Consider the following 56,821-nt stretch of genomic DNA (forward strand, 5'->3'; position numbering starts at 1 on the left):
CTGAAAATCGACCACAAAAACTGAATCGTTTATTGAAACTAAATATTAATCAATGAAATTGAATCGATCACTAAAACTGAAAATCAATTTCATTTGAAATCAGTGAAACTGAAACTAAAAACGATCACTAAAACTAAATCAATAACTGAAACTGAAACGATCACGAAAACTAAAAATTGACCAGTGAAACTGAAAGCTAGCTCTCATGTATCATTAATAGGTCTAAAGTTGACATATTAATTTTATTTGAAAATATTTGTACATAAGAATAATTTGTTTTTTTCTTATGAAAAAAAAAATCTACATGATGAAAATAAATACAAATGTTATCTTTGAACTGTTATTTAATTTTTATGTGTGGCTGGCGTTAATTTGAAGCTTTTGAATTGTGTGGGTACCGTTAAGTTGACAATTAATTAAGCCCCTTATTTAGCCTCTGCGGCAGGCATTGAAGATTTTGGCATATAGCCTAAACTAGCTAGCTACGGATTAGCATACACCACGAAGACAGTTCATATGGAGGGTCTGTTGGGTTTAAGAAAAGGTACATGGACTAAAGAGGAAGACGATCTTCTAAGGGACTTCATTGTAAAACATGGAGAAGGGAAATGGAACCAGGTTTCTCTCAAAGCAGGTAATTAATACTAAATATACATCTGTGTTTTTTTTTTTTTTTAATTTATTGGAAAAGATGGAACTTTGACCTATCATAATTCAATTTCGGATATCTTTCATCATCTCTCACCACTTGAGCTAATTCCGAAAAGAGAGCTTAATTGTTTACGAGCTTTGTGGAGAAAACAAATTTTCCATTTGGTGTTGCATGTGCACGGGAAGTTGTTAATGATATGTATTTTGCATTATTATATATGTAGGTTTAAATAGATGCCGGAAAAGCTGTAGACTAAGATGGTTGAACTATTTGAAGCCAACCATCAAGAGAGGAAACTTTGCAGAGGACGAAATAGATCTAATCCTTAGGCTTCATAAGCTTTTAGGAAACAGGCAAGTGCAATATATATAGACCCCTTATGTTGAGGTATATCTCATCTTAAACATGATGATGTATGACTTATGAGACCCACTCTGCATTGTAATTTGATGACCGAAAATAAATAGCTAGACGAATATATGGATTTCATTAACACTTGAAATGATGACTTTTTAATCAAATAGTTAAATGATTTTTTTATATTTATCTAATTTTTTGCAAGGATGATCCTTGTATATAGACTTAAAAAATAAACGGCTTCGATCATCGAATTACAATGCATAGTGAGTCCTACAAGTCATACCTTATCATGTTTAAGTTGAGATATATCTAAACAAAAAGGGCCTATGAAGCATTATCACATTTTAAAGCTTTTACCATTCACTGATATTACATATACTTTCTACAATAATATATAATTTTGAAGTTGATTACAATAATGCTAGAAACATCAATTTTCAATTTGTTCATAAAATGATGTGTTGATACACATAGATGATAGATGTTAGAATCTTACTTATAATTAGTAATAAATGAAATTCAAAATGACCTAAAATTTAAATTATTGAGATACGATACGTATCCCATATTATTTGGTGAATAAGACTTGGATAAACAACTTTGGTGTGTATAAAAATCCACTTAAAAAAAAAAAAAAAACCCTTTTTATTTTATTTAAGGATGATTCACAATTCAGTATATATTATCGATCTGTTATTTTTAGACTAAACCATAAGGGTTTTTTTTTAAAGTCTAAATTCCAAATAAAAAAAGTCCAAGATCGGCCGGCCCACTTGCAATAACATGGTAATAAGCTGTTTTATGTAGAACAAATGACAGAACGATTCATGCAACAACTCGACCGCCAGAAGGCCAAGAAAAGGAACAAGCTTCAGTCTGGCCCAGTGTCAGAAATGGGCCCATGATATATCGATTCGTCATTCCCTTCAAATCGGTATATCATGGGCCCATTTCTGACACTAGGTCGGGCTGAAGCTTGTTCCTTTTCTTGGCCTTCTGGTGGTCGAGTTGTTACATGAACCATTCTGCCATTTGTTCTACATCACGGACTCTCTCTTTCCACTCTCCCTCTCTCTCTTCTCTCATTTTTCTTTTTCTTTCCTATGTCTCTCTTATCTCTCGAGTGACTTTGCACAGTCCGGTCGTGACCAGGCCAACTCCGGCCAAGCCTAGCTGGCGCAGCACCACCAACCACCAGCCACTAGCCCGCAGCTCCTCTCTCTCCCCCCGACCATCCATCTTTTCCCTCTCCTCTCTCGCACGACTCCCTCCCTATACGTACCTCTGCCTAACCAAGGCCGACCATTTCCCAACGGCGGGTCCCCCTGGTGCCGACCATCCCCCCATGAGCTATAGTTAACTTTCATTTTTTTCATTTTTTTCATTTTTTTCATTGTGGAATACATGGGTAGTTGGTGGTATAACTAAATGGATATTTAAGGTAATTAAATGATTAAATGATCAATCACACTCTTTCTACGTACTAATGGAACCCTTAACAAAACTTATTTAAGGGATCAATTGTGGGCCTAATCAACATTGTATTTTGATCCTTCCACTAAGAAATCCCTTTAAAAACCTTATTTAAGAGATCAATTGTGGGGCCTCATCCACATTGTATTTTGACAGTCGGAACTATTAACTGGTCTCTATTGAAGGATCAGCCTTGTAAAAAATTAGCTAAATCAAAAATTATTTACTCGTTTGATTAAATGGTCTTCATTAAGGTGTTTATTGAAAATATGTTGTTCGATTTGATCAAAATTAAATAGCTTAATAGTTTCTAATTTGTCTATGTTTTTTAATAAAGACCTAAAAAATAAACGATTTGAATTGTTGAAATACTATATAGAGTGCGCCCCATGAGAGATTCCTTAAATAAAATTATTTAAAAGATCCCTTAATGCATGAAATAGGCCTTATTAAATGATAAATAATAACGTACTAAATAGATAACTTGTTGGAAAGATAACTTTAGGTTAGTGGGCAATGAATATGGAGAAAATGGCAATGGGAGGCAGAGTTACATGTGGGCCTGAGGTGGCCCTAACACCCCAACTCACATGTAGCTCTATATATATGTTCGAAAAATTAAAAATATTTATAGTAGTTTTGAAAAATTTGTATAATATCCCCCTCAAATTAAGACATTTGAATTCTTGGCTCCTCGCGCCCCTATTGGAAATGAACGTGTATCTTTTGTTATTTTTGTTTTAAATTTTTTTAATAGGTTGTTTATTTTGCAATTTTACCCTCTATAAATAAAATTTATTTATATTAGCATTTAAGTTAAGTATGAATATTTTTTCAAATCTTGAAAATCTCACTTGATAAATTTGTTTGCTATATACATATATATATATTTAGTATAGATAATTATTTGTAATAATACATAGTAGATATTCAAGTGCTGAACTACATGTAGAGAAATTATTCTGTGTAACTGATACACGTACCGCCACGTAGTGTAACCAATTCAACGTGTCATAATATGGGTGAATATATGTTATTAATACTACACCCTACTAATATAAATATACCGTCCAATAATGCCCTTACACGTTAAATTGATTACATACACTACGTGATGGTGTATTAGATACACCCAATAATTTTTCCTATATGTGGGCCTAAGGTGGCCCCGGCCCCCCAACCCACATATTTTAGAAAAAATTTAAAAATATTTATGACGTACACTTTTCTCAAAATTTTAGGATAAAATTATATAATGGCTGGCCTCCCAATAAATACATTTGAATTCTTGGCACCTCCAGAAAAAAATTTCTGGCTTCGCCCTTATAGATATTGATTCCCATCCAGATAATAAATTTCATAAACGAGTTTATTTTTATAGCGTGTCTCTTTAAAGTGGAGTTCATCTTTTGTTTTTTCTTTCCATTCATTAGGATTTCTTCCATTTCATCGATTTCGTCCGCATCCTCCTTTTCTTTTGAAAAATGCAGTGCATGCGCAAGTTTTTCGGATGGTAACTAATTAAGGAAAAAACAAATAACTTACAAGTTTAACCATGTGCTTTTGTCGTACCATGGTCTTTTAATCAATCCCATTTATGAAAAAATCTTAATACATTTGGCGATTTTTATGTTACAATTGAAACATTTAAATAACTATCAGTACAACTGAGCCAATAGTTACTATTCGATAGTTGTTGAAATTATGGTGGATTTAACTACATAAGCTTGAATTTATATCTTTTATGTTTATTTATAAATTTTTGACATATTTATGTAAGAAAAACACACATATAGCTTCTCTCCTAATCCAATAATCTCATAACCTATTTAAGCTTAATTTAAACTACAAAGCGACAAGTGTCCTATATTAATATCTAAGGGCTTACATTGATTTTGGATTTTTTTTATTTATTATTCTTTTTCCATATGATTTTTTAATTAATTAATTAGATGTGTTCTTAAGGAAAAAAAAAAAAAAAAAAAACTTAGAAAAACAGAAAACAAAACCAAAAGAAAATAAATCTCACGTAAGTTTCAATATTCCTCCCCACCCACCACTTATCATGTCTGCCATGGCTCCTTTTCCCCCTTCACCAATTCACTTCATTTTCAATGACTCTTCCATCTCGTCCCCTCCATGACCGTCTCTCAGGAAATTCACCTATTTTTTTCTTCTTCTTTTCTGGAACTTTATTTGTTGTAGTTCATCTATATCTTTAATGACATTTAGACCTAGTCCAAATCCTCCCCTGATTCCTCATATCCCAACAAACTCACCACCTAGAAAATCATCAATTGTTTGCACCTCATTCTCAGCCACTTTTTATTTCCTTTATTTTTAATACTTATTATCCTTAATTTTTCATTTGACCATCTGAATCTTTACCAGTTGAATAGATCGAATAATGAGTAGAAAATCTATGTAAGGAATTTATTGCAGTTTTGAGCACCAAATCTGAAACTTGATAATGGCTTAGAGTTCCATGGAGATAGAGAAGGATGAGGAGGGAGCAAGATGAGAGAAAGGGAGGAAGGGGAAGGATCCATGGCTACCATGGCTAAGGAAAATAGGACAATAAGTGGATGGGGAGGGTTAAATTGACGTGAGGACTCTTTTTCTAATTTCTTTTGTTTTTGTTTTCCTAAATACACATTTTAACATTCTGTTAACATGTTTTAAATAATAAAAATAACTCAAAATAGGACATACACTTGTCACATTGTAGTTAAAAGCATAGATAGATTAGGAGATTATTGGATTATGATAATTAAAAAAACATTCCAACTATCTAAATTAAATAGAAAACGACAATAAAGCAAAAGTACAAACACTACAAGAAAAAAAGGTTTGGGCGACGAACCTAGTTCCTCTCCCAAAGTTGAATTTCGTCGCCCAAACGTTTGGGCGACGAACTCAGTTCGTCGACAGTTTAGCCGCCCAAGCCATGACGCCCAAGATTTTGGGCGACGAACCAGTAAATTTTGTCGCTCAAATACTTTGGGCGACGGATTTTGTTCGTTTCCTAAAGCATGTTTTGGGAGAGGAAAAATTAAGTTTATCGCCCAAAATATGTTTAGGCGACGAAAAATTTCGTCGCCTAAACATGCTTTGGGGGAGGAATAATTAATTTCCTCGCTAGAACATGCTTTGGACGACGAACTTAACTATTCCTTGCCCAAAGCATGTTTAGGCGACGAAAAATTTTGTCGCCTAAACATATATTTTTTTTAAAAAAATCGTTTTTTTTATTTAGATTATATATTTGAATTTAACATTTAAAAAAAATATATTTATTCAAAAACTATATAAAACAAAATTAATAAATTTATATATCCAAATATCCATACAAAGTAGTAATAACCCTAATGGTCAATCTATTCTAAACCAGTAGCATAATCATCATTCATATCTGACGGAGGTTGATGGTGGCGGGACAAACCCAGGTATCGCCTTGGTCAATGCAGCATACAACACCTCCTTCTCCGCTCTCTCAGCTCGTAAGTCCTCCTGCAACTTCTTCACTTGAGTGGACAACCCTGCGACGACTGCATATGACTGAGAAGAAGATGAAGACGAAGACGAGGATCGAACATCACGAATCCGCCCATATCCCATGCCGCGTATTTCCTTACCGGGCCTAACACCCAATGAGTCTATCATAATACGAAGTCCGACATCGGGATCGGATACTGGAATCGACTCCAACGGAGTACTCGGAGGGTGCTCCTCGGCCAAGCTCTCCAAATATATTCTCGAGTTGGCCACCATCTCATCCTTCAAAATGTTATATATACAAGTAACCAATTAGAAAAATAAATATAAAAAATTGTGAAAAAAATTAAAATATAAAAAACTAACATGTTTTGCCTTGGCCGCATCACAACCGGGATGAACATAGATATCCCCGAAATTGTCTATCTCCGAAAATTGTGACCAACGCTGAAAAAGAAAATAATTTTGTCAAAGACCCAAACAATATTAAAGAATATATATGTATTAAATTAAATAATGACGTACTCGACGTCGCGACTCCACTCGATATGAGATGGGCGTCGGACCACTATGATGGTTAAACGGCTTCCCTTTCCGGTTTCTGGCGTTAGTGACCGATTTCTTCTGTTAAATATTAAGCAAATTATAAATGTATTAGTGTTTGTATACAATAATAGAATAACAAAACAATAATCGATTTTTTAAAGTCTTAAAATGATAAAATGTACCAAAAACGATGGACTCATGAAATGATCGCACAAAAAACGCCACTGGTCAGACTGCTCTACCAATTCCATAGGGGGGTTTGCCAATGCCTTAACTGCCGACGAAAATCCCTTGAAATGCACGTGTAGTTCGTGCTTCCACTGCCTGTAGGACTTGATGAGTAAATCTGTCATGTACGTGATGGTGAGGGGATCATCCATCTGAATGTCAAAGTTAACCTGAAAAAAATATTAGATTGTTATGAATGATCAAATTTATCGTTTTGAATTATTATTGAGCTATATACTCACTGAGATTGAGAGGATCACTTTGTGTTGAATCTCTGCCGACAATTTTTTCCAAGTGATTGCAACTATGGCGCACTCGGCACGGATAATAGCCCCCACATCGTGCGAGAACAAACTGTCAACGTTAGGATCTAACGGTCGTTGGCCGTTTTGCACACACATGACTGGAATCCGCTCCCTAGTACTGCGCACGATCCGAGAGGACTTCAACCCACTACATGGTCCCCTCGTCGCAGTGGATGACGTCGCAGTAGATGAAGCGGAAGCGGAAGCGGTGACCTGACTAGAGCGGTGAGATCGACGGGCCCTCCGTGGCATAGAGGGGCTCCCGGCCAGTACTCGAGGATGGCTGAACTACATCATTGGGAGCTGACTCCATCGCCTTCCACCTTATAACTAAATTATATTTCTCAAACTAATTAATCTACATTTTGTAATTAAACTAAATTTTATATTTAAAAATTAACAAACTAACTAATCTACATACAAACTACCTAATAAATTTTATAATTAAAAAACATATAAAACTAACTAATTTTATATGAAAACTAATTTGTTATCTAGCATAAGAAAATATTAGCAAACTAATTTCCCTAAGAACAATGATCAGAATTAAACTAATTTATTCAACACTAATAAAAAAATTTAAGAACAAAAAATTAAAAACACCAGCCAAATAACATTAAAGGAGTGATTGAGTCTTAAGTCTGACCTGAAAAATTTCCCTGGGTATTACTATTCCCCTGGCCACCTGCACTTGATCACTCTGAAAAAAACTAAGGCTAATGAGCAGAAAACACAGAAAACAGAAAAAAAAAAAAAAAACACCCAAATAAAAATAATTAAAAACAAAACCCACCAAAAACCCACAATCGGGTGGGTTTGCTGCAGCTGGGTTCAGGTGGGGTTGCTGGTCGGGGTGGGGGTTGCTAGTGGGGATAGGAATGGGAATCGAGGGAGGCGGCAGGGAGAGGGGAAGGAGAGAGAAAGAGGGAGCCGGGGAGGATTCCGGGGAGAAAGAAAGATGAGGGGGTGGGTTTCGGGGAGAGAGAAAGAAGAGGGGGTGAGAGATCGGAAGAGAGAGTTTTGGGTGATCGGCGACGAAGGGAGGCGAAGCGACGGCGGGGCTGAGGCTGGGCAGGGATCGGGAGGGATTAGGGTTTCTGTGGGGATGGGCGGGCTTGAGGCTGGGGCTGGGAGGGGATGGGTGGCCTGGGGCTGGGGCTGGGCGAGGATCGGCGGGGATAGGCGGGGCTGGGGCTGGGAGAGAAGATCAGAGAGATGAGAGAAAACAGAAGAAAGGAAATAAAAGAAGAAGAAGAAGAAAAGAAAGCACTTTAAAAATTTCGAGAACCTTAGGCGACGAACCTAAGTTCGTCGCCCAAACATTAAAATATATGGCGGGCTTAATACCGCCCAATTTTTCAACTTTTGGGCGACGAAGAAGAAATTTCGTCGCCCAAAAGAGTCTTGGGCGACGACTTTCCCACTTCGTCGCCTAAAAGCTGTCCGAATAATTAATTTTAAATAATTAAATATGTTGTTAATTTTACATAATCAATTATGTTGTTAATTTTATATAATCAATTTATTAATTTTAACGATCCGAACCGTTCATTTATTAGTCCCTCACTAAAAGATCATCCCTATAAAAAATCGGTCAAATTGGTATTCATCTAGCCGTTCGATTATTATTATTAAAATCATGATCGTTCATAAGTTCGATCTCCGATACTTAACTTCTAAAACTTTGATTGAGCTAATTTTTTGCATAAATGATCTTTGAGTGGGAAACTAATAAATGTACGGTTCGAATCGTTGAAAACACGATCAATATATGAGATTATATATATAAATGAACGGTTTATATATTTGCAGAATAAAATTTCATTAACCCTTTCATTGAAATCTTGTCATTTCAATAATTGTGAAGACCATAACGTGATTACAACGATCAGAGCCGTTCATCATCTATGTTCATACTCAAAGATCATCCGTGCAAAAAATCAGTCCAATTATTATTATAAGAACCATGATCGTTCATACACCCAAAACGCCAAACCTAACTTATACATCTCCGATTGAGATAATTTTTTGCATAGATGATTTTTGAGTGGGAAACTAATAAATGAATGATTCGGATCATTGAAAACACGATCGATATTTGAGATTCTATATATAAAAGAACGGTTTATATATTTGAAGAATAAAATTCTATTAACTCTTTCATTGAAACCTTGTCGTTTCAATAATTATGAAGAGCACAACGAGATTACAACGATCAGAGCCGTTCATCATCTATGTTGATACTCAAAGATCATCCCTGCAAAAAATCGGTCAAATCAGAGTTCATATACCCGTTCAATTATTATTATAAGAATCACGATCGTTTATACACCCTAAACGCCAAACCTAACTTCTACATCTCCGATTGAGATAATTTTTTGCATGGATGATCTTTGAGTGGGGCACTAAGAAATGATCGGTTCGGATCGTTAAAAATACAATAGAAAAGTGAGCTTCTACATACAAATACACTTGAAGAGTATAATTCTATTAGCTTTTTCGTTGAAACTTTGTTGATTCAACAATTGTGAAGACTACAATGTGATTTCAACAATCGGAGCCGTTCATTTTATTCGTTTATACTAAAAGATCATCCTTGCAAAAAATCGGCCAAATCGGAATTGATCTACTCGATCGATTGGTATTAAAAAATTCACGATCGTTCATAAATTCGAGCACCGTTACGTAACTTTTACATCTCCGATTGAGCTAATTTTTGGCACTGATGATCATTGAGTGAGAAATTAAAAATTAAACGGTTTGGATTAATGGAAACACGATCGCATTATATGAATATAACCTATATAAAATTGTACAAAAAAAAAGGCAATGAGACTTTGGGCGAGGAATATGCATGTTCCTCGCCCATACATTGGGCGACGAATATGTAAGTTCCTCGCCCAAAGTCACTTTGGGCGAGGAACATACGTATTCGTCGCCCAACGTATGGATCAACTATCGTTTTGGCGCGTGTTTTACGCGACGAAATATTTTCGTCGCCCAAAGTACCTTTAGGCGAGGAAAATTATATTCGTCGCCCAAAGTTATCTTGGGCGACGAATATGTTCGTCGCCCAAACCTGGATGGAATTAGGCGAAAACGTTTCTGGTTTGTCGCCGAAAGCGACGAATTTTGGTTCGTCTCCTAAAGTTTCATCGCCCAAATATATTTTTCTTGTAGTGAAATTAATGCTGTTAAATAAAATATTCCACTAACAATTTTAAGTGTTTTGACCAAAAAAAAAAAAATTTTAAGTGTCAACAAATTTCTAATAGTGATAAATATGTTTAGGTGGTCATTGATTGCCGGAAGACTTCCTGGAAGAACATCAAACGATCTGAAAAACTACTGGAGTTCTCGGATAAGGAAAAAGACGGCTTCAGCTGGCATCGAAAAGATGAAAGGTAAATCACCAGAAACAACAAAGTCCATCATAATAAGACCTCGACCACGAACCTTCACCAAAAGTTTACATTGTTTGAGCAATAAAGCTACAACTTCAGATCATATTCAACCAGAAGAGAATTTTAGCTGGCCATTGCCATCATCACCACCTATAGAAAATGAAATTGATTGGTGGAAAACCTTGTTAGATGACAAAGATAGTTTTGAAGCAACAACAAGCTCTAGTACTCTTGGGTTAGAGGAAAATCACCTCATCACAAACTTTTGGGTTGAAGATGTTGAGCAACCGACAGGAACAAGTGTCACTTGTTCTGAAGGAAGCCTGATGAGTAGGACTGACTTCTCTGTTAATATGAACCTTTGGAATCATTCAATAGAGGAAGAGAAACGTACTGAGAATCAAATGTCCTGAATCTTAATTTCCAGTATTTGCAGCAACCCGTAGTTTATGCTTTTATTCTGTTTTGTTAATGTTGCTGTTTCTTTGTTTTGCAAGTGTCGTTGACTTTTGTCTTGTTCTATAGAATGCTGTATATAGCATTGTATCTTGTGTAATATTTTTTTTTCCTAATACAAACGGTTAAATAAATATACTAGCTAGCTAGTAATCATAAATTAAGAGTTGTATATATATATCTGCAACAATTTGTCAACATCTATTACATCTTCATCCGTGTGGTTGATCACGAGTATGGAAGCCATGTACGTTGACACTGCAAACTCTTTGGTCAATCTAGACTAAGTGGATATATGAAGGTGTTGTTTCTATGAATTAAGGATGTGTATACAGGGAGTGTTATGTTGTGACTGATAGGCCTGCTGATCATAATGTTCATTCTGTTACCAATTAAGTTTTGGTGGGACCATGCTCCTTCCTTCATAGCTAGCTAGCTTAAATGCCAAGTATATATAGAGCCTTTCTCCATGCCTATATAGAGTTTGGTCTTAGCTTTTATATAGTATTTTTGCTTAATATATATAAATTAAAGAAACTGCAATGATAAACTGAATAAAAAAAAAAGAAAAAAAAAGGTCTTTTAGATATAATACCATTTTGAATACCTTATTTTAGAGTAGATCGAGTAGGTAAATAAATGTATGAAGGTTTTTTTTTTCAATGTCAGATAATGGCTTAGGCATGAATATATATATATAGATATTTACATAATATGTCATTGCTCTAATTTGAGCAATATTTAAAAATCCATGATTTGAGGCATTTATTACTCATAATTTTGAATGTTTTTATTAATGAAATTTCATGATTCATGATTCATGCATCCAATTAAAAAAAAAATTGTTACCAATTATGAACATCAACATATAAACACTCAAATACAAAAAAATCAAACACCCAATATACATATAATATAGATAAAAAAAGGGAGGTGATTTTTGCACTCCCAAAAACTCCATATGCACTCCTTTATTTTTTCAATTTTTTTTAATTTTATATTCATTTTATTTTCCAAAATTACCCTTTTGGCTTGCTTCAACGTGTTTACTCTACAAAATTTTACTATTCTCTCTCTAGTTTGGGACCTTCTTTTCTACTCCAATAGTGTTTTTTTTTTTGGGATGACCATATCTAAATTCACCCAATCAGCTATCATTAAGTAAATCTTTGATGCTGTTAATGTTTTTTTCTACCTAATTGGAAATGTACCCACAAAAAAGAAATCAAAGTATGATCCTTAATAACTGGTTTGACAAGCCATAAAGTAAATATGGAGACAATGGACAGAAAAGAAGCTTTGAAGTGGAAAAAAGAGAGAAGATGAAGAAGTAGCAAGAAATTTAAAGAAACAAATAAAGAATAGCAACTGCAGCTTCATTGAACCACCACTTCCTTTCCAATTTTCTCTGTTAGCCTCTTCCTTCTTTGGTCCTTTGGTTTTGGGACACGCTCACCCAACTACCTACCACCAAGTTCAATTTTTTTCTGCGATTGGGAAGTTCTATATTTGACTCTTGCATCTAAAACATTTAAATTCAACTATGATGGTCCATCGCTTTAACGTTGTAATGGTAGATTTGCACCAGCTCGTGTGGCAGTTGTCTTGAATTGTTTGGGTCTAGAGTTGGGTATAAACTGGAACTTTGGCACTTTATTGAAGTGGGTAAGTGTTGATTTCGACCATACGGTCATCTATGGCAGCCTGGGGTGTGGCTTTCATTGGGATGGTGTTTCAATGTGCATCCATGGCCATTGAAGCAATTTTGTGAAGTATAAACGCGCGGCTCAAGGTAATCCGCTTTGGGAACATAAATATACAAATAAGGTATAAATAAAGGTATATACGATCAACTTGGCCCAAAAAAAAAAAAAGTATATACGATCAAGAGTAATAGTAAAAAAGATTATGATATTAGAGAATTGTTTAAAAAAAAAAAAGAGTTCTAAAAATCTTTTTATTGGGACAATGAAAAGAGCAATTTTGGAAAATCAATCAACTAAAAAAAGGACACTACTTGGGTCATCCCTCTCCCCAAAATCGCAATTTTGGTAATACCGGCGCATAATCGGAACCGTTCATTTTTTAGATCACCTATTATAGATCATCTATGTAAAAAATCAAGTCAATCGGAAATCGTTTAGTTATATAATTATTGTTGATTAAATAGAAAAAATCAACGGTTTGGTCAAAAATCACTCTTTAATTGAAAATCATCAATTTTTTTACTTAATTGACAACAGTTATAGAATCAAACGATTTCCGATTGATTTGATTTTTTACGGAGATGATCTTTAACTGGTTATCTAAAAAATGAACGGTTCCGATCATGCACCGGCATTGCCGAAATCGAAATTTGAGGGGATGGGGTGATCTTGAAATATCCCCTAGGAGTGACCCAAATATTATCCCTAAAAAAATATTAAAAGTACAAAAAACAATGAAGGAGTGCATATGGAGATTTTTGGAGTGCGAAAATCGCCTCCTTAAAAAAAAAATGAGCACAGTATGCCTCCCACTTTGGGTTAAAAAAAAAGAGAAAAATATCTAATAAAAATATAACAAAATACAAACATAGCACTAAGAATATAAATACAAATACCAATACCTTGGACTCAGGTGTATATATATAAAACAAAAGAAGAAAAATAAGAAAATACTTATTGCTCAGGTAAAAAAAATGAAAAAAAAAATAATAATAATACACCTTTGGTTCAGATTGATGTGTTCCCAAACTCCATGTAAAGTATATAAACCAACAAGAAAGTCATAACAACATTTCATAACACCTAACAACATTAGTTAACACAACTATCTAAAATTCAAACTTAAATCCCCTCAAATCCAACCTTCTTTTAAGGTATATATACCAATGGTTTCATCACCTCTTATTCAGGTAGAAAAATGTGGAAGAAAAACAAGAACCACAATCATGGAGGGCTTAGTGTTGAAAAAAAAAAAAGATCGAAAAAAAAAATAGGAGTAAGAAGAAGAAGATCGAAGATTGATGATGAAGAAGGATAGAAGATTAAGAAAAAAAAAATCAAAGAAGAAGAAAATAAAAGAAGATCGAAGAAACCACAAACACAACCAAAGCAAAATAATACGTTACTTACCTGTAAGTAAGGATGAATGGAAACTTGAAAAACACTGCAAAAAATGTCGTGTGGAACTTTTGAAATTGTTAACCTAAAGAACAGGTGAGGTTGAAGGCCGTTTGAACAACATAAATGATGTTTGTAAACCTTCAAACGTTAACACAAAACACTAATTTGGACAACATAATTATATAATAAGGTTTGAAATTTGACAAAAAAAGAGTATGAAAGAAAAATATCAAATTTCAATGTCAAACATCAATTAATTAACAAAATAAGAAATGACAATACCTTAAAATAAGACATTAATTGACAACATTAAAATTTCTTTTTTTAAACTCACAGGTAAAAGAGGAAAATACTAAATGAATTTTCTTCGAGTTAATTACACTTACACCCCTTGAGGTTTATTGTCTTTTCACATACACCCCCTGAGGTTTCAATAATTACACATACACCCCCTGAGGTTTTAAAACTGTTGCATATAACCCCTACAAGAAAAATAAATAAATAAATAAAAAAGAAAATATTTGTATTCAGGTTGGACCTTACACCTTGAATAATCTTATTAGGCTATTTAATCCCTTAGCATGTTTTTTTGCATAATTTCTTATCATTTTCGTCTTACTATAAGGGGTTATATGTAACAGTTTTAAAACTTCAGGAGGTGTATGTGTAATTATTGAAACCCCAGGGCCGGGGTATATGTGAAAAGACGATAAACCTCAGGGGTGTAAGTGTAATTAACTCATTTTCTTCAGAAATTGAATAATCTTACGTGGCAAATTTAAAAAATGGTGTATATCCAATTTTACCGAAAGAAGGAGTAATATCAAAATGGGTCTCCCAAAATAGAGGTATCTCTAATCAATCCCACAAAAAAAAAAAAAAAAAAAAAAAAAAAAAAAAAAAAAAAAAAACCCAAAACATAACAGAACTAGTACTAAGTATATATAAATACTTTTGCAAATACAACTTTTGGTGGTTTTATCTTACACAACAATACTAGTGAATACTTAGGACCTCTGAATCTTAGTGCTCTCTTCATCTCTCGAAAAATTCCAAAGGTTCTCATAGAAAGAAAAGTCACCGACACGTGTGCCTTCTTCAACAGAATGGACACCTAGTCTTGCCGATTGTGCCATATCCTCGTCCCAAAAGTTTGTGAAGAGATTTTCTTCATCTAACAAGGTCTTCCACCAATGAATTCCATTCTCTGTAGGTGGTGATGTTGGTAATGACATGCTGAAATTCTCTTCTGATTGGATATGTTCTAAAGTTGGAGCTTTACCTTCCAAATGAGGTAACTTTTTGAAGGTTCGTGGTTGAGGTCTTATAATTGTGGAGGTAGTTGTTGTTTCTTGACGTTTATCTTTCTTTTTTTCCAGGTCACAAGCCATCTGTTTTCGTTGCTGGGTATTCCAGTAGTTTTTCACATCGTTTGCTGTTCTTCCTAGAAGTCTTCCAGCAATTAATGACCACCTTCAATGTATAAATTAAGAAAATGAATGCGTAAGACACTGATGCATTTTTTTAAAATACTTCTACCCATTTTTTTAAATAGTACATATTTTGGTAAAAAAGTTGAAAAAGGAAAAAAAGAATAAAAGAAAATTAAGGAGAACACACAAAAGAAAAAAAAAAAGAAAAAAAAGAAAAGGAAATAGATTGCTCAGGTTGTTTTGATTAGTAAATTGACCAGAATGGATTTACTTAATTTGATAAGGATCGATAATCATCTTTAAGCCAATATTATTTTCAACTTTTCTTTATTTTACCAAATTCAATCACCAACTTTTTTTCTCCACTTTTGATCACATTTCCAATTGGATTGCTTATTTTAGGGTGTAAAATCACCATTAAAGCTTATATATTAAGTTTTAACTCTAAAAATTTGGACCATAACCTAAAATCTATGAGTTAAAACCTAATAACTAGCTAAGGGATGAACGAGTCTCAATCGCATGTGTTAGTCAAACCAAAAACATGTCACATAAATTGGTAAAAAAAAAAAAAGTTCATAAAAAAGTTGGGCTAAATAACATTGTCCTTTAATAAATTGCTCACCGCATAATTAATTTAATTTAATCATGTGGTACGTTCTTAAGAATAAGAATTCTAGTAGTTTTCTATAAGAGAAAAAAAGAAGGTTAAGTCCATTAAAAGAGTGGCAATAAAAAAAAAAAAAAAAAAGAAATAGCCATAGTTTGTACAGTACTCTTAAGCAATAGCCATTTCAAAAAAAAAAAAAAAAACCTAAGCAATAGGGTTAGTATTTGTTCTTAGAAGATTTATATTTTCTATGAGACCAACTATCTAGGTTTTATTTATTTAAACACAATATATGCTGGAGACTTTGCATTCTGCTTTAATGGATGAAACTTTAGTGTAGCAGTACAATTGAAAAAGATTCTTGAAAAAGTTTATATGAGAATATTATATGCTAATTTCACAAGAATTAAGTTTATCTGAATGAGAATCTTTTACACATAAAATTTTTTTTGTATAGAATTGGCATAAAAGATTTTTGTATCGGAGTGGATGACCTGATGTGAGAATGACCCGATTCTTATTATAGCATTCATGAAAAAGTATCACATGTGAAAGCTCAGAGTAGCTTTGTCAATCAAGTACAAAAATAATATATATTAAGAAAAGCAGTAGTGATATTGGTCCCTACCTGTTTCCTAACAGCTTATGAAGCCTGATTATTAGATCTATTTCATCCTCTGTAAATTCTCCTCTCTTGATATTTGGCTTCAAGTAGTTCAGCCACCTTAGTCTACAACTTTTCCTACATCTGTTTAATCCTGCATATATAAAAAGAAATTACAGTTTTAGCTTTTGGAAGAATATATATGGCCTTTCTTTTTAAGGTTGGATCCAACCTACAGTTTAAAGGTTGGTGCATAGTTGCTATTACAGTAAGCAACTTATATTGGTTGCATTGAGGGCAATAGAGTGAGGAAAATATTGGTCTCCATAGTCCACTTTTCTTGTCTCAGGAGCTAGCCAGCAAGAGGTCCCTTACAGGGGAATTGCATGTGACTTAATTCCTTTCTTTGTTCAAATACATGAATGTTATATAAAATACCTGCTTTAAGAGGGACCTGGTGCCATTTTCCTTCTCCATGCTTCCCAATGAAGTGCCTCAGAAGATCATCTTCCTCTTTAGTCCATGCACCTTTTCTCACACCAAACAAATTACCCTCCATCTGGTGATGGATGTCAGATTGTGAGTGACTAATGCTTAGAAGCAACCAGTCTTTTCTTTTTTTGGCCATAGAAGCAACCAGTCTAAATAGAAGGATTATTCGGAATCCAACTCTATCTACTCAACACGTCGGTAAATAAATATTGAATGTGATACATGCATACATGTACCAAGTGATTCTAAGGCCAGCGACGTGCATTTTTGGCATCCACTCAAAGAAAACACGACGAGTCGTACGGATCGAATAATCAGAGTTAAAAATTTTATCATCAATACTGAGTATTGAATATGATCTATACATGCAGCTTTACTTGAACGCGTGCAGCCTCCAGACGCGACCTACCTAAATGTTCTAATCCCACCGTCGACGTGCATTTCTGCTATCCAAGCAAAACAGAAGAAAAAACAGAAGAAACAAAAGAGAAGAAGAGAAAAGTGAGAAAAACTGAAAAGAGAACGGACTAGAAGGGAGTGAAAGATTTGAAATTACGGCCTTTTAGATTTTAGTCTATGAAAAAAGATTAAATATTCAATAAGACCTTGTGCAAAACTAAAAATTGATTTAGGCCCGTTTGGGATTGCGGTGGAAGACCCAAAAGCTGTTGTGGATGACTTTTGAAAACTGCTTGGTGTTTGGTAAAAAAATTAAAAACTGCTTTTTCCCACAATTCTCAACTCCCCACAACAAAAACAGAAAGCAGGTTTCTAGGTGCTTTTGAAAGCTGCAGTGAATCACAACAACAATGAATATTTTATTTTACCCATAATATCCTCATTGATTTCTATATTTTTAATTTGTTTATTTTAAATTAAAAAATATGTCCATTGTTAGTTATATTTTATATTGTGATAATTAATTATAATATTTTATTTGCACGATTAAAATTATAATATACCTAAAAAAATAATAGACATACTTATTTAATAATGTTGTTCTTAGAAAAATTAATGCTAATAAAAATTTGTAGCCAAAAATTTTAAAAATAAGTAAAACACATGTTATTTTTACCAAACAAATAAGTGAAATACACTTTTAGCATCATGTCTATTTTAATAATTATTCACAGTCAGCACTTTTACATTAACATTTACCAAACACTTTGATACTGTTTTTTGCACTCACAGCACTTTTGAAAACATAGTTTACCAAACACTCAGCTGCTTTACTTTACAGCTGACTTTACTTCACAGCTGTTTTACCTCACAGCTGTTTTTTCACACAGCAATACCAAACTGGCCCTAAGTTTTTAGACTATTGTTCACATCAGCAGGATCATTGTTTTTTAATATTATATCATTAGTTTATTTGTTTCCGAAATACCCTTGTGATTAAATATTTAATTTTTTTATATTCCACATTTGTAGGAGCTAATTTAGGATTGATTTACTAATTGACTCGTCTAATAATGTAAGATAATTGTATCCTAAAAAGCAAAATATTCCAAAACCAAAATTAATGATCAAGATTAGAATCATCATGCATAAAATACCAGAGAAATAAATAAAAGTAAAAATAAAATATAAAGAATGTACCTAAAGAAAATATCTCTCAAAAAAAGTACCTAAAGGAAATATTTAAATTAAGTACATGCAGAAAGAAATACCTAAATAAAGTACAAAAAGAAAATACCAAAACAAATGAATATAGCCAAAAAGAAATTATCAAAACAAATGAATATACCCAACAAAGCACCAGCACGATATGAAAGAGTTAAAATTTCGTACTACTCCATTGGGACCAATGGACCACGATGTTGCATGTGCAGCCTTATTAGACTTGTAAAATACATAATAAACAATACTGTTTTATTGATTAATTAAGTTATGGTAACTAAATCAAAATCAGTCAAATGAGAATGTACGTGTGGAGAGTTTCGTATATTTGTTATTCGTGAATCCAATGACTACAATATACAAGAAAACAGATGTATGTGTCAGGTGCAGTTAATTGTATAATTTACATTGTCAGCCAACAAGCACAAACACAGTTATGCGAGATTTATAGGTGAAATACATTCTCAACATTCATCACCAAAAATAATAAGTAAATATAGAGATAGTAAGTGTGAGGTGCAGCTCATTTGGTCGTAATAAAGTTGGACAGAGCGAGGTCACTATCCATTATTTATTGAATCACAGAGATCTACTTTCATTTTCCAAAATGACAAAATGAATTTGAAAATGGCAGTTGCTTGAAGGGCATCTGAACAATAGATTGAATACAGCAATAATTGAGTTTGTCATTGCCTGTATATTAAATATCAATGGCATTTTGTCATAGTTGGAGTTTGTCCCCCTTATTGTTAAGATTATTTAATTTAGGGATTAGATTTCAACCTAAAAGTGTACGTATACGTAGATATTGTTTATTTTACCATTTTAAGTTTTTAATGATATAGGGATCGACTTATAACTTTAGTAAGTAATAAATACATTCGAAGTCTTAAGTTTTGACTCAGTACTCCTTTTCCAATATTTGATCAAAATGAAAAGAAAAAGAAAAATCAAGGATAGAGGCGTTCATTTTCCACATTATTAATTGACCAATGGAACTTTGCTTATCATTTGTAGAATTCGAATTTGGGTATATATTGCTCAACACTGTTAACCTGAGACTTGTATTGATGTATCTAGCTAGCTTTGAGTTTTACTATTAATCTCTAACCTTGGATGTTCTGACCAATGTACAAAAATTAATGGAGCAGAAACTAAGCTATACCATGTATACGTACCCACAAGGCAACAACAAACACATTAAAAATTTGGATGAAATTCCAACAAATTATTGACTCACATTGATCGTTTTTTAAAACAATTTGGTGAATAAATTGACTAAATTTTTTTTATTTGGGGGCAATTAGACATACGAGTCCTAATTGAGAAAAGGTAAAATTGACTATTAACCTAAAAGAACATTAAAGTTGTTATTTTCCTAAGAGCAAATTATCCGTAAGTACCTCAACTATATACTGATTTTCAACTTAGTACCCAAACTTTGAAAACTTGACAAAAAGTACTTCAACTTTCATTTTGTGTTAAAATAGTACATCCGTTAGTTTTTCTATCAAATAAACCGTTATCAGATGACGTGGCAGGACTATTTTCGTCTTTTTCCCCACATTTAAAAGATAATAATATTTTTAAAAGAGCAAATTACAATTTAGTACTTTAACTATACACTAACTTTCAACTTAGTACCCAAACTTTGAAAACCTGACAAAAAAGTATCTCAACTTTTATTTTGTGTCATAATAGTATCTCCGTTAGTTTTTCTGTCAAATGAACCATTATCTGTTGACGTGGCAGGGGTATTTTCATCTTTTTGCTCACATTTAAAAGATAATAATATTTTTAAAAACTTTTGAATAAAAAAAATTCTTAAAAATTAAAACTTTTAAAAATTTAAAAAAATTTTGGGGGATGGACATGGAGGGTCGGGGTTGGGTAAGGGGGGTGAGGAGGCTGGGTTGGGGTTGGGGTGGGTCGGGGAGGGGCTGTATGAGAGTGTTGGGGAGGGGTTGGGTGGGGGGTGCGACGGGGCTGGGGGTTGGGGGGAGGGGTGTGATGGGACTGGGGGTGGGGGTAGGGGGAGAGGGTGGGTTGGGCAGGGAGAGCTGGGAGGATGGATGGGGGTTGGGGTGGGGTGGGGTGGGGGGAGAGGGTGGGTTGGGCGGGGAGAAGTGGGAGGATGGGTGGGGACTGGGGTGGAGGTTGGGTTGGGTTGGGTAGGGAGAGGTGGGAGAATGGGTAGGGGTGGGGAGGGGAGGAGATAGGTGGGGGCGGGAAGGGGAGATGATGGGTGGGGGAGGGCTGGAGTGGGAGGGAGAGGGTGGGTCGGGCAAGGAGAGGGGCTGGTTGGGGGGGTGCGACAGGGTTGGGGTTGGGGGGGAAGGGGTTCAACGGGACTGGGGTGGGGGGAGAGGGTGGGTCGGGCAAGGAGAGGGGCTGGGGTGGGGGAGGGGAGGGGGACGGGGCTGGGGTTGAGGAGTGATGCTGCATGGGGCAAGGCTGGGGGAGGGGGAGGGGGAAAGGTTTTTATTTTAAGAAATTTTTTTATTTTTATTTTTTTAAGAAATTTGTTTAGTAAAATGTTTTTCAAAATATTATTATCTTTTAAATGTGTGAAAAAAGACGAAAATACTTCTGCCACGTCAACAGATAATGGTTCATTTGACAGAAAAACTAACGGAAATACTATTTTGACACAAAATGAAAATTGAGGTACTTTTTTGTCATGTTTTCAAAGTTGGGGAACTAAGTTGAAAGTCAGTATATAGTTAAGATACTAAATTGTAATTTACTCTTTTAAAAATATTATTATCATTTAAATGTGGGGAAAAAGAAAAAAAATACCGCTACCACGTCAGCAGATAACGGTTTATTTGACAGAAAAACTAACGAAGGTACTATTTTAACACAAAATAAAAGTTGAGGTACTTTTCTCAGTTAAAAATTAGGGTATAATTGAAATAATTAGGAATAATTTGCTCTTTTCTCAGTTAGCATACTAAATAATTTGAATTGCACTGAAATTATTTCTCCTTTTTATATAATATCAGTTTAGCTGGAAAGTAGCGAAAAGTATTTGACATCAACATTTTCGTGTGTTGTCTGCTACTACTATTCCTCATTGAATGAGTCAGATCCATGCATTGCTCGCTTATATATATCACGACAGGAAATTACCTTTCATGCATTGATTCTTGAACCCTCGCCTTCATCGATAGTACCTTTCATGCATCTTTTGGTTGATGTCCACAAAACAAAATAAGTTACGTATCCACATTTTTCTTTTGGTATTTGTCAACTTAAAATGCCACCACTTCTCTCTTTTCCCCGGAACTGTACGTAGTAAGAGGAAAAGCGTCCAAATTAATTTCTATTTTCTATGTTGCGCGCTGTCTGCATGTATATGTGTCTCATTTTTCTCTGTTTCTTCTAGGGTGGGCCTTAAGATCGAAAATACCAAAATCATACCGTTCCTTGTCATTCCGTATCGTTTAGTCTCATCCCGTTTTTTTTTTTTTTAATCTCGTACCGATCTCAAACGGGATGGGATCGGTCCTGAAGATTCAATACCGAGATAGTCGCATCCCGTACCGATAAATTAAAATTTAATTAAAAATTCATTTATTTAATTTAATGGGCCCAAATATCACTAAGCCCAATTCATTTTTTAACTTGGATTTAGAAGATGAACCTTGTCTTGAAGAACTTGAATTTTATGAAATTGTTGAAGCAGTTAATGTTTTGTTTATTATCTTAAACTTTACATGGTTTTCTTTGTAAGTTTGTATTTTGTTTTGTAAGTTTCATGGACTAAGTTACTAATTGCTATGAATTATTTTGTGTAGAATATGCAAGTACTACCATTAATGACACTTGTAGTTTGAAGAGTTCAAATCCAAAAGCAAAGGGAAAGTAATTTGGATTTCAATTACTTATAAGTTTGAGATGTAATAAGTCATAAGGCTTAATTTTAATTTCTGAGTTTGAGATGTAATAAGCCATAAGGCTTAATTATGTTTGTTGTGTTTGTGATGTCATAAGCCATATGCTTAATTATGTTTTTCAGTTTTTTTTTTTTAGTTTGGGATGTAATAAGTCATAAGGCTTAATTATGTTTTTTATGGATTTGGTAAATAAGCCATGAGGCTTAATTGTGATTTACTGATTTATGAGTTTATGTTTGAACTTTGAAACTTTGAAACTTTGAATATATGAATTGTTGAAGTTTATGTTGCATTGTTGTTTATTTGAATTTTGAATTGTTGAATAATTGAATAATTGAATTGTTGAAGTCTTGAAGATGAATTTTCAATCTTGAATAAAAACATTTTTCTTTTGGTATTTGTCAACTCAAATGCCACCACTTCTCTCTTTTTCCCGGAATTCTACGTAGCAAGAGGAAAAGCGTCCACATTAATTTCCATTTTCTATGTTGCGCGCTGTCTGCATATATGTATACGTGTCCCATTTTCCTTTGTTTCTTCCTCTTTTTAAAGAAGGGAACCTTTGTGGTGCAATTAACATATCTAGATTTAATTTTGGAACACTACATCTTTGCGAAGAAAAATGTGGACACCGCCAATATTCAAGGATTAAAGGCATGACTTTATCACATGCATGGTGTCTGCAATGAGAGAATAACTTACTTACAACGGAGTTAATAACATGTAGGGCTGTAAATTGGCTCGATACAGCTCGAGTTCGTATCGAGTTCGGCTCGAGCTTGATTCGTTTAAGCTCAGCTCGAAAAAAAAATAAGCCAAGTCGAAGCTCGCTCATTTAAAAAACAAGCCAAACTTAAGCTTTAGTATGTTCGGCTCAAAAAGCTCGTGAGCAGCTCGTATTTTCTAGTTTATATGTTTCATACCTCATTTTCTATAGCTTATATGAGGACTTGCTATTTTTATTTCCTACTTTATTTTTGTATTGTTTGGTTATAAGACTTCTACTACCTTACGCCTCTTTTTTAATGAGAATTTTTGCAAATGTTATAAGTTATCAATGTTTAGATAAAATTATTTGGTACAATTGTATTTCATGGAAACCATATTCATCTATATGGTGTTTTAAAGAAGTCTTTGGTGCCTATCTAATTTAATTAAATACATATTAACTCTAAGTTAAATTAACATATTATAATGCTTTCAAGAAGAAAATGTTCGATAGAAATTAATATTTTTTAAAAATAGTAGCTAATAAAATATCTTCGATAAAATTATATGAATAAACTCGATACAGTTCAAGTTCGTATCGGGTTCGATTTTTTTTTTAGCTCGTTCGAGCTCGGCTCGTATAAGAAACAAGCTAAGCCAAGCTCAAGCTCAAGCTCAAGCTCGAAGAATTTAAAATAAGCCAAGCTTGAGCACGGTGATATTCGGCTTGGCTCGGCTCGTTTACACCCCTAATGACATGACATGCCAACATAAGAGAAGCAAGGATTCCATAACTCAATATTTCAACCCTTCCTTCTTTCATGTTGGAGATGCCACACGTCAATACCCATATTTTAGGTAAGTTCTTCTCTTGCAATGATAGGATTTTCCCTTAAAGAGACGAAAATTAGACGTATTTATAGAGAGAACTTGAAATTATAATGATTGATAACAAATTAACAATTAAATCATTTTGCCAAAAAAAAAAAAAAAAAAAAACAATTAAACGTTGTACTATATCGGTTATACTAAATAATTTATATAAGAGAAAAGATTTTGGGCTCTAATAAAGCACATAATCTATGTGCCCTAATAATAGTATTTTTTTGAAAGACCATCTTATCCATTTGAAATTCAATGGTTTTTTTTGTGTGCTTGATTTATCAGATTTGTTATCGTTTATATCACATCTACATATGATCTTCCTCAACAACTATGGTCAAGGACAGATCCACATTATGGGCTAGGAGAGCTAAACCCCACCCCAGATTTTTTTCAAAAAAATAATACACCTACTTTATGGGCTAGGAGAGCTAAAACCCACCCAATGAAAAAAAAAAAGTTTCCTTTACAGCTGGTCAGTGCTGTTCGCCTGTCCCCTTGTCGCTCTCTGCCTCTCTCCAAGTCTCCACCCAACGAAAAAAAAAGAAGGTTTTCTTTATTGGTCAGTGTTGTCCGCATGTCCCTTTGTCGCTCTCTACCTCTCTCCAGTCCATCACTCACTAGTAAGCGGTACCTCTCTCTTTCTCTCTCTCCCTCTCTCTCTATATATATATATATATATATATACTAATATAAGAATATATGCTCTAAAACTAACTAGTTACTAAGTTAATACAAAACTAACCACCTTGTTGGACCCACTGTACAATGTAATTTCAAAATCTGAACCGTTTATTTTTTAGGCCCTACTTCAAAGATCATTCCTGTAAAAAATCTTCAAAATCGAAAGTCATTTAGCCATTTAATTAGAGGAAATTACAGATTTAGTCCACTTATTTTATACCTAATTCAATTTTGGTCCACAATTTTTTTTAAGTTCTGTTTTGGTCCACTAATTGTTCCACTTGTTCAATAAATGTCCAAATTTGTTTTCTCAAATTTAGCCTGCCTTATACCCTATCAAATCTCATCCAAATTCAGCAAACATATACTTGTTTAAAAGCTATGCATCTCTTCTTTACAATCATATAAAGATCATTCAAATTGGAGTTCTAAAACTCAAGATAATTGACCCCAAAGTAGGGTACCCGAAAGTGCCAATTTTTCAAATTTCACCCAATCTCAATTCTCTTAGATTCTAATACTCCAAATTAGTTCCTATGACTAAGAAATGATGAAATATAACTTATACTTCAATTATAATTGAAGAAAACACAACTCAAAAGATTTAAAATCACAAATCTGGACCTCTATTGAACAAGTGAAATAATTAGTGGACCAAAACAGAACTTAAAAACAATTGTGGACCAAAATTGAACTAGGTATAAAATAAGTGGACCAAATCTGTAATTTTCTCCATTTAATTATAATAACAACTATTTATATGATTTTATCGAAAATACTGATCGTCTATTTATTTGATCTCAATTAGATTACTACATGATTTTCGATTTAGTTGATTTTTTGTAATGATAATCTTTGAAGTAGGGCCTAAATAATTAATGGTTCGGATTATGAGATTAGTGATGTGGTGGACTCAAAAGCATGGTTAGCTTCGTATTAACTTGCTAACTAGTTAGTTTTAGAGCACTCCTCTATACTAATATATCTATTTAATCACTTGTAATTTATTCTCTTAGCCATTTAGCCATTTAGGGATTTAGGGATTTAGGGATTTAGGGATTTAGCCATTTAGGGATTCAATTTTTATGTAATAGGTGTGGTATTTCTAATTTACTCTTAAATGTTTGTAAAATTAAATGAGAATTAATAATCAATTATTCAAATTGTTTAGAAACTCAAGGAAAAATCATGCTTTTTTTTTTTTTGTTGATGTGAGATTGCTTTTAAGCTCAATCTCAATTATTGAAAGTGCAAGTTTAGAAACCAAGTAAGCTCTAAATTTCAATATTAAATTCTAGTTGCAATAGCTAGAAAAATAGGTTGCTATTGTGTGATTTTGTTTGGCTAGAAACAAGAAAATTTGCATACTTCTCTATGATTTATAGATTGATTTGTCTAGTGTTGACTTTTCATGTTTCTACTGCAACAACGAAACTAGCATTTTCAACTTTGAAGATTATTAAAACTCGGCTTCAAAACAAGATAGATGAAGGGTTTCTTGATGATTTTATGATTTTTAACATTGAAAGAGAACTTTTTGATAGTATAGATACAAATTCAGTAATTAAGGATTTCTATGTTGTGAAGAAGCGAATGGTTCAATTTTCAAAAAAAATTTGATCAACGCCATTAGAAGATAGAATCCAATTTGATTCCCCTGTTCTGACTAGAATCAATGAAGCTTAGATCTGGAACTTAGATCTTGAAATTTTGAAGGTCGACAAATGGTACAAATCAATCTAGTTTACCCAAGCCACAAGTTATCTCAAAGATTATTTCCAAAATAATCGGCGCATATCTTTTCCATTAATTAGTATTTAATGAAATATTTCATATAGATGTCATATTCAGATAGATGCATTACTAATTAATATAACTATTATATAAATAATAAACTAATTCCATATACTTCAAACAATTCAAATAATTCATGTAGCATGCATATAATATTTTTTTCAACAAAGATTCAATAGAATTAATTCACAGTCAAAAGTTTCCCAGATCCCTTTACTTCGAAATTATGCTTAATCCACCTTTAGAAATTGTCTCGTGCCTCCTGGTCGTCCTCCGAGCCTAATCCTGTCATGAAAATAACAAAATACCACAATTAAATAATGATTAAAAAGTCGTTCACTCTCTAATCCTAGTGTGTGTAGTGCACTTGCTAAGTTAGGGGTCTTGGATCGCAAAACGGAGGCCACCATCGGACTTGAAATAAAAAATACAGTGGAGAGGGACTTAGCCCGGCAACTAGAGCCACTGTGTGCTGCCACGCGCCGGTAGAGTGAGTGGGGGTTGCTGGTGGTACTATTCATCATCTTCAACCTCCAGCCCCTGTTTTTTTCAGTTTTTATCACAACTTTGTCCTGACTTTTGACCCATCAAACTTCTACCAAATTCAGAAATTGTATATTCATTTTGAATCTATGCATTTTCTCTTTGCAACCATATAAATATTCTTCAAAACGAAGCTCTAAAACTTAAGATAATTACTCCCAAAGTAGGGTACCTGAAACTGTAAATTTTCTAGAAAAATTGCAAATTTTCTAATTTCTAACCAACTTCAATTTCCTTCGATTATAACACCCCAAATTGGTTTATTAGACTACTAGAAACGTTTTTAAAGCCTCCAAATCAAACACGCAACATCAAATCAACCTAGAAATCAAATCATTTTTCAAGAACATGAACCCCAAAATTGCTAAGGACACCCATCGGAATTTCTCTTCCTTTTTCCTATTCATTTCCTATGTTGAAGTGATCAAATTAATAAACTTCGCTAACCTCCCTTTAACCCTCACATTACCAGGAATCATCATCAAACTGTAAGTCTAAGAAAAAACAGAGGGCGTAAAAGATTGAAGCTTACCTTCTTTTTCTCCTTCTCCCTCTCTGTACACTATTTCTATAGGGGAACAACCCTGCCCTTAGTTTGTTGGTTTATCACTATTTTAAAAAACTTAAGCTACTTGGCCCAAAAAAAAAAACTTAAGCTGCTCGGCTTTGGCCTGCCATTGTAAAAAAAAACTTAAGCTGCTATAAGTTGCATGCAGACACAATTATTATATATTCTATCACGTAAAGAAAATAGACATTATATATATAGACACACAAACATTTTGAAAGGGATAAGTAGGAATCACCAGTAAATGTTTCGCCCTTGGAACTGTACATTAGACCAAACTCTTCTGTCATGTCCAACTCCTTTGGCAACATATACTTTGGAAGCTCCCAATCAAAAAATGGACAAGTTGTGCCACCACAATTAAGCTGCCCCATAGTTAGGCCTAATTGCATTCCTGGGAAGCTACGGTAATCTATGTTACTACCAATAAACCTTTCTGGTCTGAGCTTCTCTTCGTCAGTCCAAACACTTGGGTCTCTCATAATCCCCCATATATACATTATCATAAACGCGATTTTTGGGGTATGTGGAAGCCACTGACTTTGCAGTCCTCCATGGCTGCGTGGAGAATCAACAATAGTGCCATTGCCATGATAGACTAGAAAAGCAGAAGCCTAGCTAGAAAGTAACAACAGAGCAACATTAATTGCACAGTAGAAGCAGAAATTACTAAGTATTGTTGCAAATACAACTTTTAATGGTTTTATCATATACAATAATACTAGTGGAATACTCAGGACATCTATATCATAGTTCTCTCTTCATCTCTTTGAAAAATTCCAAAGGTGCTCACTGAAAAATGTCACTGATCATAAGTGTGCCTTCTTCAATAGAATGGACACCTAGTCTTGCCGATTGTGCCATATCCTCAACCCAAAAGTTTGTGAAGAGGTCTTCTTCATCTAACAAGGTTTTACACCAATCGATTCCACTCTCTGTAGGTGGTGATGTTGGTAATATTGACATGCTAAAATTCTCTTCTGATTGAATATGTTCTGAAGTTGCAGCTTTACCTTCCCAAAGAGTTAAACTCTTGAATCTTCGTGGTCGAGGTCTTACAATTGTGGAGACATTTCTTGTTCCTTGAGGTTTATCTTTCATCTTTTCCAAGTCACATGCCGTATTTTGTCGTTTCTGGGTATTCCAATAGTTTTTCACATCGTTTGATGTTCTTCCTGGAAGTCTTCCAGCAATTAATGACCATCTTCAATGCATAAAGAAAATGAGTACATAAGATATTGATACACTAATTGTTTAATTTACTACTTCTACCCGCTTTTAAAAATAGTACATATTTTGTTAGAAGTAGAAGTGTAGAACACTTTAAAAAGTGGGAAGAGGAAAAGAAAAGGGGAACACGTACAAACGGACATAATTTGATAACTGAGTTTGTGGAACGGAATTACTTAAATAGATAATTGCTTTGACACAAATTTTAATCTAATCATGTGGCTGTGATCGAAATGAATAAAAATAAACCAATTACTCAATTTTAGAATGTCAAAGAAAAAACTAATGAAACAACCAATAAATATGTAGCAATTGAGGTTTGTATTATGGAGTAGTTCTATTATACAATAATAAAAATAAGAATAATATTATTTTTTGAATTTAATTAGCTACGAGCTAGGTTTTCGATCAATTAGACAAATTCAAACAAGTTGTAGGAAGTGTACAAAAGGTTATGCAAGGACTTAGGTTTTAAAATCAATAACGTTACCTTATTTCTAGCATCCCTCTCAAACACAATATTGTTCGCATGACATGGTGGTCCAGTAACTAATCCTCAACATGGGGTTTGGTATAGGGACAACTGCAATTCTCAAGGTGGTGGTTTTCTTATTGCTGTTTGGATATATATATATATATATTTTTATAAAGCATCTCGTTTCATTAGATCAGTCAAAAACAGAGTAAATATAAAAAAAGAACCTAAAAACTTACAAAAAGGCAAAAGCTTACAAAAGTGGAGCATCAAAGCCCACATAAATTTCAAAATCTCATCACAGCAGTGTTGAGTAAACATTATAGCCACCAAACGGAGCCAATGAAGCGCCGAAAGACTTGACAAACTTGTCACATTAAGGTTCATAATCCTGCCAACAACTCTAAATTAAAACCCACAGTAGCTTATAGCTTATAGTCGAATGGGTACACTGTTATATTATTTAAGGTTTGTTATTATATTTGATAATGTAGTTATATGTACTGATTTTTTTGTCTTATTTGTTTTGGATTACAAGTTTCCAGAATGGTTAGTATGAGCTACTAATAATTATGAGGGACAGTGAGATTAATTTTCAGACTAGAAAAAAAAAAAGTAATCCAATGTACATATTTAACCTCACTTGTACTTATTTTATTACACAATTACTGAAACTGAACTCTATTTCACTGAAACTCAAATTGATCACTGAAGCTAAAAATGATCCATTAATGAAACTAAATCGATCATTCAAACTGAAACGGCACCAAACAAGAAAGATATCAAGCACCGATCAACAACCAAAACCAATTCTGAACTTTTTAAGAAAAATCGAAATCGAAAAATAAATCGCAGGAAGAGAAACCCTAGGCAATCAATAGGCACACACCATCCAGAATCATCCAGAGAGAGAAATCGAGCTTTGAACCGTGGCCGCCACGAAGGGTCGGTTCTGTCAAGCTCCAATTTGTCACGGTGGCTGAGTTGCTAGGAGTATAAACGACAGGGGGAGGAGAGGCGAGAAGGTTGGGACCGGTCTCGTCGGCAACCGTCGCCGCGAAGGGTCGGCTCTGTCAAGTTCCGATTTGTCACAGTGGCTGAGTTGTTGGGTGACTGAACGACATGGAGAGGAAGAGGGAGGAGGGGTGAGGAGGTTGGGACCGGTCTCCCCGTCAGCAGTTGTCGAACTGCGGAGTAGTGTGCGCCGACGACAGCCGCAGAAGAGAGAAATAGAGACAGATCGAGATAGAGAGAGGGCAGAGAGAGAGAGAGAGTGAGTGAGTGAGAGTGGGCATAACCGGTATTTTTAAGAATATAAAGTCAACATACAGTCAATCTGTGTTGACTTAGGAGGTTTAGGCAAAGATTTAAGTAGAACATGAGGTTATGAATTAACTAGAGTAGGATAAGTGGGCTAGTAAATATTAACTAAATTTAAAATGTTCAACAACCTAGCTAACGACCTGAAATAAAAACACTCCTAAGAGTCATTTTAATTACAAACATGCCACTCTCCTTAATAAATGGTCATTTTTAATTTGACTAATTTTTGAGAATTTTATTGACTCCCATGATTTTAGGTAGTATTAATTCAAATCTTCCTTTAAAACTCCTTTCATGAATCACATTATGTACCTATTTTGCGTAGGTACTTTATATTAAATGATATTAATAACATACTTATACATATATGTACGTAGGTCTCTTTCTCAAAACAAAAAAAAAAATGCATATGTAGGTATTTTATAGTATGTGATAAAATAATAACACACATTGTGTTATATATGTAATGTAGTAATAATATACCTATTTTTGCGTAGGGATAATTTTTTGGATAATAAATAGAAAGTATATTTTGGCTAATATGTACATTAATATACCTACATGTAATAATTAGAGTTGTCAAATGGGTTAGTCGGCACTAGCACAGCCACGACATGATTAAAATAGATCGACATGATACGACACAAGCAATTTATGTGCACGACCAGATCGACTGAAGGTTTTAGACTATCAATATAGAACGACACAGGCTAGGCCCTTGAGCACAAGCATGAATTAAGCCTGAATAAGGCACGCCTCATTTTACTTTTTTTTTTTTCCTTTTTTAAAACAACATTTAAACAAGAAAACTCAATTTTTCAAGAAAAGCATAGTAATTAATATTTAAATATAAGTATGAAAATTAACGTAAGATAACTTTTGTAAATTTAAAAAGGAAAAAGACAACAAGGCTCGTGGGTCGACCCTTTTAAGGTATGGCACGACCACAGTACGAGTACAAATGGGCTATGGGCTGTACCGGGCCAAAGGTTTAGCTATTTGGACCGGCACAAGCATCACACTATTACTCATTATATGACGTAAAGTCAGCTGTAAAATAAAGCAACTAAATGTTTGGTAAATTATATTTTCAAAAGTGTTGTAAGTGTAAGAAACAGTATCAAAGTGTTTAGTAAATGTTAATCTAAAAGTGTTGTGACTGTGTATAATTACTAAAATAGACATGATGCTAAAAGTGTCTTTCAATTATTTGTTTGGTAAAAATAAAATGTTTTTTTTACTTATTTTTGAAATTTTTGGCAAACATTTTTTATTAGCATGAATTTTTCTAAGAACAACATTATTAAATAAGTATGCCTATTATTTTTTTAGGTATATTATAATTTTAATCGTATAAATAAAATATCATAATTAATTATCACAATATAAAATATAACTAAAATGGACATATTTTTTAATTTAAAATGAACAAATAAAAATTATAGAAATCAATGATGGTATTATGGGTAAACTAAAATGTTCATTGTTGCTATGATTTACTGCAGCATTTAAAAGCACCTATAAACCTACTTTCTGTTTTTGCTGTAGGAAGTTGAGAATTGTGGAGAAAAACAGTTTTTAATTTTTTTACCAAACACCAAAATTGATGTATGAGATTGAGAATTGTCATCCACAACAGCTTTTGAGTCCTCCACCGCAATCTCAAATGGGCCCTAAATGTTTTTAATATAAATGAAGAGTGGGAGGGAGTGGATCGAGTTAAAGAAATCAATTCTTTTGGTGTTGGTCGCACGTACAATGTTTATCATCTATCATCTATTTATGGTCAATTGGTTTGCGTCTAGTGTGGGGGTGAGAGTACGTATATCATATGCATTTGTAATACCCGTGCTACTAGCACTTGTGGATCTTTCCCATCTATTTTATATGCATTTATATGGAGGATGTTCTTATTTTTTTAAAAGTAATGACAACCTTATTGAAGCTCATCTATATATATTGATAACAAAAACAACTTAATTAGAGACCGTTTAGTCATCTAACTATGACCGAATATAAAGACGAACACATTATTTTTTATAAACACTAAAATAATAATGATGATAATCAAATTGTCAAATGAGTTCCGATTTTGAGAATTTTTAAATATATATCGAAAAATTAGACAGTTCAGATAATGAATTGTTCGAATTATGAGATCGCATTGTGTAGTATATCCAAATAAATGGTTAGCGTCTTATTGTCTCAATAACGGGTTAGCTATAGAGCGTCATTGTTCATTTCCTTAAAGAAAAAAAGAAATACGTACTGTTATCAAATATATATTTATTATAGATTATGGAGAAATATTATTGGTAAGACTCAAAAGAATACTGATGATAAGAAATTAAACCAAAACAAAGTGCATTATTGTCTTTTAATATATTCTTCGATTCACCAAATAAAAATATAAAATGCATGAAAAGTAACTACGGAAAACGTACAGTTGATTTTCTAATAAAAAAAAAAAGGTAAAAGATTTTGGACCCTAATAGGGCACAACATTTATGTACCCTAATATGATGTGGCAAAATTATTTTCCACACATCATTGTATATTTTACCACATCAGAAAATATGATTATTGTTAAAAGACTATCTTACTCTACTCAAATTTAATAGCCAAAATATTTATTTAATTAATATGAAATGTGTACTGTATTTTCTCCATAATTCAAGGACATCTCCTTCAAGGACCTAGATACTCTCTAATACTTTTTCTTCTTTTCTCTTCGAGTAAATCTGAATCATTATTGAAATAAGATATAACAATTATTTTTTTTAAGAGAATTAGAGAAACTATCATCTCATTAATTGAATGATTTTAATGGAAAACAATTTTTTTTTTCATAACTCAAGCTTGTTGACGACTACGAAGAATTTTGAGGTCGATCCAAATCATATTAAATATCCCTCCACTTTTTCTACAAGTAAACCCATAACCATCAGCTTAATTCTTCCTTGTAATTGAAATACAATTTATAAACATCAAGAACAATGAATGGGTATACTCCAATCCATGAAGACACAACGCCCGGGTGGCTGGCTGAATTGCTCCATTTTTTTTTTCTTTTGAATGAGAAAGTAAAAGAAAATTAGATCATTCGGTGATTTAGTAGAAGAGATTGAATTAAAAATCTTCAGTTCCTTTGACCAGTCAAAACCCCCATATATTTTCTCCTTGATCAATTCCCCCATAGCAATTTTTTTTCGGTGTCTTTTATCAAAACATCATCTCTATTTGATTTAAATTAATCTAATAATTGCTAAATAAATTTGGCCATGGAAAAGTTAGATCGAAGAAGATGAAGTATTTAGAAAAAAAGTGTTCCTTTTTCATAAAAGCTCATTTATGATTATTAGATCTAGTTTAATGAAGTGAAATGGCTGAGATTAGAAGTAGAGGAGAGGATATCCAAGCCGATTTAGGTTTGCAAGATATTAAGAGAGTTAGAGAGGTTAAAATAATCTTTGTAGAAGCTTATGCGGCATTGTCATTTAATTAGAGCACGATTAAGACACAAATTATTAGGGCACTTTAGCACTTCTTAAAAAAAAAAAAAAAAAACCATACAGTTGCAAAAGCAAAGCAAATAGTTGACCTGTTCATGTATCTATTTATCATTAATTCTAAATTTATTGTTAGATGAGTATATAAGTACAAGTATTTATTATAGCAGCATCTTAATTTGAACCTAGTACAAGTATTTAATGTAGCATGTTATTATAATAAATGTATATAGCGCACTTGCCTGTTTCCTAAAAGCTTATGGAGCCTGTTTATTAGGTCCTTTTCATCCTCTGTGAAGTCTCCTCTCTTGATATTTGGCTTCAAATAGTTTAGCCACCTTAGTCTACAACTTTTCCTGCATCTGTTTAATCCTGCATATATATATATATAATGTAAAAAATAAATAATATAATATAACATTTTTATTGAGGAAGCAGTTAAGCTCTCTCAAAGACTTAATTTATTCCTCGTTGTGTGTGTTTGTGTATGTATGAATATAGTGGTGGAATCAGAAATTTGTCTTTGCTGGGGCGTGAAGAAAATACTCTTAAATAAAGCTCTTCAAAAACCGAAGAGAGAGAGAGTGGGTAAATGGCCGGATTAGCAATATAGGTCAAGAATTTGATTCATTCCCATATAACAAAATAAGAAAAAGCTCTTAATATTATTGATTAACTTAATTTTTTAGTAAATTGCATTCCTTACTCCTAACTTAGAAACTACTTTATTGAGACATTTTATCAAACAATCTTTGCTCCCATTCAGTGAGAAAAAAATCAATAAAACTCTTGAGACAATAGCTTAAATTTAATGGAGAATAATCATGCATGAGGTTAATAGACCTATTGTGGATCTACAAGTGCGTGTATATATATATATACAAGGGGTTGATCCATAGCACTATATATAGTTGTGACATAAGTTTGACACAAATTTTTTACCTTTGGATTATTTAACTATGAAGGGTGGAGATTAAATCTAACATGCCTTTCTTTTATATATATATATATATATATATATATATATATATATATTCTTTGAATAAATATACATTAGAATAATTAAAAAACAAAACAAAACAAAACCCAGCACCGCACCGCCGCTCCTTTCCCCCGCACCGACCACCCTTACCGGCGACGGCAATGGTTTTCCTCTCTCTCTATTATATATTTCATAAAAAATTATTGCAATTTGCAAACCAAGTATTCGTCAAAAATTCAATCCAAAACAAAACGTAGCCCAAGCCATTCATACAATTCAATCCCAAAATAGGTTTTGCAAGGAAAAAATAAAATGGCAGCAGAGCTTTTGCTCTCAATTAATCTCAGACCCTCCTCCTGTCCACAACAACCACCACTCCCCAACGTTCCCAACCCAGAAGACCCACGACCACTGCCTTCATCCCCTTCTTCGATCTCTCTCTCACCCACCAAACCTCTCCTCCACCTCCCTAGAACCTCCAAACCTCGACCCAGACCCCAATTCTCATGCCACCGGAACTCACCCCACTGCTCTTGACTCGGCCATGACCGACTCTCCAAGGTCCCAATTTCCCACATGCATCAGGAACTTCTGGATAATCTCCCACATCGACCTTGGCAAGTCGACCCTGGCTGACAAGCTGCTCGAGACGACTGGGACTGTGCAGATCGAGCCGCGAGATGAAGGAGCAGTTCCTCGACAACATGGACCTGGTTCTTGGCTCGGTGTCGACGCTGGCGCCGGGGAAAGGAGTAGGTGAAGAGGTGGGGTGCTGGGTTTGGTGGTGGGGGTGGGTCTTTGGAGGTGGTGCAGTTGTAGCAAGATCGGGAGAGGGTAGTCGCCGGTTAGTCGGTGTTGCGCCGCTGCCGGAGAAAGAAGTCGGAAAGGGTGGGCGGTGGGGAGGTGAAGGGAAGGGGTGCTGGGTTTGGTACGTGGTGGGAGTGGGTTTTTTTGTTTTTATTTTTTATTATGGGCTAATTACAAATAAGTCAATAAAATTTTTTAAAATTATATTTTAATTAATGTATTTTTTTTGTAATTTCATTTTAGTTATTATTGACCAAAATAAAAAAAAATATGAATTGCAATAAATTAATAAACATACATTATTATTTATATTTAGATTTGTATTAAGTTTGTATTTGACAAAACGGCTTAGGGTTTAACTTCCGGGTTTTGGACACCCGAGATCTAAACCCTAAGCTATAAACTTTGGAACTCTAACTCTAAACTCAAAACCCCATTTCTAAATCCTAAACTTCATTTATATACCTTGTACTATATTTTTATATCCTAAACTAAAATTTAGGGCAGCGTCATAATTTTAAGCCCATAAGTAATAAAAAAAAGGGATGAGCAAATTGGTATTTTTCAATGCACCAAAATGCATGACATCATCAAGTGAATGAAGTTTAGTGACTAAAATGGACCGAGTCATTGACTAAAATGGGCTGGACCATTGACTAAAATATATGTAATTTCTCAAAATATACTGTTGACTAATATGAGATAGAAAATTTTGTATCGACTTATTTGTAATATTGAAACTTTTTATTTGCTTTTTTTAATTTGCTATTTTATTCCAATATGCAATGTGGGTTTGATCTCCACGTACCTTCATGATTGAGTAATCTAAAGGTGAAAAATTAGTGTCAAAACTATAGAACTGCTATGGATCCCTCCCATATATATAAATTATATAATCAACAAATTGTGCAATATTTTCGAGTAGATTCGGATTAGATGCTGTGTAAGGATATGAACCTATAGAACAAATATATTAGTCACCCCACTTTGAACCACGTTCACGGAGTTTCTTATTAATTACAAGGGATTTATATAGCTTAAGAGAAGAATGATGATCCTGTCCAAGGTTGGAGAAGCGACTTTAGAGATCGAGTTCTCGTCCTTCTTCCCTTTCGAAGTGCCGGCATTGGGGTTGTTTTATATAGGAGAGTTGAGACTTTCTTTCCTTGTCCTAATACGTTGGGAGATTGAGGCTTGTTTTAGCTTGACCAACTATATATGATATAACGTATAAACATATCATATATATATATATATATATATATATATATATTACCTGATTTGAGAGGAACCTGGTGCCATTTTCCTTCTCCATACTTTTCAATGAAGTCCCTGAGAAGATCATCTTCCTCTTTAGTCCATGCACCTTTTCTCACACTCAAAGAACCCTCCATATGGTGATCGATGTCAGTGGTGAATGCTAGAGTCTAGACCCAGGCCTTAATAAAGGATTCCAACTCCAACGGTACTGCACAAACAATAGAAAGGCCAGCGACGTGCCTTTCTACCATCCACGTACGAAAAGTAAAAAAGGACTGCATACGGACTGAAACCTAGAGTTGCGAATTTCATCATCAATTAGGGTTTAGGCTTGATCCGTTTACTACTCAAACGCTTGAAGACTCGATCCAGATCGACGCAACTTAACCGACTGTACTAACTTACTAATAAGTAATTAAAGGGACACACGTACTGAGCTATACCAAATTAAAGGTCCATTCTATGGCTATATAGCCACGTACATGCATGCCCGCCCATCCAAGCAAATCAAAGACAAGACAAGACAACATGGAATTTTTTGTCCTTCCATCCACATCTATTGAATTTTTTTTTGACAAGAGAACATTGAAATTTCATTTTCATATTAGTACGTCTAGCTAATTAAGAAAGCACAAGAACGAAATGAATGAGTTAAAATTTCCGACTCCGTTTGGACTAATAATGAAGAAAATTGAAGTAGTTAAAATTAATTGGCAATGGGTGAAAAGACTAAATTCTTTATAAAAGATTATGTGATACTATAAAGTAAATTAGAGAATCCAATTCAAATTCAATTGATAATGTTTAAAGAAGATCAATTCCTTACAAACCATTGTGCAAAACCATAATATTTTAATGTGAGACACCATTTCATAGTTCATACCAACAATCGTGTTACACTACAAGAAAAAAGAGTTTGGGCGACGAACCTAGTTCCTCTCCCAAAGTCCAATTTCGTCGCCCAAACTTTTGGGCGATGAACTGTATTCGTCGACAGTTTGGTCGTCCAAGTCATGACACCCAAGACTTTGGGCGATGAACAAGTAAATTTCGTCGCCCAAAGATACCTGGGGCGACGAATTTCATTCGTCTCCTAAAGAGAGTTTGGGCAACGGACATATTATTCCTCGCCCAAAGTATGTTTAGGCGACGAAATTGTTCGTCGCACAAAGCATGTTTAGGCGACGAAATACTTATTCCTCTCCCAAAGCATGTTTAGGCGATAAAATTGTTCGACGCCTACACACTCTTTGGGCGAGGAATAAGTATTTCGTCGCCTAAACATGCTTGGGCGACGAACAATTTTGTCGCCTAAACATACTTTGGGCGACGAAGTTAGTTATTCCTCTCCGAAAACATGTTTAGGCGACGAAATTGTTCCTCGCCTAAACATGTTTTGGGCGAGAAATAATTTCGCCTAAACATGTTTTGAGCGACAAAATTAATTATTCCTCGCCCAAAGAGTGTTTAGGCGACGAAATTGTTCGTCGCGTAAACATATTTATTTTTTAGATTTATTTTTTTATTTAGATTACATATTTGAATTTAATATTTTTTAAAAAAATCTTTATCAAAAACTATATAAAACAAAATTAATAAATTTATATATCCAAATATCCATACAAAGTAGGAACAATTTAATACTATATGCAAATATAATCAGTACATACAATCACTAATGGCCCCCTAGGTCAGTAGCATTATCAGCACCGGTGGAGGAGCCTGGCATGCATTGGTCAATGTTCGGTGGCAGCACAAACCCAGGTACAATCCTGGCCAACTGGCCAAACATCTGCTCTATTTGATGCACCTTACTCGTCTGCTGTGCATATGCCGCTCTCGATTCTTCTAGCTGACCCCTCAACAGCTGCACTTCAGTGGACAGGTTGACGAATTCTGCAGATGGCTGAAACGAAGACTCGGCGCTGAGATCACGAACCCGACCAGCTCCCATTCCGCGTATCTCCCTACCATGCCTAACACCCAGTGTCTCCGTCATAATACGAAGACCGGCATTGCGATCGGGGACTGAGATCGACGCCAACGGAGTGTCCGGAGGGTACTGGCTGGCCACCTCTTCCAAATAACTCGCCTTCTTGGCGAGCATCTCAACCTTCAAAATGTTATACACAAGTTAAAAATTAGGAAATCAAATACAAATATTAAAACTTGTGAAATAAAACTAAAATATAAAAAACTAACGTGATTCGCCATGCCTTTGTCGTTGCCGGGTCGGCCATAAACATCTTCGTAGTTGTCGAACTCCGAAAATTGCGAACCAGCCTGAAAAAGAATGTAAAGTTGACAAAAACTCAAACAATACTAAGGAATATATATATTAAATTAAATAATGGCGCAGCTGACGATACGACTCCACCCGGTATGAGAAGGGCATGGAACCACCATGATGATCAATCCTTGCGGTCGCTTTCCAGTTCTTAAGATTGGCATTCGACTTCTTCTGTTAAATATTAAGCAAATTGTAAATGCATTAGTGCATATACAATAAAGGAATAACATAAGAAAAAAGATTTTTGAAGTCTTAAAATGAGATAACATACCAAAAATTCCGAACTCTGAAAATGAGTGTACAACCACTGCCACTGATCAAGCTGAGATGCCGTCTCCGGAGGAGGGCTGGCCAATGCCTCATCTGTCGATCCAAACATGTTATATTCCCTGTGCAGCTTGTGCTTCCATTGTGTGTAAACTTTTCTCAATAACTTCTCCATATACCTAGCTACATCCGGATCCTCCATTCGAATATCATAGTTTACCTGAAAAAAATAATTATAAATTGTTAGGAATGATCAAATTCATCATTTTGTATTAATCGAAATATACTCACTGAAATGGAGCCCATAATGCTCCTCTTGATGACGTCATCAACCTTTTCTCAACTGGGGAAAAGCATGCGGCAGTCGGCACGGATAATCGCCCCGACAAAGGAAGCGAAAGTACTATGGACCTTCTTGCTCGGTCGTAGGTGATCTTGCTCAAGAACGATTCGAATCCTCTCGTTCGTCGTGCGCGTGATTAAAGACGCCTTCAACCCTCTACTTATCCCCTTCGTGATTTTGGTACCTAGAAAGCAAATATAACATATTAATTTCACAGTAATCTTATAACATCTAAATAAAATTAAACCTAAACAGAAGTGCTGTGAAAACATTTTTCTTACTCTCTGATGATGAGGCAGTACGAGTGGATGACGCAAGATTATCATATACACTATAACAGTGACCACGTCGGGCCCTCCGTGCCGACGGAATCGCAGACCCAGTACTCGATGAGAGATCTAGGGCTATCGCCGGGGTCGATTCGCCCTAGACTATGAGGTCGGGCTGTACTGCAGGGGCGGGCTGGGCTGTAGGGGCGGACATGGATACTGAACTGGACCTCCGAGATCCACCCCTGTTTGAGATCAAACTCATCTGCACAATTCAATAAATATTTATGTTAGTCAAAAAGAAAACTAAAGTAATGACTTACTAATCTGAATTATCATTATTACTTACTAATCTGAATCACCATTATCACTTACAAATCTGAATCACCACTAGAAATACTCATTTCATCATCATCATCATCATCATCATCATCGATAACATCAACATCATCATCTTCATCATCATCATCGATACCATCAACATCTTCATCTTCATCATCTTCATCATCATCGATGAAATCATTAACATCAATTCGGGGAAGTGGCCCAAGATCAATTGATAAGGCATCAATCTCAATTGGAGGAACGTCATGTATCTCGACTTATTGTATGATAACATCATTGTTGTATGGATTGGGTATGGTCGAAGATGAATCATCTTGATAGGCCACGTCATCCTCATTTTCTTTTTCCGGAATATCTCATATATTTTGATTCTGAATCATCTGAGCTACTTTCCAACCCACACCCGCCTTAGGATCATCCAGATAACATACTGGTTTCGCCATTGTGGCAAGAATAAATGGATCATTCTCATACCATCGAGTGTTTGTGTGCACAGATATTAAGTCATAATCGAGTTTAATATTGTTGTTCCTATTCGGGTCTGTATTAAACCAATGACACTTAAATAACACAACTTGAAAGCGATGCGAATACAACACTTGATGTACACTCGTCAGCTTGCCGTAGAAATCTACCGTGCCAGTCTCCAAATTCTCTACGCAAACCCCGCTATTTTGAGTACTCAAGATGTCATCTCGTTCTACAGTTAAAAACTTAACTCCATTCACATTACATCCGGAAAACGTTTCAACTCATTGAATGTCACTCGCCAAACTCATTAACTACTTGTATAATGGCGAATTATCATCAGTCAGCTTTTCCATCTTTTAAAAGACAATGTAATTTATATATTACAAAAACATACAAACACATGAACGAACTGATCATTATTGTCAGTAATCACTTACATGTTCCTTAAACCATTTAAGAAACAATTCCCGATGCTTTTTATGTACACGTTCCTTATCCCATCTTGGATAGTCGCGATTCATTAGTTCCTCATCCTCAATGCGTAAGGAGTTAACTTCTTCGCAATTTTTGAGTATGAACCAATGAGCCACCTCCATATCATGTTTCGAGAATTCAACAGCTGGTTTAGGGGCTTCGCCAAAAGACAGAAAGTATCTCATTTTCTCACCACCGTTGTCGTTGCGTTGGGGCCGATTGAATGACGTCTCAACACTGCTGAGATACATTGCACAGTAGGTGATGGATTCATTTGCAATGTATGCCTCCGCTATGAAGCCTTCGAGGCGTGCCCTGTTTTGGACGCGCCTTTTGTAATTACCCAACATTCTGCAAATGTAAGTACATAGTGAGAAAACTTTTATGAGTAACATAGAGCTAAACTTGGAGAATAGTAACAAAAACGTTTAGGAATTGTTACCTTTCTATTGGGTACATCCACCGATAACTGACCGGCCCAGCAAGAATTGTCTCTTGCGGTAAATGTATCATCAAGTGAATCATTATATCAAAAAAGGCCGGTGGAAATATTTGTTCATATTTGCATAGGATGTATACAATCTCATCTTTCAATTTTGACACGTTCGACACACACAACGTCTTAGCGCATATATGCTGAAAGAACCTCGACAACCCAACAATCGGTTCAACTATATCTTTGGGCAAAATTTTTTGAATATCCACAGGAAGCAGTCGTTGCAATAAAACATGACAATCATGACTTTTAAAGCCCAAAATTTTTCCAGAGTCGATTTTCACATTTCGTGAGATATTGGCCGCGTATCTATTTGGAAATTTGACCGATGCAAGAAACTTTAAGAATTCTTTCTTATCCCCAGGCTTCACTATATAAAATGAATGTTTCTTTATCATTTTATCACCCTTCTTCGTTAATCACAAATGTTTCATGATGCTCATTTCTTGCAAATCTTGTCGAGCCTTAATTGTGTCCTTTGATTTTCCCTCAATGCCCTAAATTGTCCCCACCAAACTTTCGTACACGTTTTTCTCAATATGCATTACATTGAGATTGTGCCTGATTTTCAACTTGGACCAATACTCCAACTCGAAGAATATCGACTTGTTCATCCAATTTAGATGTGCAGGTGACCTTGGCATATTTCGTTCTTTGTTAGAGGGGTGTTTACCAATCCGGCCAAATTCTAAGTTATTCAACTGCCTCAAGATGTCATCACCAGATAATTCTTTAGGGTTCACGCTCATCTCCTTTTTTCCGTCAAAGGCCTCCTTATTGTGACGCCATTTATGATCCCCCGGCAACCATCTTCGGTGGCCCATATAACATACTTTACCACTGTGCCAAGCGGAAGTTATATCCTTATTACAAGTAGGACATGCCATATAACCCTTGGTGCTCCAGACTGATAAATTCCCATAAGCTGGGAAATCATTTATTGTTCACATGACTGTTGCATGCAAGGAAAACATTGTTTCGGTGGACTTATCATATGTCGGCACACCATTTTGCCACAATTCTTTCAGCTCATCAATCAATGGCCGCAAATGTACATCGATTTCTTTGCCAGGGGATTGCGGTCTTGGAATTAATAGCGTCATAATTGTGAATTCTTTTTTCATGCATTTCCAAGGAGGCAAATTATAAGGAACCACGACCACTGGCCAAGTGCTGTGAGATGTGCTCATATTTCCGAATAGATTAAACTCATCAGTAGCAAGTCCTAATCTGACATTTCGTGGATCCGCTGTAAAATCTGGATATATCTTGTCAAATTCTTTCCATGCGGTTCCGTCTGCAGGATGTCTCTTCACATCATCCTCAACCTGCTTATCTTTGTGTCATCTCATGTTACTTGCAGTATGTGTCGACATGTACAATCGTTGCAATCTTGGCTTAAGTGGGAAATAACGCAATACCTTTTGCGGAATCTGTTTCTTTCTCTCTACATACTTGTTCTTATATATCGGCTCATTGCACACAGGGCATTTATCCTTCCCTTGGTGTTCTTTGTAAAACAATACACAATCATTCTTGCATGCATGAATTTTTTTCATATCCCAAACCAATATATTTCAACACCTTATTCGCAAGATAATGAGTTTCAGGTATATGATTGTTCTTTGGAAGCATTTGTTTCAAAATCCCCATCAACTGATCATAATTTCGATTCGAATGTTGATTAAGTACTTTCGAATGCATTAACTCCACAACAGCAGTTAGCACTGAGAACTCTTCACAACCAGAGTACAATTCCCGCTGAACTTGATTCAACAATCTCTCATACTTATCAAACTCTTCTCTTTGGACTTCGGGTAACCTATCATCTTCATCCATATTATCGCTCTCTGTATCATCCTGATTGACTTCGTGATCAAGCGATGCATATGGATAAGCATCGTTTATTATGCCCATCACTCGGTCATTATCATCACCAACAGATTCAGTAGGCTGCAAAATTGTTCGAGCATCCGAGGAAGTCGAAGCATAAACTCTCGGTTCACCATGATAATACCATGTTGTATAGTTGTGTGGCATCCCATATTTCACCAAATGAATTCTGACTTCATGCACTGTCTTTCACAAAGTGTTGTTACAATTCTGGCATGGACACTTTATATTATTATGAGCATTGACATGTTCTTGTGCAACTTGGATAAATGACTCGATCCCATATAAATATTCATCACTAACACGATTCGTATTACATATCCACTGTCGGTCCATGATGTATGTTTCCATATTACACGACAATTAGAAAAAGATTCGTCACCCTTGTTCGTCTCCTTATGCCTCTGGTAAGGGCCCTATCTCATTCGAGAATGCACATATGTGTCGTGGTTGTTGGCTCGCACGACGTAGGTTTGATCTGGAAAAATTTCGGCAGCATCTCCCTATGGTTCTCCAAGTGCACGACGTAGATATTTAAAACAAATATTTAGTATGCACTCGAAGAACACATAGGGAGATGTTGCCGAAATTTTCTCAGATCGAAACCACATCACATGAACCGCTAACCACAACACATAATTGTGCACTTCTAAACTGTTCATGGGTAATTTGGACAATTCAAGAATCATATTGGAGCGCAGTCACACCCAGCGTCCATGCGCGCGTCCAACAGACTCTCGAACGGGTCTAAGGTGAATTTAAGTTTAGTGTACAAAGTTAACCACTGATAACTTCGCACGACTAGTTGAATGTACAAAGTTATCGACTGATAACTTCGCACAGGCGTTTCGTGCCACATGACCTAACCCAGTACTCGAGGAGTGCTGTACTATGTCATCGGGAATTTTGCAATTACAACTAAATTAAATGTAACATACAAACTAAACTATAATTAATCTAACAATATACATACAAGCATACAAACAAACTATTAAATTTTAACATTTAAGAACATACAAACTAACTAATCAATTTTATAATTAATTTTAACATACAAACTAATTCACTAAAAAAATTTAATACAATTATATATGAAACATTAAATACTAAATCATACAAAAACTTAACTAAAAGATAGATTAAACACATAGCTCACCAAAAATGCAATTATCTTTCACAACAAATGCAACACTATCCTTCCTTCACCAAAAAAATAAATCATTGTCAAATATTAGCTCAACATCAATCTAAATTCAGATTTCACAACCAAACTACTAAATTTAAAAAAAAAAACCACAACATTAACTAATTACCACAAAAATTAGAAATTGCACAACCAATTTATGCAAAATCCACAACAAATGCAAATTGTCCAATCCTACAAATGCAAAATCCACAATATTAGAAAACAAAAATAACAAAAAATAACAAAACTTAATCAAAATAACAGAAAATGAAAAAAAAAAAATTACCGTGGGGGGGTTTCGGTGAGCTGGGAGGGTGGGTTTTGGTGGGGGTGGGTTTTCAGGGGAGGGTGGGTTTCAGGGGGTGGGTTTTCGTTGGGAGGGGTGGGTTTTCGGTGGGAGGGTGGGTTTCGGGGGGGAGGGTTTTCGGTGGAAGGGTGGGTTTAGGTGGGAAGGTGGGTTTCGGGGGGGTGGGTTTTCGTTGGGAGGGGTGGGTTTTCGGTGGGAGGGTGGGTTTCGGGGGGGAGGGTTTTCGGTGGAAGGGTGGGTTTAGGTGGGAAGGTGGGTTTCGGGGGGGTGGGTTTTTGGTGGAGGGGGTGGGTTTCGGGGGGGCATGGGTTTTCGGGAGGAGGGAGGAGGAGGGGGTGGGTTTTCGGGATGACGGAGGAAGAATGAGGGAGGAGTCGGGACGACGAGTGCGCAGCCGAGAGGAGGGAGGAGCGAGAGCTAAGGGAGTTGAGAGAGATAAGTGACAACACTGAAACCCAGCAACTGGGTATACAAATTGAAAGACTTTGGGCGACGAACAGGATTCCGTCGCCCAAAACACCTTCAGGCGAGGAATACATGATTTCGTCGCCCAAAATAACTTTGGGCGACGGAATCATGTTCGTCGCCCAAAGTCGTTGGCTTTAGGGCGCCGTTTCATTCAGCCCAAAGGTATATTTCGTAGCCTAAACACAATTTTTTGTATAAACCATGGTTGTTTATACGTTCGAGCTCCAATACCAAACTTTTACATCTCCAATTAACTTAATTTTTTGGAGGAATGATCTTTGAGTGGGAAACTAATAAATGAACGGTTCGGATCGTTAAAAACACAATCGAGATATAAGGTTCTACATATAAATGAATGGATTTTGCACTTAAATAATAAAATTCTATTAACTGTTTCGTTCAAACCTTGTCGATTCAATAATTGTGAAGACCATAACGTGATTACAACAATCACAGTTGTTCATCATCTATGTTCATACTCAAAGATCATCCCTGCAAAAAATCGGTTCAATCAGAGTTCATCTAGCTGTTCCTCGCCCAAAGTCTCATTCCTTTTTTTTTTTTTTTGTACAATTATATGTATATTATTCATACAATGCGATCGTGTTTCCAGGTACTGTTTATAACTTTTTATTGATAAAGTTGATCACAAATTAAGTTAATTAGTATGAAGCTGCACAACAAATAATTATACTTGGACCCTACAAACATTTCAAAATTTAAAACGTGGCCTACCCCGAATTTACTTAGCTTTTTTTTGAGATACTGTTTATAACTTTTTATGAATAAATTAAGTTAATCACAAATTAATTAAGGGAAAAGATTTTGCATCCTATTCTGATGTAGTGAATTTTTTTTGCACATATCATTATATATTTGCCACATCAAAATAATATGATTATTGTTAAAAGACTATCTTACCTGACTCAAATTTAGTAGCTAAAATTACTATTTAATTAATATAAATATGTGATTATGTATTGTATTTTCTCTATGATTCAAAGACATCTTCTTCAAAGACTAAGATCATCTCCACTACATTTTCTTCTACTTTTCTCTTCGATTATATCTGAATCATCCAACTTAATCTAACAATTATTCTTTTAGAAGAATTAGAGAAACCTTCAACTAGTTTATTGAATGATTTTATTGGGAAACAATTTTTTCTTCATAACTCAATCTTGTTGACGTCTCCAAAGAATTTGACATCTACATATTTCACATCTGCTTCTTCCTTCTAATAGAAAAACAATTTATAAGCATCAAGAACAATGAATGATCCATGAAGACATAACAAGTGGCCGGCTCTATTAATTGCTCCATTTTTTTTTCTTTTGAATGGGAAAGTAAAAGAAAATTGGATCATTAGGTGATTTAGTAGAAGAGATTGAATTAAAAACCTTCAATTTTATAGACCAATCAAATCCCACATCTATTTTCTCCATGATCGATTCTCCAATATTAACAATTTACTTTTGTGTCTTTTATCAAAACATCACCTCCGTTTGATTTCAATCTAATGACTGCAATTTACTCAGCTATACAGCTAGCCTATACTTCATTAAACTGAATTAGCAGTATCCCATGCTTTTCAGCTATACTTCATTAATTGTTTTTCTATTAGAAGGAAGAAGCAGATGAATTGATCACTTGTACAAAAGTGATACTTTTCAGCCATACTGCAAAAGTTTGATGATTGTAACTTATGATTGATGTAGCCATGAGCCATAAGCCCCCATCTGAAGAAGATGAAGTATTAAAAAGTTTTTTTTTTTTTTTTTTAAGTTTATTTATGGCCATTGGATCTAGTTTAATGAAGTTGGACAGCTGAAATTAGAAGTAGAAGATAGAATATCCAATTCCATTTAGGTTTTACAAAATTTTAAAAAAGATTAAAAGAGTCTTTATAGAAACTTATGTGGCCATGACATGTATTTAGCATACGATTAGGACACAAATTATTTAGGCACTCTAGCACTCCGGCCCCTTAAGTTAATTAGTACGAAGTTGCACAGCAAATCTTTAAAGCTGGACTCTACAAACATTTCACAGAAATTTAAAACATGGCCCCACCCCCGAATGTACTTAATTAGCATTAAAAAGTCTAGTACGTACCCATTGCCCAGCCCAACTTGAAAAAGTTTTAACTTCTAGATGCCCATACCCATCACCTTTTAAGAGTTTATGACAAAGAACTTATTAGCTAGTGTGAGTCTAATATACAAATAGTATAATGTTTGTGGTATTATCTGTAATTATTATTTTTTATGTAATTAAGTTTGTAAACCTTGTATATATACCACTTATGTGGTCACAAAAAGGTTAAATTTAAAGCTTGTAAAATAAAAAAGCTTGTATATTAAAGCTTGTATGCTTTAATAAGTGTGCAGCTTGCAAATCGCAAGAGAAGCAGGTGGGAGGGAGGGAGGGAGAGAGATTCTTAGTTATTTAGCACTATAGTTTCAAGTGTGAGTCTAATCCTAAATTCTTAATAAGCCCCCAAACATAAGACAAGGGACTATTGTCTCTTTTAATTGTTTAGTCATGTCATGTCCTATTTTCCACACGAAATAATCTAAGTGTTACTTTTCTTGTACACTAAGTACTTATTTCCTTGTGTACTAAGGTTTTGTATTCTTGTACTCAAAGAAATCTCTTGTAACACTCCTATATATATATATGAATAATATACACACGTACCCTCAATAATGCAGAACGGTTTGCGGAGAAATTTATGCAACAGCTTGATTGTTGCAAATCCAAGAAATTCAGAAAATGATTTCTACTAGTCGGAGGGTTTGGCTCTAAAAGTGGCACTATTGCATATCAGATCAAAGTGAATCGCGAGACGAGTCAAACACATATATGGCTTAGCCATGATGTATGGGCTTTTTCAGCCTTCTGAGGTCGTTTAAGGCCTCAAATATGCGTTTTAAAGTTTCAGACATTTTATTTATTTTCGTTTATATTTTATTTGGATTTGTAATTACCTGTGGACCTTAATTATAAAGTTGTTTGCGCCCTAGGGTTTTGTTAGCGTATTTAAGCAATTTTACAATTGCTAAACGAGGATTATTTTCAAAATATTTTTAATAAACCTTGAGGTTTTCTCTTATTTTTTTAGTGGATTTCAGGGTCCTTGTTCTTTTAGGTTTACGCTTGAAAACTTTGGTCGCTTGTACTGCATCACTCAAACTTGAGGTTTTCAGTCACGTTCTTTAGCTTTTCATAGTATCAAAGCTTTAGTCTAACCGACAAAGATTCTTTTCTCAAAAGCCTGAACACTCTCAACATGTCTTCCTCTTCTTCCTCAAGTGATTTTGTTCCTAGCCAACCCATACCCTCTGTCTCTCTTGGTTCTCAAATGGCTACGCTTGTTACATCAAATCCTGTCTAGCTCCATCAAACTTGGTCGCCATAACTATATTTTGTGGCACGCTGAGTGCTCAATTAATCAGCCGTATTATTAAAGTTAAGTAGGCCAGGGTCTTATTTCTTAGCTTCTCAATGCCATGTTATTAGCCGCCCTTGCTCTACCCTGCCAAGAATTGAGTAACAACAAACCTGGGCCTGGCAACATGCATGGTAAAGTACTAGAGTGCTATCTTTCTCATGGTGCTGTTGTTGGTCAGGTGTAGCCGCAGCTATATGTGTGAAGCCTGAAGTTTCAGCTACAGTCAAACCATGAATTTCAATTTCTGTATATTAAATACACTTAAACAAATAAATAAGGATTATATTTGAAGGAACATGTACGAAATTTACTAAATTTTCTACTGTACTGTTTGACATGAACAAGATTTGAAGGAGAAAAAAAAAAAGGACGGTAAAACCACTAAAAATGATTGAATAAGACAATGGACAAGTTTAAGAAGACTACATATATAGTGTCACAATTGCAGTTACCAAATAAACTAGTACTATGGGAACAATAAAAAAAATAAAAAACTAGTACTACATATAGATAATAGCCCTTCAATTCATTGGTTTAACAAAATTATAACCTAACCTTAACAAAATGCATGTGTACCATATCGATCTGGAAGATATGTGCTATATATATATACTTAAGGGTCCATTAACATACAGGTATTAGCACCTAAATTTATTAACCAAAACCACCCAAAGCCCCTTTCTTTCTTTGCGGGCCAACTATCACAATTCTATTATTCCTTTGCGGACACCACATCCACTGGATAACAAAAATTAAAAATACCTGCCGTGTCCTCACCAGCTGCAACATGCCAAAACACTAATAAACTGAAACTGCAAGTCAGCAACTCCAATAACTGCAGTTTCAACTCTAATAAATTGCAGTTTCTGCAGTTTCAGTTCACTTACAGTTCCAGAAACTGCAGTTTCAGTTCACTTGCAGTTTCAGAAACTGCAGAAAGTTCACTTGTAATTCCAGAAACTGCAGTTTCAGTTCACTGTAAACTGCATAAACTGCAATTTCAGTTCACTGTAAACTGCATAAACTGCAATTTCAGAATCTGCAGAAAGTTCACTTGTAATTCCAGAAACTGCAGTTTCAGTTCACTGTAAACTGCATAAACTACAGTTTTTTATGCAGTTTCAGTTCACTTGCAGTTTCAGAAACTGCAGAAAACTGCAGTTCTAGAAACTGCAGAAAAATGCAAAAAAACTGCAATTTGACTTAAAATGGCATAAATGCATAAAGAGAGAAGATGAACGTGAAGAGAGAAGAAAGAGAGACAAAAAGGAAATAAAATGGCAATTGACCAGATTTCAAAATAAGCCAGCTAGCTGCAACTTACCTTGTTATTAAAAAAAACTAATTGGTGCACTAGAGAGTAAAAACAATAAGTAAAAAGTACCTTAGAGTAATTAATTCTATACTTAATTGGATGTGAAATATGGAAATTATTTTTTCTTAAAAAAAAAAAAGTAATTTTTCTACCCTATATGCAAAATATATACTATATATGAAGATATCGAAAAACTAGAAGGAAAAAATTCTGAAAAAAAAAAATTATTTTTATTTTCTATAGGCACAATGGGTAAGTAAAATGGGTTAGTGAATGCAATGAGCTCATGATGTTTTTTCAATCCGGCTGAATCTTGACAAATTCAGTAGGTCGCTTTGGACCTCAGGACACGATTGTAATTTAAATGTTTCACTATGTTCTTTTTTGTCTCTTTCTCATGTGTTCAATGTAAGGGATAAAATTTCGGATTTCAAAAAAATTTCGATGAAAATTTTAAAGATTTTTAAATTTTGACAAAAATTAGACGAAAACGACGGAAATTGCTATCAAAATACGGAAATTTTGAATGAAACTTTACCATGTGTTTATATAACATATTATCTACAATATTGATAAAAAAAATATTGAAGAAACCAAATTAAATAGTAGGTTTTATGTGATATAAAATGAACATCATGCATGCTGGAGGCAAATACTGTTAAATAAAATTAGTATATTCTTTATACTTTATAATCTATACACTACCTATATACTCTATATACTATAATACTCTTTATATTCTATAATCTATACAATAAACCCTATATAATCTATATTCTTTAGGATATATATATACTATAAGATATTAGGGTTTAGGCCTTCAGAGTATTTTTTTATTATTTTATATATAGAAATGTATTATGGTTAGAGTTTAAAAATAACTAAACAAAACCCTAAGCAAAACCCCAAACTTTTTTTTTTCTTTCCAATTGTATAAAGACCCCAAACCCCAAATCAACCCTAAACCCTTTTTTTTTCTTTTCTTTTCTTTATTTTTTTTTTCTTTTTTTCTTTTCTTTCTCTTCTTTTTTTTTTTTTCTTTTCTTTCATTTCCTTTTTCTTTTCTTTCCTTTATCTTTTCTTCCCGTGATTCTCTCATTCTTCCCTCTATTTTCTCTCTCTCCCAATCAGTCCCAGGTTCCCAGCCACTGTGTCGCATATAGGCATATATGATATATCATTTCTTTCTCTTCTCTCTCCTCCCTTTCCTGCGCCAATCTCTCTATCCTTCCCCGATCTGATCTTCTCTATCCCCTATCTCTTCTCTCTTCTCTCCCTTCTCTCCTCCCTCCCAAATCACTCCGGTGGCTGGGTTTGTAAACGGCAGCAAGGAGAATGTAGAAGACAGAGATGGCTGGGTTCTTGAGCGAAATTTTGCGAAATTCGATAATTTCGGCAAAATACTACCAAAAAACTGATGAAGTAGTGTTAAAATTTTCATACCCTAAAAAAACGAAATTTAACTCCTTGGTTCAATGGCCTAGTTTTTGAAAGTGGACCACAAGTTATAGTTTGGACAAATATATATCTAGCAGTCGAAACCATTAACTAAAGGAACTTGCCATAGAAAGCAGTGGCTATATATAAAGACTAAAATTTCGATTTTAAAGAAATTTTCGATGGAAATTTCGATTTCGACAAAATTAGACAAAAACGACGAAAATTACTATCAAAATACATAAATTTTGAATGAATTTTGACCATATGTTTATTTAACATATTATCTATTATATTGATAAAAAACATTGAAGAAACCAAATTATATAGTAGGTTTCATGTGATATAAGGTGAATATAATGCGCGCTGGAGGCAAATACTGTTAAAAAATTGGGTCACTAATTAATAATTATATAAATAAAACCTCAAATTTATTTATATTACAATATTAAATCATGAATTAAATAAATATTAAATCATGAAGAAATTCCTAGTCCTATACTAATTAGGGTCAATTTATATAATTATTTCTTTATTCCTATAATTAATTTTGTTAATGATCATGTATAATGGGCTTGTAATTAGGGTTGTCTTGTTAATCAAACTATATGTATAAGGTCCTAGGGCTTTAAGCCCACACTTGTATCTATATATATATTGTGTCTATATATATATGAAGTGCAGTATACCTTGTGTCTTTGATCATTCTTGACTTCTTCAAAGCAGCAGAACTTGTCCTAAATCTAGCCTAGAGCTTGTGAGTGATTAAATACAAATTAATACAATTGTTTTGACAAGGAACCTAGCCAATATAACAAATCCTAGAAACTAACACACTTGTATCTATATATATATTGTTTTTGATTAATCAAAGATTATTCAATTCCCCTAAACTCACATAGTATCAGAGTCCTTAGGGCATCATTGATATTTTTCTTACGCCTCCCTCTTTCTTCTCTTTATCTTAACCCTACCAACACCATGTCTTCTATTGAATCAACTCCTACGATGGCTCCCTCCTCTCTTCTCGGACCAAGTGTGCCACATTTCTTTCATTTGACTGATTCCAACTACCTACTTTGGTAGTGTCAGATCAAACCCTTCCTGGTAAGGCATCATCTTTGGAAATATGTAGACGGTTCATGTGGCACTCCTTCTTCCACCCTTCCTTCTTTTTTTTGTGGATAATGCATCAATTCCCAATCCAACTTATCTTTCTTCGTACCAAAAGGATCAGCCGGTACGGAGATAAATCACCTCTACGCTATCTGAGTCTATTCTTACTCTTACCGTTGGACTTTCTTCCTCCAAAGCTATATGGGACTATCTAAATCAACACTTTGCACAGCAATCCGCCGCCAATTCTGCTACTCTGCGATTTCAACTTATATATAGGCATGACGTAGGGTTCCAAAACCATTTTTGAGTATCTCATTAGGGGTGCTTGCTGCTATTAACCAACCGATCTCTAATACCGATCTTTTTACTACCGTTCTTCATGGTTTGGTATCCGAATACAGCATAATGGTCACTGACATACTCAACTTTCCCCACTTCCGTCGTTTCTGGATCTTCAGTCTCGTCTTCTCTCATTTGAGTCTTAACTCTCTCATTCCTCGGATATGGCTGCATCTTATACTGCACTCTTCACGACCCATAATTCTTCTGGCGGTACTGTCTATGCTAATCTTTCAACTAATCAGCAACAAGCCCAATATCAATATCATGCCTTAACAATCCTGAGGTTGTGATGCTATGGGTGGTGGATCGCACAGTCATGGAGGCAGTCAGCGTGGGTCTTCGATTTCTCGCAACCATGGTGGAGGTTATGGGATCTGGCAGCAACTATCTCAGCCTTATTTCATGCCTCTGAGTGCCCCTATGCCTTTATGGTGTCTTTCTTCCTTTCCTGGGCGCTGGTCGTTGTTCTTGGACTGTTCCTTAGGGCATCTCTAGTCGTTCCTTAGGGCATCCCAAGTCGTTGGTTGAAACTTTCAATACATAAATCGAAGGATTTTAAATGTTTATACTCTTGATGCATTTCAAATCATACCCAGTGACATTCCAAGTCATGTTTTGGCGCTTCTAAAGTCATACCTTAGAGTTTTTCAAGTCGTTCCTTAGAACATCCCAAGTCAATCGTTAAAAATTTCAGTTCATAACTCGAGGGATTTTAAATGTTCATACCCATGGTGCATTTCAAATTGTACCGAGTGACATTCCAATTCATGTTTTGACGTTTCTATAGTCATACCATATAGTTTCTCAAGTCAATCCTTATGGCATCCCAAGTCGTTCCTTGAGAATTTCACTTCGTATCTCGAGGTATTTTAAATATTTATACCCTTCGTGAATTTCAAATTGTACCTAGTGACATTCCAAGTAATGTTTTGACACTTTCCAAGTTATATCCTAGAGTTTCTCAAGTCGTTCCTTAAGGCATCTTCAATCGTTCCTTAGGGCATCCCAACTCGTTGGTTGAAACTTTCAATTCATAAATCAAGGGATTTTAAATGTTTATACCTTTGATGCATATCAAATCATACCCAGTGACATTCCAAGTCATATTTTGGCGCTTCTAAAATCATACCTTAGAGTTTTTCAAGTCGTTCCTTAGGACATCCCAAGTCAATTGTTAAAAATTTCAGTTCATAACTCGAGGGATTTTAAATGTTCATACCCATGGTGCATTTCAAATTTTACCGAGTGACATTCCAATTCATGTTTTGACGTTTCTATAGTCATACCCTATAGTTTCTCAAGTCATTCCTTATGGCATCCTAAGTCATTCCTTGAGAATTTCAGTTCGTATCTCGAGGTATTTTAAATATTTATACCCTTGGTGAATTTCAAATTGTACCTAGTGACATTCCAAGTAATGTTTTGACACTTTCCAAGTCATATCCTAGAGTTTCTCAAGTCGTTCCTTAAGGCATCCTCAATCGTTCCTTAGGGCATCCTAACTCGTTGGTTGAAACTTTCAATTCATAAATCGAGGGATTTTAAATGCTTGTACCCTTGATGCATATCAAATCATACCCAGTGACATTCCAAGTCATATTTTGGCGCTTCTAAAATCATACCTTAGAGTTTTTCAAGTCGTTCCTTAGGACATCACAAGTCAATCGTTAAAAATTTCAGTTCATAATTCGAGGGATTTTAAATGTTCATACCCATGATGCATTTCAAATTGTACCGAGTGACATTCCAATTTATGTTTTGACGTTTCTATAGTCATACCCTATAGCTTCTCAAGTCATTCATTATGGCATCCTAAGTCATTCCTTGAGAATTTCAGTTCGTATCTCGAGGTATTTTAAATATTTATACCCTTGGTGAATTTCAAATTGTACCTAGTGACATTCTAAGTAATGTTTTGACACTTTCCAAGTTATATCCTATAGTTTCTCAAGTCGTTCCTTAAGGCATCTTCAATCGTTCCTTAGGGCGCGCATCCCAAGTCGTTGGTTGAAACTTTCAATTCATAAATCGAGGGATTTTGAATGTTTATACCCTTGATGCATTTCAAATCATACCCAGTGACATTCCAAGTCATGTTTTGGCACTTCTAAAATCATACCTTAGAGTTTTTCAAGTCGTTCCTTAGGACATCCCAAGTCAATTGTTAAAAATTTCAGTTCATAACTCGAGGGATTTTAAATATTCATACCCATGGTGCATTTCAAATTGTACCGAGTGACATTCCAATTCATATTTTGACGTTTCTATAGTCATACCATATAGTTTCTCAAGTCATTCCTTATGGCATCCCAAGTCGTTCCTTGAGAATTTTAGTTTGTATCTCGAGGTATTTTAAATATTTATAACATTGGTGAATTTCAAATTGTACCTAGTGACATTCCAAGTAATGTTTTGACACTTTCCAAATCATATCCTAGAATTTTTCAAGTCATTCCTTAAGGCATCTTCAATCGTTCCTTAGGGCATCCCAAGTCGTTCGTTGAAAGTTTCAGTTCGTAAGTCGAAGGATTTTAAATGTTTATATTCATGGTTCATTTCAAATTGTACATAGTGACATTCTAAGTCATGTTTTGACGCTACCAAAGTCATACCTTAGAGTTTTTCAAATCATTCCTTAAGGCATCTCAAGTCATTCCTTAGGGCATCTCAAGTCATTCCTTGAAAAGTACAGTTCGTAACTCGAGGGATTTTAAATATTTATACCCTTGATGCATTTAAAATTGTACCCAGTAATATTCCAATTCGTGTTTTAGCGCTTCCAAAGTCATACCTTAAAATTTTTCATATCGTTTCTTAAGGCATCTTCAGTCGTTTCTTAAGGCATCTCAAGTCGTTCGTTGAAAATTTCAGTTTATAACTCGAGTAATTTTAAATG

The 56,821-nt window shown here is 34.7% G+C and overlaps 1 protein-coding gene and 2 pseudogenes across 1 annotated transcript; 1 reads left to right on the top strand and 2 right to left on the bottom strand.

Annotated features, from left to right (window-relative positions):
* The first annotated feature begins 516 nt into the window (after window positions 1-516).
* Window positions 517-10,876, top strand: LOC147283949 (transcription factor MYB1 pseudogene; annotated as a pseudogene).
* Window positions 10,877-11,596: 720 nt separating this feature from the next.
* On the bottom strand, window positions 11,597-17,275 carry LOC147283950 (transcription factor MYB114-like). The gene is made up of 4 exons (XM_086243376.1): window positions 17,112-17,275; window positions 16,698-16,827; window positions 15,195-15,499; window positions 11,597-11,640 (listed from the first exon to the last, which is right to left on the bottom strand). Exons 1-4 carry the CDS (start codon window positions 17,230-17,232, stop codon window positions 11,597-11,599), a joined length of 600 nt encoding a protein of 199 aa, XP_086099502.1. The 5' UTR covers window positions 17,233-17,275.
* An 11,349-nt stretch (window positions 17,276-28,624) lies between these two features.
* LOC147283951 (transcription factor MYB90 pseudogene) lies at window positions 28,625-37,583 on the bottom strand (annotated as a pseudogene).
* Between the last annotated feature and the right edge of the window lie 19,238 nt (window positions 37,584-56,821).

The sequence above is a fragment of the Dryas octopetala genome, chromosome 5 (genome assembly GCF_963921425.1).
Source record: "Dryas octopetala chromosome 5, drDryOcto1.1, whole genome shotgun sequence".
Taxonomy (NCBI): Eukaryota; Viridiplantae; Streptophyta; class Magnoliopsida; order Rosales; family Rosaceae; genus Dryas; species Dryas octopetala.

Bases quoted from the DNA above. Each gene is read 5' to 3' on its own strand.
- LOC147283950 (XM_086243376.1), bottom strand. From the start codon at position 17,232: ATGGAGGGTAATTTGTTTGGTGTGAGAAAAGGTGCATGGACTAAAGAG. The intron at 16,828-17,111 runs GTATTTTATATA...TTATATATGCAG, and splicing joins CCAGGTCCCTCTTAAAGCAG to GATTAAACAGATGTAGGAAA. The intron at 11,641-15,194 runs AAAATCTCTTCA...CAAATTAGAGCA, and splicing joins GAAGACCTTGTTAGATGAAG to ATGACATATTATGTAAATAT.